Genomic DNA, 59,933 nt, shown 5'->3' on the forward strand with positions numbered 1-59,933 from the left:
AAGTTTAATTTACATGTTTAATATATCACGAAATTGTCTTAGACGTACCTAATATATTTTTAGGTGTGACCAAACATGTTAAAAGAATATTAGACTTTGTGGATTTACAAAGTGATTATGATCCAAGGATATATTAAATTTTACATGAAAAAAATCTCCTTAATAGGTGACCACACCAATTAAAATAGCCTATCTCTCCTTCTATAAATTGCCATGCATGCATGCACCAAAATACACATCAAATCAAACCTTCACAAAACCAAAACCCTAGTTGCATTTGTTTTTCAACCATGTCTCTGAATATTCTAAAATATCCAATCTTGTTCCTTGTGCTCTATGTGGTGAATCCATTTCCCTCTGCTGTGCCAGGAGCCTCTGCAACTCCCTTCACCAGAACTCTCCAAAACCTGAGGGGCCTTCGCAAGGGACAAAACGCCAATGGCGTAGGCACACTCAGAAGCCACCTCAAACATTTAGGTTACCAGGTAAACGAACAATCTTCTTCCAACAACTTCGATGAAAACGTTGAATCTGCTCTCAAACACTACCAAGCATTCCATCACTTGCCAACCAGTGGTGTGGTGGATGACAAAACTATCGAAACCATGAGCCTCCCACGTTGTGGATTGCCTGATATCCCCACCATTTCTAACCCTAACCCTAATGGTACTCAAAACTACAGTTACTTTCCAGGGGCACCAAGATGGAGGAAATTTGCATTAACCTATCGACACAGTTCATCTGTTCCAAGTCCCCTCAACTTGAACGCTGTGAGACAAGCAACGGCGAATGCCTTTCAAACGTGGAAACACAACAACAGGTTCACCTTCACTGAAGTCAGTCGTGCTTCTGACATAGTGTATGGCTTCCACCGTGGAAACCACGGTGATGGGTATCCGTTTGACGGGCCAAGTGGGGTTCTGGCTCATGCTTTTGCCCCACAAGATGGAAGATTACACTATGATGCAGATGAAAGGTGGAGCACTAATGGGTCAGGCATTGATTTTGAAACTGTATGTTTGCATGAAATTGGTCACATTCTAGGGCTTGGACACAGTAACGTTGCTGGCGCTATTATGGAACCTATATATCCAGGGATACGACGAAGTCTAGCCCAAGATGATAAGGATGGTTTGAAAAATCTATATGGGTTTTAGGATACAAGAACTTGAGAATAAGCGTAGCATGTGTGTGCAAGGTGTCAATTTACTTGATGCTCAAACCAGTTAATTGCATGTATTAAGCAATAATTAAATAAGCCACACACTTCTAATAAAAAATGGCCTTTGCCAAGGTTTTTTTTTTTTTATATATAAAAGTTTTTATGTTAGACGTTATTATGCAACTTGACATAGCTGCTATATTGACACCTCAAGTAACAATAATCGTTTGTCATTAAATGAAATACAAAATAAAAATAAAAATATGGAAGGATTATACCAAAACACCTGTGTTAACAAAAACGATACATAAGTAGATTATACTTATTCATAAATAATTTTAAGAACAGACTAGATGAAAACCTATTATACCAATTAAATGAATTACCAAGTAATTGGTTAATGCATTACTCTTTCTTGTGGAAATAATTTTTTAATAAATAATACATCATGAACCAACATAAACCAAAAATAACTTTATTTAACAAAACGTAATCACTCTAGGATTAGTTTTGTATAAAGATTTGGATACTTGTGAAATGTCTTCTTTTAATTACATTATTTTTTGCTAATATAAGGTAACCTGTTGGCTGTTTTTTGGGTATGGTTGTCTCACTTTAAGGTTGCTCTGCCACAACCATAAAGGAGAGTCTTTTGTGTGGATGATGTAGGAAGTCCACTTCTGGGCTACTGTATATGGGTTGGGATACCCCTGAAGTATCCCCTTAATTTTATTTATTCATTGCTTATAAAAAAAATAAAAAAATAAAACGTAATTACAGAAATGACTCTGACCATAGCAAACCAAGAGGAAGATAATGTATTGCTTTTAGTAGTGATGCCTTTGCACAAATAAGTAGACTTGGTATGCTCAGATCAAGTAATTCAAGAGTAATGGAAATCCGAAGTTCTTTTAGGAACAAAAACTTTATTTAAAGAGGAAATAGGAAATGATGTTTGAGATCCCACATCGACTAGATATTAGAGTCTTTCATAGTATACAAGTGGGTGCAAACCTCACCTCATTGAGTTGGTTTTATGGAGTTGAGTTAGGCTTAAAGTCCAGTTCTTAACAAATGAAAATCAAACCTAAACTCTCATTTTTTTTTTTTTTCATTGGCATGGAAAAGCTTATTGAATGAAATAATTAATTTTCCTTTTTTTAATATCCCTAACAAAATAAAGTTTCCTATCAAAATTTCAAAACTTTTAATTAAATAATTAGGTCAAAGATATATACTTGTAACTTAAATAAATAACTTACTAAGACAAATGGCCATAATGGAGAGGAACTTACCTTCTCAATAAGTAAGTTGATTTTTTTATAAAAAATAAATGAAAGTACTAGGACTAAAATAAATACAACTATGAACCAACCAATAAATACATCTCACTCAAAAACAGAAAGCATTTACATCTACCTATGAAACTCTTAATTTAGCTTAGGAAACAATTAGTGTTTACAATATGCTTAAAATAACAATCATTTCCAACTATACTAAATTAACCATGCCTGTTGCCATCTATTTCACCAAAACACTCTTCTCTTAATTTAGCAAAAACAATTATGTTGTTATTGTTTTCTTTGTTAATGAGTTTGATCACCCATTTTAAGTGATTCATTGATAAAAAAAATGGTGAAGATAAAGATAAGTCTCTTTTAAGTTTAGAATATGGTTTTGTTGATTATCGTATATTTGTCAATATTTGTGATTTGGTCTGTTTGATCTCTATTTCTCATCAATACTTGCTGACTCTTAATTTTATTCATTATTCAATTATATCAGTTCTTTCCCAAACATGCAATCATATCTGGTTTTTGTGCTTCTGCTTTCTTTCTAGGATTTTGTGTTTTATATTGAAAGAAAAAGATTTTGTTAACACCAAAATAAAATACATATAATTGAAAAATTATTTTAATAATATAATAATATTTTAAATTAAAAAATAAATTAAATATAATTAAAATATTAATTAATTAATTATTTATAAAGTATATATTTATTATATATTCTGTATATGTTTATTATTGTGTATGATGTAGAAATATCACCGCTGCCGGTCTTGAAATAGTCAAATTGTGTCTTGAAATGTCAAATAAATCGTTTACTTATTTATTTGTTCTTTTGTATCAAATAATTAAAATATTAAAATATTTATGTACATTAAATATTGTGGGGTCCACGTTTATTTGGTATGAATTGGAACTAAATGTGCATGCAATTGGTTTGTGGTCCCATGGTTTTTAGTTGCTTTTCAGACTCCTCATTTTAATATTTTCACTCCAACTTTTTTACTATATGCACCATACTTCTTATATCTACACCTTTCTTAAAAGCCTCGGTCCATTCCGCTGTTCGAACATTTCTACTGTTTGCCACACTTTTTGTATTCACACCAACTGGTTCAACAAACTTTCAACTTTTTTTAGATGTACATTTCTTACTATTTTATAACAAATATTTTTTTATTTGAATAGGAAGATTTTGAAATTAATTTTTCTCAAAGTGTTATTTGAGTCAGCTTTTATGGGTACCTTGCTATGGCACTCCACTAGATTCTATTGAGGAGAAAAACTAAAAAATCGTTGTTGGTCATTAACCGTAGGTCAGAGGTATAAGAAATGAGTATACATGATTGAATGTGTCGATTGTTAGGACAATTGTCTTGATCGTTATTTACAACAAACGCAAGCATCTTCTAATTAACAAGTTGATTTAACAAAAATTATTCAATACATGAGTTTCTAGTTTCAATCATTTTAAATTTTATAATTCAAAATCTACCGGTTCAAGCAGTAGTAGTTACACAAAATAATTTTCAACAAACCAAATACTTAACAACAAATCAGCTACAATATAATGACCAAGTGTAATACGACAACAATTATAACCAACAACACAATTCATTTAGTGATGATTATAATAAATTATCAGTTTGTTAAGAAATTTTTAACTAACATTGAATTTATTTCTATTAAATACTTTCTTAACTATATTTGAATATTTTGCTATTTTTTTAATATTATAATATTTTATAATTTAAAAATCATTTTATCACGATTTTAAATATATGTTATGCCTAAAAAAAGTTCATTTTGTTAAAGCTGAGATGTGAAAATAAAACTGGACATTACATATGAATTTTTAAGGTAAATACAGCATACTAATACTTACTCATTTTTTGTAATTTTTTTATTTAAAATTGTAATTTGGGAAAAAATTTGACTTCATTCGTACAAAAACTATATACATGGTATAAATAGATTGAAGGACCTGATGTTCCATTTTAATCAATTTATTTATTATTGTGAATAAGAAAATAGTAAATGGAAGGCTCTGATTTAAGAACAAAATGATCCTTTACTGATATATGTAGTGGAATCAGAAAAATAATGTGAACCTTTCAACTTATACATGCAGCAACAGAGTATCAATTAACAAAAGAATTAATTATATAAAATAAATCAAACACATATCATAGAAATAAATGAATAAAAGCATTATTGGAATATCCATTTTGTTTTTAAATCAGAACGATTGGTTGTGTACATGACAGTGCTGCATCAATCTTTGCTGCATAATTGAGTTATGGAAGGTTCAGCTATTTTATGATAATTAAAATTCAAAACCTGATATATAAAAACTAAATCCCTCTGCTTAGAAACAGCACCTCCATAGGTAAATTCTCCCAGTTTAACTTGTGTTTTTGGATTTTTGTTCCCATCTTGTTCTTCTTTGTTGTCTCTATTCATGCATTTTATTCTCAGCCGACTTAACTATTTTCGTGTATCTAAGCTTAAAATAAGCATTGAGCAACTCTTTCTCTTTCTCTATTTGTCTGTTTTGGATTGTTCAGTTGTGCAGATGTCTTATCCTTCAGTCTGCAACACTTTTGCTGAACAAATACCAAAAGTGACATTCTTATTACACTACTAGTGCAAGTGTTATGGCCACTACAATAATTTCAAAACAATTACTATTTAGTATATATAAACACATATATGCAAGCAAGGTACACATTATTCTACACCCTCAACATATAACATTCCTCCATCAACCCTAGCAACTCTCCACACAAGAACTTCAACTAACCAAAATGGATTTGTTCCTTGTGAGTACCCTAAACACCACTGCACTTGCTCTCCTTTCCCTAACATTACTCTTAGCCTTCTCTGTGTTTCTCTGTCGTCCCTCCAAAGCAGGTAGTGATCTGAGAGAACCTCCAATGGCCTCACGTGCATGGCCCATACTAGGCCACCTCATGCTTCTCGGGGGCTCACCAACACCCCACAAGACGTTGGCAGCCATGGCTGACAAATACGGACCCCTCTTCACCATCAAGCTCGGTTCCAAACGCGCTTTGGTTCTCAGCAACTGGAAAATGGCGAAGGAATGTTACACCACAAACGACGCCGTTGTGTCCTCTCGCTCCAAGCTCGTGGCCATCGAACACGTGGCCTACAACCAAGCAAGTTTTGGGTTCGCACCCTATGGTCCTTATTGGCGTGAGATACGGAAGATTGTGACCGTGTTCCTCTCCAACCGCAAAACGGAGCTTCTAAGCCGCGTTAGGGTTTCTGAGATTCGAAGTTCTGTCAAAGAGCTCTTTCATGTTTGGTCAGAGAAGAAGGGCAGTGAAGAGTGTGTGGTGGTGGAGATGAAGCAGTGGTTCACGGAGTTGGTGTTCAATATAGTTTTCCAAACCATGGCTGGGAAGCGATTATTTGGTAAAATTCACACAAATTCAAGTTTTCAGTTTCATCATTCTCCCCAACACAAATAAAACATAGAAAGTATGATAAAGAGATATAGAAAGTATGATTAAAAGAGTGTTGTTACCATTTTTCTTGTTTAAATTTAAACAGAGATTTGTTTTCCATTAGGTAAAAGTGCAGTGGTTAGTGAGAAAGAAGCAGAGAAGTGTGTAAAGGGTTTGAGGAAGTTCATGCAGATGTTGGGGGTGTGCACAGTGGCTGATGCTGTTCCTGTTCTGAGATGGATGAATTTGGGAGTGAAAGCCATGAAAGAAACTGCAAAAGAACTGGATTTGATCTTAGATGAGTGGTTGGTGGAGCACAGGAAAAAGAGGGGTTTAGGTGAAAAAGGTGTTGAAAGTGAGGACCAAGACTTCATGGATATGATGCTTTCACAGCTTGAGAGTGCCCCCATCGATGGATTTGATGCTGCTACAATAAACAAAGCCACAACATTGGTATGTATGTTGCATATAAAATTTGTCCCTCTTGTTGCTTCTTAAACCATTTCTGCTTAATTTAAAACCCTCATTATACTTTAACTGATAACTAATTTTTTTCTTACATGAAATTTTTACTAAACAAAAATCTATTAAGAGAACATGGTACAAGTGGTCCTCAATCAATAAACTAAGTCTTACAAAAGCCAATTTAAAAGTATAAAAAAGACAAATTATAGAATCAAATATTCCATTTAGAAAAAAATAATTAAATTTAAATACTAACAAAGGTACAAGAAAATTATTAAATAAAAATTAATTTTAGAAATCAAAATAATTAATTACTATATTAACTAAATTAAAAATCATTTTATAAACTAAAAAAATATTAATATTTAAAATAATTTTTATTATTAATAAAAATTGAATTAGTTTTTAGATTGATATTTACAATCAAAGTATTAACCATTACCTACTTTATATTCTAAATCAATCTTCAAAATATCTAAAATATTAGTACCAGCCAAAATAAATATCAATTCAAAATCATTTTTTAATTTTTTATTAATAATAAAAGTTATTTAGATATTAATATTTTTTAATTTTTAAAATAGTATATAATTTAGTTAATATAATGACTATTTTTTTTCTTCTAAATTTATTTGTTATTTAATTATTTTGAAAAATCACTTAAATTAATTTCTTTAAAAATTTACTCTTCATATATATATATATATATATATATATATATATTTGAAACTAAATATTTTTACACTGTTACTTAATCAGAAAATTGAATATAACTTTCTGGATAATTAATATAAAAATGAATACATAGTAATTTTGACTGAAAATATTGTAAAACCTTTTTTTTTATTGTTGGAACATATATTTACTCTTATCTTAACCTACAAATTCACAAGTCATGTATATTTTTGTTTGCTAGAGAACATTCTTCTGAATTAGAGAACTTGAACTTGAATTGCAGGCACTGATCTTGGGTGCCACTGATACAAGCACAGTTACTCTTACATGGGTGATGTGTTTCCTATTGAAAAATCCTCTTATATTAGAGAAAGTAAAAGAAGAGATCAACACTCAAATAGGGGAAGAGAGATTCATTAGTGAGTCAGATGTGAACAAGTTAGTGTACCTTCAAGCAGTAGTCAAAGAGACACTGAGGTTGTATCCACCAGGTCCTCTCTCAGCACCTCGTGAATTCACACAAGATTGCATGTTAGGTGGCTATCATGTAAAAAAAGGAACTCGATTAATCACAAACTTGTGGAAGATCCAAACAGATCCTAATATCTGGTTAGATCCATTGATGTTCAAGCCAGAAAGATTCCTTACTACTCACAGAGATGTTGATGTTAAGGGTCAAAGTTTTGAGTTGTTACCATTTGGAAGTGGAAGAAGAATATGCCCAGGAATATCCTTTGGCCTTAACATGATTCATTTGACTCTAGCTAATTTTTTGCACTCTTTTGAAATACTTAATAAACCCAATGAGCCTATTGATATGAGTGAAGCCCTTGGAATGACCAATGAAAAAGCTACTCCACTTGAGATTCTAGTTAAACCACGTTTGTCTTCTAAGTATTATGAATCCTTGTGATGTGGTAGCAGTATACTGTCAGATAGGATCACTCTTCATCTGTTTCAATAAATCAGTTCAGTGTGTAATTTGTAATCTTCAACATTGTTAAAGATTGCCATTGGAATTTCTATCAGTGGAAGTGAGTGAAGGATAGAGATTATCTCAACACTGGACATATTTGTTCCACACATTTATCTCAACATACTTTTGCTAGCATGTACTTGGTCTAACAACAGCAGTTCCAAGTTCAGGGTTTTGATGCAGTTTTATAGTTCTGCTGCATAATTCTGAGTGTTGGTTTGTCGTGCAGTTGAGAACAAAGTAATCTTGGTACTGTTTTTGGATCTGGAATTACATGTTTTAGTGTGCTTTTAATAGGTGTGATGGTGTTAGGGAGATTTATAAAGTTTAAAAAAATCCTTTACTACCTTGCCACTGTTTTCATCTTTGGGAGAAATGGATTCACTCCCAAAGATTGAGTACTTGCTAAAGCTTGAGTACTTAGGATAGTTCTTGTTGAAGCTTTATGTGTTCAGGTTTTTTAAGCTAGTGATAGTGTAGAGGTAGATTTGTCAAAACCGGGGAGGGAAAAAAAACTTAACATCACAACACATTTGAAGACTTGGGAAAAAAATATATACTTTTTTTTCCTTAACTAAGTTTTTATTCTTAAGAAAGGTCCTTGTTTGACAATTTTAATGAAATAGAAGCATTAGCTTGTATAAATAATATATCATAACCATTTAAATCCATGTTGAAAGCTAATGTTTTTTATTTTAAAATTTATTTAATTTAACGTCTGTTTCACTCACATTAATATTTTTTATTTATTTTAAAGTTTATTTAATTTAACGTTTGCTTTATCCACAAGATATTTTTTTTATTTTAAAATTTATTTAATTTAGTGTGTGTTTGAATCTCACTAATAATTTTTATTTTAAAATTTATTTACTTTAATGTGAACTACAAATTATATAAAAACTATTTTTAATATTAATTTAAATTGTCTCGATTTCACCAACGCAAGTAGTTTTGTTTATCAATAATGAATAAATAAATTAAAAAAAAAACACTTTAAGAATATTTCAACTCTTATATAAGAACCAATAAAACTTCACTGGGAAGATTTTATATTATTGTCACAAACAGTTTGTTAAAAAATGATAAACTTTTTTTTTTTACCTTACCTAGGTTTTTATTCTTGAGAATGTCATTGTTTGTATTAGCTTGTAAAAAATAGATTCCCAAAGCATTAGCTTGTAAAAATAATATACCACCAGCAGCATTCAAATCAATTGGGAATAAAACTCCTTCAATCATACACAACAAACTACAAGAAAATAGTTATTATTTAACATATCCACACTAAGAAGACACTAATTAACTAATAGAGTTGGATGCGTGTGTGATTTTAAAATCGTTGATACTAAATCATTAATATTGAGACTCTAAGTAACCGACGCTAATTTGTCATTCATTTTTAATTAAAGTAATTTAGTGTTGGTTTGGTTGACACTATAATGTTTAAGTGTGGGTAAAAAATTCAAATTACGAAATCCAATTCATAATTATCCAAATTCATATTTTTGGATTTTAAATCCAATCTATTTAACTGGATGTGGATTAAATATAGATTGGATACATTTTTGGATTATCCAAATTGCATTTTGGGTTGGATTTTGACTTGACCCGATCCAGGTTGAGCCAAGACACTCCGGGCCTAGGTTGAACAAAGTCGACCAAAGTCCACGTCGAGCCTAGTCGTCCGGGCCCAAGTCGAATCAAATGGTATGGACCAAAGTCGAGCCGAGTCAACCCTAGACCAAGTCGAGCTGAGTGGCCGATATTGAGTCGACCCGAGTCAGCCAGGGCTGATATCAAGCCGAGTTGGCCCATGCCAATATCTAGTCTACCCGTTCCGGGCCCATGTCGAGCTGAGTTTTTCGGGTCCAATATGAAGTTGAGCGGGCTCGGGCTGATATCCAAACGACCAGGCCATGGCTGATGTCGAGTCGAGCTGGCCCAGCTCGATGTTGAGTCGAGCACGTCCGGGCCGATGTCGAGCCGAGCGGGCCAAGACCGATATTGAGTCGAGCGAGCTCGGGCCGATGTCGAGTCATCCGGGCCCGGGCCAATGTCGAGTCGTTAGGACCCGGGTCGATGTAAAATCGTTCTGGCCCGGGCTGATGTCGAGACTTCCAGGTCCGAGCCGATGTCGAGTCGTCTGGTCCCGAGTCGATGTCGATTCGTCTAGGCCCAGGTCAATGTCGAGTCGTTTGGGCCTGGGCCAATTTCGAGTTGTCTGGGCCCGGGCCGATGTCCAGCCGAGTTGGTCCGCATCCAAGTTGAGTCGGCTTAGGCATAGTTGGAGCCAAATTAGTCTGTGTCTATATCAAAATAAATTTAATGTAATTGATAAAGTAGATTTAATCTAATTAACAAAGTGGATTTAATCTAGATTTAATCCACTTTAAATGGATTTTAAAAAAATTCAAATAAATTTGATATAATTATGGATTTTAAATTTAATCCATTTATTTGGATTTGGATTTAGATTGGATTTTCATGATCACCCCTAATAATATTTTTTTATTTTAAAATTTATTGAATTTAGTATTGATCCATGCTAATATTTTTTATTTTAAAATCAAGTACACATTCAAAATCTTCATTCGTAAGTATGTTTTTTCATAAATTTTCTAAAATATGTAATTCCAAGTTTTTAAGTACATTTCAAATTGTATTTTCCAAAAAATATAAAGATTTAAAATGTCATTTTTTTCATCTTTCTACTATACTAAAAAAAGTACATAAAGAAATTATAGAAAGGATGCAGGAAGCAATTTCCCACTTTCCTTTTCTTCCTAGTTGATCATTATTACCAACCGTCTGCATATGCGCTGCTCTTGTTTTTGGTCCACATGAGTCAGAGTGACCATAGAATCTTATCTTCCTGGTCAACTATCCTTGCTCACCAAGCTTCTCAAATTATTGACTATTCTTCAACTTTATGAAATAAAAACAAATATGTTTCAGCCACCTTCAAATAACAATTTTTGTCTCCATTATGCAGAACATACTAATAGATTCTAATACTTGCAGATCAAGCACACCAACATGGGGTGACATGTTAAACAAAATGACCTCATATTGGTCCAACCATGCGGCCATGCACAAGACCCTATACGCATCTTCTCCCTATAAAACCAGAAAGGAAAACAAGTTCAAATATATTCCACCATAACAAGCAAAAATGGACTTTCTCCTAAATTGCTTCACCTTAAAAATCACCACTCTTATTGTATCCTTCCTTTCTCTAAACTTCTTCATTTTCTATCTATATCGGAGAAATTCTCGTGGAAAACAGGCTCCAATAGTGAAAGGTGCATGGCCAATACTTGGTCATCTTTCACTCTTGAATGCCTCACAAACACCCCATTGGACTTTGGGTGCTTTGGCTGACAACTATGGACCCTTGTTCACCATCAAGTTCGGTGTCAAAGAGGCCTTGGTGCTCAGCAACTGGGAAATGTCCAGGGAACTCTTCACCACCAACGACCTTGCCGTTTCATCACGTCCTAAACTCGTTGCCGTGGAAGTCATGTCCTACAACCAAGCCTTTGTAGGGTTGTCACCATACGGATCTTATTGGCGAGAGCTTCGAAAGATTGTGACTTCTGAGTTTCTCTCCAACCGCAAAATAGCGCAACTCAGCCACATTCGTGTCTCAGAGGTTCAAACCTCTATCAAAGAGCTCTGCAATTTATGTTATACTAGTGTAAACAACAAGAACAAAAAGGAGAATGAATCTTATAGTGCTGCTACTTTGGTGGACATGAAGGAGTGGTTTGCACATTTGACTTTCAACATTATAGTGAGGATGGTGGTGGGGAAGAGGTACTTTGGTGTGGTGCATGTGGAGGGAAAGGAGAAGGCAGAAAGGTTTCTGAAGAACTTAGAGGAGTTCATGAATTTGATGGGGACTTTCACTGTGGCTGATGGAGTTCCTTGCTTGAGGTGGTTTGATTTCGGGGGCTATGAGAAGGCCATGAAAGCAACCGCTAAGGAAATGGACAAGCTGTTGAGTGAGTGGTTGGAGGAGCACCGTGAGAAGAAGGGTGATGGAGACTTTATGGATGTGATGATTTCAGCACTGAATGGGGCTCAACTTGAAGGGTTTGATGCTGATACAATATGCAAAGCCACTTCCCTGGTTAGTACTACAATATATTTAAATACTTGCGATGATTTCAAAGATTGAACGTACATAATTTTGATGAAACTTGATCATATTTGCAGGAATTGATTTTGGGTGGAACTGATACAGCTGCTGTTACTCTTACATGGGCACTAAGTCTGCTATTACGAAATCCTCTTGCAATGGAAAAGGCTAAAGAAGAAATTGACATGCATATTGGCAAAGATGGAGACGTAAAAGAGTCAGATATAAGCAAACTTGTGTATCTTCAAGCCGTAGTGAAAGAGACATTGAGATTGTATCCACCAGCACCTCTTTCATCACCTCGTGAATTCATAGAAAATTGCACCTTAGGTGGCTACCACATCAAAAAGGGAACTCGACTGATGCATAACTTGTGGAAGATCCACAGAGACCCCAGTGTTTGGTCAGATCCATTAGAATTCAAACCAGAAAGGTTCCTCACCACTCACAAACATGTGGATCTTAGGGGTCGCCATTTTGAGTTGCTACCCTTTGGAAGTGGGAGAAGAATTTGTGCTGGAATGTCCCTTGGCTTAAACGTGATCCATTTCAGTTTGGCTAACATGTTGCATTGCTTTGACATCTCGAATCCTTCGGCTGAACCTATTGATATGACTGAGTTCTTTGGATTTACCAACACCAGAGCTACTCCACTTGAGGTTTTGGTTAAGCCACGCCTATCTCCAAACTACTATGAATCTTTATAATCCTTATGTAAGGCATTACAAGAAATTGTGGACAAATGCGGACTAAGTGATTGTGATGAGTTGAAAAACCTTTATTTTGCGGCTGAAGTTGCAGTTGTTAACTGCAATTTAGAACTACGGTTTTGTGAGTCTTATATGTTGTATGTGTTCAAATCGAATCATGGTTTGTGGTCTATTCTAAGTTATGTGAACTTGTGATAGTTTTGTTCCTAGGTAGATTTATGTCACACGTATTTAGCTGTCATGAAATAAATGTGATCTTGTAATAAATTTATTTGTATCACTGTATGGGTTTGTGATTTTTTGGAGAAGATATTATCATAAAAGAATAAATGAGATGCAGTTGTTCATTCCCAATTTCCGAGGGTGCTTTGGATTTATTCTATGATAAGCCCCTTGCACCTGTCCAACACTTCCGGTTCTGTCAACACCATCTTCTGCACCTTTTATGTTCTGCTTCCAATTTCCTATCTTTGGAACTGATAAATATGTAGCAACAGATAGAAGACTCCCTTGTTCTTGTTCTGCTTGTGGCGCTGACACCCACAGCAACATTATTCCGCTCCCTTCACTCCATCAGCCTTTAGAGTTGCTAAACCCAATTCAGTGCGTTCACAGATAAACCAAATTCTACATTCTTCTGAGTAATTATGCAGAATTAAAAACCAGATTCTGCTAATGGCATGTTCCACTAATGGCCATAAAATTTTGCACTGTAGTAATCATTATGTTGTTTCATTATTAAATATATTTTGACCAACAAAAACTAATAATAAATCTTATAAATTTTGAAAATCCATTCATTTGGTAGAAAGTTTATTAAATTAAAAATATTTCTTGTATACGAACAAATAACAGTTAAAAAAATATAAAATATATATGTTTTTGAACATTTTTCTCTTATTGTGATTATTCTGTTGGAGAATTTTAATTTAGTTGTTTCTAAATTATTGGATAGAAGGCAAGCAGGATAAGTATGAGTCCCTCAAAGACAATAATTTTATATGTTTATAATTTGTATATTAGTCTGTATATATTCAAAAAATAAGTAGAATAAAAAGAGTTTTTAGTCTTATTGGCTTATGTATGAGGCTAGGGGCTCTAGCGTTATGAGTCGAATCTAATGTTAAGATATATGTAGGTTGATTGGAGATCGTCAGAGTAAACTTGGTTTTTAGCCTCATTAACTTATGCCTGAGGTTAGGGGGTTGTAGCGTCATGGACCGAGTCCGATATTGCGTATAAACAGATCGTCTACTGATATTCATATTTAAGGACATTAATGTCGTATCAACATAAATCAAGGGATTTCAAATAATCAGCCTTAAATAGAAGACAACATTTATTATTGAATTAAGTTAATAATAAGAGACCATATACAAAAAGAAGGGAAAGAATACTACTCTCTATAAGAGAAAGAAAAAAACTTATAAGACACACAACAACATGGAGAGTTTTCAACTCATATTTTATACTACACTCATTATATTTTATACTCACTTGAGATCACCAATACTCTTGTTTTGAACACTAATATTTTAAAAACCTAATAGTAATCAAATCAAGATTTTGTTTTTAGAAAAGGTTACTAATTGATCTCTAGTTGACCATTAAGGAAGAGTATGATAAGATAAAAATAAAACAAAAATAGATCGAAAAAATTAGATTAAAATATTACTCACATTATTTATTATTTATTATGAATCAAGATAAATTTTTATTTATTTTATAATTAAATATGAGAATCATAAATTATAAAATTCGTGTACATTAGAATTTAAAATATTGCAAATAAAGCCGAGAAATCCAGAGTAATGTTAGTGTTAACAAATCATGATCCAATCTAGAAATATTTGCCAATCCCTGTTTCTCTTACCAAGCAACTATTGGAAAAAAAAAAGTTGTAAACTAGAAGAAAGCTAATATTTTTACATTTTTATTGATATTTTGAATCCATTTTAATTATTTTATTTTAAATTTCATCTCCATTTGACTTAGAATTTTAGATATGTTTACAATATACCAAATTAAAAAATATCTTAATTCTTTTGAAAATGTTGTTAAATTAGTCCATCTTAATTTAGGTTTGATTTTCAAAATTTGAATTCCAACACAATTTATCCATTACTATAACGTATCTTAATTTTAATTATATTTCTATATTTTTTTTCTAAGTTTTAAAAGTCTTGTCTTGATATTTGCGTGTTATTTCTTGGGGAATTCTTTGTATTTTTTTTCCAATTTTCTCATATAAAGTCTTGTCTTTTCATTTTTCTTAGCAATAATAGAATGAAAAATTTGACTTATTTAAAAATATTCAGTATTATTGGAGCATTTTTGTCCGTTCACTACTTTATTGTTTGATAGAATCTTATCGTCCTGAACAATAATTAAGTGGTGCATAAAATTCAACTGTGTAAGGGACCTATGAGGGTTAGAAAGTACTCATACTTTGTTCAAGTAAGTCACCTACTTTGTTTGCTTCTATCTTTTTTCACGATGACAGAACAGTAGGGATCATCAGTGTTTGGATCTGTAAATTTAAAAAGAGTGTGAAGATGGAAAAATGAGTGAGATCATTTGTTTCTTCTCTCTCAATAGTATAGAAAGTCAGCAAGAAATATTTTTGAAATTTGGAATCAGAGTTATTAATACTCCGAATCAACAATCGATTATGTTTTTTTTTTTTTTTGGGTGGATAATCAATTATAAATAGGTAAAATTATGAAAGATAATCAATTATATTTTGTCGAGTTTCTTAAAGAGAGTTGTCTCAGTCCTAGGTAATCTCTACTTACCCATATGTGTTGGTTTCAGGTACAGATATCTATTTGTTGAAGGTCGTTCGAGCTTTTTTTAAGAGTATGATATGGATTACTTTGGTGTTGAGTGTCTGGTACTCAAATTTTAGCTCGAGACATTTTCTCTACCTCTTCTTACCCTTAAAAAGCAAGGGCATCATGTGTCCTTGAACTGGTAACCATCTTTCGATTAACCTAGCTTCCTCCGTCTCTCGAGACCAACAAAGGATCCATCAATTATGCCTTTAGACCTGATTTTAGATCTTGACTCATCTCTTTAAATTGATAATCGATTATGAATGAAAAAGAATGAAAGAGAATATAGAAGATAATCGATTTTTTTCTGTTGTGCGTGCCACTTTGAGGAACTCTTCCTTCTTCATCCTGTCATCCGTGGTTTGCTTCCTACATCTTTCTTTACTCTTTTTTAATTATATCCTCTTTTTTCCAGCACAACCAATCCAAAATAGTTAGATAAATATCAAATAAACGAGACAATCTTTTAATAATAATAATAATAATTTTAGATGGACTGAGATATTATGTGAATAGTTTTATTGGTCTAGGAAATTATATCTTTAATTGGGAAAAAGGGATCAATAATAATAAATAGAGAAAGGAAACAAAATGAGGATAAGGAATAGTGGTATTAATTCACTACTACAATTAACATTACAATTAACTTTATGTAATATAATATGTAATGATACTTTTATTTAATATGTTAATGTACTTTTTATGAATACATTAAATTGTATTTTTTAATATAATAGATAATTAAATTTCATAATATTATTAATTTATATATCATAATATTTTTAAATTTTAAAGATGCACAAAAAATTTCTTAGCCAAATTTTAAATACTGATTTACTTTTAAAATGTATTAATTTTTTAATATTAAAATTATATAAATACATTAATTTAACTAACAAAATTATTTTAAATTAATAAATAAAAAATTATATAATTATAATTATATTTAAATTTAAATTTTAAAATTTATTTATTTATTTTAATTCTACATTGTTTTATTCTTTTATTTATAATTAAAATTTTAAATTATTTTAATTAACTAAAATATACACAAAATTAATTATTATTTATTTTTTTTTTATAAAAAAAGTAAACTTGTAATCTTATAATTTATACAATTAAAAATAATTCAAAATATCCTTACAACTATCACATCACTCACATATTTTAATAAACTTTCCTCACCCATCTAATGTAAGATACTCTAATCCAAATAATGTAAACTTTCTTCACACTTTTTTTTATCAAATATTTACATTTATACTCTCTCACACCCTCAACTTTTTACTTCTCAAATCAAATAAAACATATGTACCTTTTAATAAATGTTCATTGACGAATGTGAGCTTAAAATTATAACACATCGTTTTCTTATGCTTTCATATTATATTAATTTATAATCTAAATAATTGGTAGTTAAAATTTTGGTAGCTAATTAGATACCAATTTAGAAACTATTTAACAATAATAGAAACTAATTTAGAAACTATAGCAACTAATTATTTTTGTCTCTAAAATTAATTTGTTAGTTTCTTGTAGTGATTAATTTGTATGAGAATTTATCTTTTAAAAACTTAATAGTAATCAATTTGATAAAGATTGAGAAAAAAAAAAAACATGGTTTTGTCTTTGCAAAAATCGTTAGTTGACCATCATGATAAACTTTTACAACACAAAACTTACTATAAAATAGATTAAGAAAATAAGATTGAAAAACTATTTAAGTTATTCTTGTGAATGAAAGTAAATCTCTATTTCTATTATAATTAAATATGAGAATTATATATATACTCAGAAATTCAGAGTAATGTTGGTGTCAATAAATCATAACCTAATCCTTGAAGAAAACTTATATTTTTACATTTTTATTGATATTTTGAATTCAATTTAATTATTATATTTTAAATTTCATCTTCATTTGACTTAGATTTTTAGATATGGATATAATATTACCAAATTCAAAAGTATCTTAATTTTTTTTTTAAATAAAGCTAAGTTTTGAAATTGTTGTTAAATTAGTCCATCTTAATTTAGGTTTGATTTTCAAAAATTTGGATTCAAACACAATTTATCTATTAATATAACATGTCTTAATTTTTATTATATCTCTATACTTTTCTACTAAATTTAAAAAGTTGTTATTTTTGGGAATTCTTTGTTCACTAGGATAGAAAAGCAATAAATGTGTTTTTGTTTGTTTTCAATTAATTAAAAGGATTGAAAAAGACTGATTTGAGAAGGAAACGAAGAAAGACAATGAAAGATTAAATCCTCTGCTCATACAAACACAACCATAAATTCTTGTCTTTTCAATTTTCTTACCAATAGTAGAATAATTTATTTTTTTATTTATTTTAAAATATTCAGTATTCTTGGAGATTTTTGTCTCATTCACTACTTTATTGTTTGTAGAATCTTATCGTCCGGAACAATAATTAAGTGGTACAGTTGTGACAGTTGTAGCCTTACTCTCTGTGCCAATTATCCTATGCTATGCTCATATTCGTTATTGGTGTTGCTTATATTCTTACAATTCTTAAGATTTATATAGTTATTAATGTAAATTGTTTAAAATATATATATATATATAATAAAAAATATTAAAGTAATAATATTGTAAAAATGGATGTATGGTTTTTAAAAGTATTATTTTTCTTCAATTAATATCACTCTTAGGGTATGTATTATTTTTCTTTAATTAATATCATTCTTATGTTTTGTTTGGATTTTAAAATAAATTTTAGGGAGTGGATTTGAAAAGATTTGATGTGAAAATGGGGTTATTTAGATTAATAGAAGATGATAAGAAATAAAGAAAAAGTTTACAAAAAGTTAATGAATGATGTGATATGTGTTATTGATAAAATATTATTTTGTAATAAATAAAAGTGTAAGATTACAAATATATCTTTATAGTTAAAATTAAATTAAATTAAAATATGATTAAATTGTTTTATGTATAAATAAATAAAAAATATGTAAAAATACTTTACAAATTTTTTGATATATATATTTAGTACAAATAAAATGATTAATTTTTTTAAAAAATTAACAAATATAAATTCTAAATTATTTAATATATATAAAAAAAATTCTTAAATTATTAAAAATTCTAAATAATACAATTTGGTAGAAAAATATTTAAACTTTTCCAAAGGGCCAAAATGTAATAGCATTGGCTCTATATGGATTTTTTTTTTAGAAACTCTTTCAAAGACAAATTATTTCTTTATTAAACTTTTCTCATTATTCCTCTTCAATCAACAAATACAAACACAATTATTCTTTGCTTTTCTATCCACATGAAGTTGTTCATGTGAAAACCAACACTTACAGTGCATTTGGATTGGAGAAGGGATATGTGAGGATTTGAAAAGGAGATGTGTGAGAAGAGAAAAATATGTGTAAGGCTTTAAGGAAATGGATGTATGAGAATATGAGAAGAAAGTGTAAAGAAAGTGAAGTAATTTGAAATATTAAAAAATAAATCAAAAAATAAATTAGATCTTACATAAATAAAAAATATTATTTTTTAATATTAAAAACTATCTAATGAAAAATAAAAATATTACAACAACAAAAGTATAATCTAATTAACAATAATAAAAAAGAGTTTTATAACAAATTATAACTCATAAATATAATAATTATAAAAAATATATATTTATAAAAACACAACAATAAATTAAATAATAATTTTTTAAAATATACTTAAAATTAAAAAATAAATCACTATCTTACACGAATAATAAAAAAAAAATGTCCTTACCACTTGCATATACATATTAAAATCCAATTTGTGTAACATAGAGCATGGGATACACAATCTTCTCTTGGATAAAATAATGGATCTAAATGTTTCTGCAATTGGACTTGTTTCTCTAATCGTCTTCTGTTTCTTTTTCTATGGCCACTTCAAATTTTCTCAAGGAAAAGAAGCTCCCACAGTTGCAGGTGCATGGCCAATACTTGGTCACCTTCCATTGATGAGTGCTTCAAAGTCACCCCACAGAACCTTGGGTGCTTTGGCTGACAAATATGGACCCATTTTCACCATCAAACTTGGTGCCAAAAAAGCTTTGGTAATCAACAACTGGGAAACGGCAAAGGAATGCTTCACAACAAACGACATCGTCGTTTCCTCTCGCCCCAAGCTTGTTGCCGCAGAACACATGAGCTACAACAAAGCCATGTTTGCCTTAGCACCCTATGGTCCCTATTGGCGAAAAATAAGAAAGATTACAGTTTCAGAGATTCTCTCCCCTCAGCGAGTGAAGCAGCTACGTCATGTTTTTGAGTCAGAAGTTGAAGAATCGATCAAGGAGCTCTCTAACTTTTGGTGCAGCAACAAGAATGAGAGCGGTTATGCCTTGGTGGAGTTGAAGCAATGGTTTTCTCATCTGATATTCAACATGGTCCTTCAAATGATTACAGGGAAGCGATGTTTTAGTGCAGCAACTGTGGATGATGAGAAGGCACAGAGATGTGTGAGGGCTGTGGAGGAGTTCATGCGTCTGTTTGGGGTGTTCACAGTGGGAGATGCTGTTCCATGGTTGAGATGGTTTGATTTTGGAGGGCATGAGAAGGCAATGAAAGAAACTGCAAAAGAGTTGGATATTATTCTTGGTGAGGAGTTAGAGGAACACAGAAAAAGGAAGGGTTTGGGTGAGAAGGATGATGAAGTTCAAGATTTCATGGATGTCATGATTTCGTTGTTTGATGGAAGAACTATTGATGGGTTCGATGCAGATACCGTCATCAAATCCACTGTACTGGTATGGATCTTTAATGCATTTTTTTTTTATTAAATCACATTATAACTTTAAATTTTATTATACAAAAATTAAGGTATTAAAACCAAAACCATTTATGAATTTGAGAAAGATAAAAAAATAATATTAAATATTAAATAACCAAAATGTTGTGAAGATGTTATGAATTAGGGATTTAGTGTAATTTTTTCTTGTATCTCTATCACTTTCTTCTTAGATTTCATACTTTGAAAAATACTCAAATTATCTTTTAATATTTTTTATTAAATATTTTTTCTTTAATTCCGGAATATGCACATTAACTTCCTGATTTATAAAATTTAGAAGTTAAAATTTGTGTTTGGGATTGTACAATATTTCTGATTGTACAATTCAAAATTTCAGATTGTATAATTCAAAATACAATTTTTTATATCAAATTATAGAATTTAAAATGAATAATTTTAGAATTTTTTACGAATATAAGACTGCAAGATAAATTATGAGATGAAGAAATAAACTTTTAAATTTTTAAAAAATGAGGATTATGGGGATAGATCACCTGTCTCACATTTGGCTTATGCGGGTTAGGCGAAAAGATTTAAATTCTAAATTTGGTAGCAAAAACTTTGTAGCTAATTAGATACAAATTTAGAAAATATTTAACAATAATAGAAACTAATTTAGAAACCAAAAATTTGTTTAGTCTCTAAAATGGTCTCTAATTTAGTCAATATAGTAATTAATTATTTTTTGTCTATAAAATTAGTTTCTATTTAATGATTTTCTTGTACTGATGATTTGTTTATGTTATAGAAGAACTTGTGAATAAGATCATATCCTTATTTTGTAGTTAGTGATTGCAGGAGGAACTGACACAAGTAGTACTCTTCTTACGTGGGTAATATCTTTGATTTTGAGAAATCCTTTGGTATTGGAAAAAGTAAAAGTTGAACTAGACATTCATGTTGAAAAAGAGAAATGTGTAAGTGAGTCTCATATAAGCAAGTTAACATATCTTCAAGCCATAGTCAAGGAAACATTAAGATTGTATCCTCCTGGTCCTCTTTCGGCACCTCATGAAATTATAGAGGACTGCATTTTAAGTGGTTATAATATAAAAAAAGGAACTCGTCTAATCACAAATCTTTGGAAGATTCACACAGATAGTAATGTTTGGGAAGATCCATTGGAGTTCAAACCAGAAAGATTTCTTACAACTCACAAAAATATTGACGTCAAAGGTAATCATTTTGAGTTATTACCATTTGGAGGTGGCAGAAGAAAGTGTCCAGGAGTATCCTTAGGCCTTGAAATAGTGCATTTCTCTCTTGCTAGTTTTTTGCATTCTTTTGAAATTTTAAACTCTTCACCTGATCCTATTGACATGACCGAAACATTTGGATTAACCAACACCAAAGCCACTCCACTTGAGATTCTTATTAAACCACGTCTATCTTTTAGTTGTAACGAAAACAACTAATCCATGTGCTAGCTATGCTGTCACAATTTGTTTTCATTTAAAGTACTTTTTTTCTATAATATCGTTCAAAGTCTTTGTTATCTTTGTATTTTCATTCAAAGTGCTTGATATATTTGTACTTTCCTTCAAAGTACTTGATATATTTATAGTTTATCTTGGTAAACTTTGAAACTCTTTCAAATATATATTATTTTTGGTAGACTTTCTTTATTGAGTCAGGTTAGAGAGTTGGACCGTATTTAGAGATGCATTACTTAATTCTTAATCGCGGATTGAAGTGATTAATCCTATTTGAACGTAATTGTATTTATGTTGTCGATTAGTTCATTAATGTGAATTACGATCTCGATCGGTCAGTGATAAGTCTCGAGAGATTTCATCAGTCGATACAATTAATGAATTGCTTAATTGGTTAACCGTGACTGATGAAGGTGTGCAATAATTGGAAACCAGAGGCAAAATACAGAGTGCACTAATTAGCTTAGCAAATAATAAGAAAGTGATGCATAACAGTTTCACATAGAAAGAAGTTTAAAACATTTTTACAAATCCTTCAAGGGTGGGTGCCATTTTTACATGCACCACATCTCTTTTTTCAGGTAAGTCACGTACTACTTTAATATTTATGTACCCTTTGATTAAATGCCTCATTGGTCAATGAGCTTACGATTATAACACATCATTTTCTTATGCTTTCATATTATATTAATATTCAAATGACCTACACTGCAAAATGCCAATTCATTGAAGCTTTGAAAAGTATAGGTGTGTGACTAGTTAGTTTAAATATAATTTAATAAAATAAAATGATGTATTTATTTGTACAGAATTTATCTTTTAAAATCCTAATAGTCAATAAATCTAGGTTTTGTTTTTAAAAAAATTCTTTAAAAATTCTAATAGTCAATAAACCTAGGTTTTGTTTTTTCAAAAAAATTGCTAGTTAAGTCGCTAGTTGACCATTAAGAAAAAAGTATTACAAAATAAAAGTTTAAAAGAAATAGATTGAGAAGTTGAGAAGAAATTATTCACATTATTTCTTATGAATCAAGATAAATCTTTATTTTTTTATAATTAAATATATAATCATAGAATTGTAAGATTCACATTAAAATTTAAAATATTGCAAATGAAACTGAGAAATCAGAGTAATATATGTTAGTGTTAAACCCAATCTAGAAATATTTGCCAATCCTTATTTCCCTTAGCCAAGCAACTACTGAAAAAAAAGTTGTAAACTTAAGAACGCTAATATTTTTACATTTTTATTGATATTTTGAATCCATTTTAATTATTTTATTTTAAATTTCATCTTCATTTGACTTAAATTTTTAGATATGGATATAATATACCAAATTAAATTTTTTTTTTTTTTTTTAAAATAAAGCTGTTTTGAAATTGTTGTTCCATCTTAATTTAGGTTTGAATTTCAAAATTTGAATTCCAACATAATTTATCTGTTAGTATAACGTGTTTTAATTTTAATTATATCTCTATACTTTTTTTTCTATATGTTTTAAAAGTCTTCTCTTGATTTGTGCGTCTTATCTTTAGTCGGGGATTCTTTGCATTTTTCCAATTTTCTCATATGTACCACGAGGAACAAAGTCTTGTTTTTTGAATTTTCTTAGCAGTAATAGAATGAAAATTTTGACTTATATGTAAAAATATTATTCAGTATTACTGGAGCAATTTTGTCCCATTCACTACTTTATTGTTGAGTGGTTCAATATTTGTGGCTGAAGACATCGTATATATATAATATATGCGAACCTTATATTATTTTAATTTATTTCTTTTACATGAACTTGGACTTTATTGATTCTGGTCTAAATTATACACCTTAACCTACCCACATTCACAATTCACTTATGAACATCTTTTTTCTCAAATATCAATTAACCTTGGAAGATATATACAACAAATATCAAGCTATTAAGGTCAATATCTTGTGTTCATAACACAATATTTTTTTCTCAACAAATCCTTAAAATATATCCTTAACTATTTTTAATTAAATATTTTAAAACATATATTTTTTAATTGTTTTTTATCGTTTAATTTTTTATTAATTAAGTGACATGATTATTATTTTTCTTACCATCTTGCAGTTAATATAAAATAATATTATAGTTAATAAACTTAACTAACTTTCATTTTTTCATTAAAAATTTATTGGATAACGAGTTTATCATGTTTTCTTATAGTTATAGTTTTCATGTCATCATATACCTCTACAAGAAAATCATGAAATAAAAATTAATTTTAGAAACAAAAAATGATTAGTTGCTATAGTGACTAAATTCAAGACCATTTTAGAAACTAAAAAAAAAAATTGGTTTCTAAATTAGTTTATATTATTGTTAAATGATTTCCAAATTGATATTTAATTAACTACTAAGGTTTTTGCTACCAAATTTATAATCTAAATAATATTGGTAGTTAAAACATTGGTAGCTAATTAAATACAAATTTAGAAACTAATTTAGAAACCAATTTTTTTTTTAACCTCTACAATGATTTGTAATTTAACTATTATAAAAACTAATTATTTTTTGTTTTTAAAATTAATTTTTATTTCAAAATTTTCTTATAGTGTATATACTAACAAAAGGATCTTACCATCATCATCACCATTGATATAAATAATAAATAACAATGGTGGTGATAGTTTCTTGTTATACAACACATTATAAACAAAAATAATAAAAATCACTTTTCGATTTACATTAACCACAATTTAGTTTTATATTAAGTACACAACATCACATTTTTAACATGTGAAAACAAGTAAGCAGGGTAATGGAATAAAATAAAAGTAATGTAAACCACACAGAATTAAAAAAGAACTAAATTAAAAAATATAATTTTTTGAAATAAAAAATAAGCTTGATTACCTCATTGATCCATTAAGGGTCAACAGTCAAATTCAGTGATTTTTTTTTTTAAAAAATTTATCCTAGATTTTCTATTTCTTTTTTAAAAGATATACAATTGATCTCTTTTGTTAATTAAATATTTTTATTATTTTTATGGCAGCAAAATTTGAAAATAGCTATTAATTATTATTATTACTGGTAGTTATAATAAAAGTTTGACTTTTCCTTCTCTCTAAAGGAATGAACGATCTATTTTCCATCTTTTTTCTCAAATATCAATTAACCTTGGAGGATACAACAAATATCAACTATTAAGGTCAATATTTGTGTTCATAACAAAATATTTTTTTTCTCTCAACAAATCCTTAAAATATATCCTTAACTATTTTTAATTGATTTTTTTAATTAAATATTTTTAAAAAATATATTTTTTAATTGATTTTTTATCTTTTAATTTTTTATTAATTAAGTGACATGATTATTATTTTTCTTACCATCTTATGAACTTGCGGTTAATGTAAAACAATATTATAGTTAATGTAAAACAATAAGCTTAACTAACTTTATTTTTTCATAAAAGAATTATTAGATAACGAGTTTATCATGTTTTTTTAGTTGTAATTTTCATGTCATCATATACCATAACAAAAAGATCATCACCATTGATATAAATAGCAATTATCAAACACTTTTTCAATGAAAATAATAAAAATTACTTTTCAATTTACATTAATCACAATTTAGTTTTATATTAAACACAAAACATCACATTTTTAATATGTGGAAACAAGTAGCAGAGTAATGGAATAAAATAAAAGTAATGTAAACCACACAAAATTAAACAAAAAATAAATAAATTCAAAAAAATATTTTTTAATACTATTTAATAAAAATAACCTAGACCTTGAACCCTAAATTCATAGTATTTTGATTTTTAAAAAAATAAATTTTGTCTTATTTTTTTTAAAAAATATACAATTTGATCTGTTTTATTAAATTAACATAAAGAGAAGGAAGTGGTGACATGATGTGACAAAGTTATAAACGCACGTATAAAAATGTTATAAAGTATGATTTAAATTAGTAATTACAATTCACTGCATAATAATTTCAATTTTTAATATTTTGAAACTTAACCTTATATATTTTAAATATTTTTATTATTTTTTATGGCAGCAAACTTTGAAAATAGCTATTAATTATTATTATTTAGGGTAGTTATATTTTATAACACATTTTAAATATTATATAAATACAACACAATTTCCAAGTAAAATCATACTTAGTTAGTCTTTGAAAAGTTTGACTTTTCCTTCTCTCTGAAGGAATGAAGGATCTATTTAACCACTCCTACTTTACCCTACCTGAAACACACAGAGCCTCAACTCGCTCAAATGGATTTGGTTGTAAATTCCCTGAATGCAACCACCATTGCACTTGCTTCTCTAATTCTCTTCTGTTTCTTTCTCTATGGTCTCTTCAAATTTTCTCGAGGGAAAGAACCTCCCACAGTTGCAGGTGCATGGCCAATACTTGGTCACCTTCCATTGATGAGTGGTTCAAAGTCACCCCACAGAACTTTGGGTGCTTTGGCCGACAAATATGGACCCATTTTCACCATCAAACTTGGTGCGAAAAGGGCTGTGGTAATCAACAACTGGGAAATAGCAAAGGAATGCTTCACCACAAACGACACAGTCGTTTTCGGTCGCCCCAAGCTTGTTTCGGTGGAACTCATGAGCTACAACCAAGCCATGTTTGCCTTGGCACCCTATGGTCCCTATTGGCGAAAAATAAGAAAGCTTACAATTTCAGAGATTCTCTCCCCTCAGCAAGTGAGGCAGCAACGTCATCTTTTTGAGTCAGAGGTTCAAGAATCGATCAAGGAGCTCTTTGACCTTTGGCGCAGCAACAAGAATGAGAGCGGCTATGCCTTGGTGGACTTGAAGCAATGGTTTTCTCATCTGATATTCAACATGGTCCTTCAAATGATTACAGGGAAGCGATATTTCAGTGCAGCAACTGTAGACGATGAGAAGGCACAGAGATGTGTGAGGACTGTGGAGGAGTTGATGCGTCTGATGGGGGTGTTCACAGTGGGAGATGCTGTTCCATGGTTGAGACGGTTTGATTTGGGAGGGAATGAGAAGGCTATGAAAGAAATTGCTAAAGAGTTGGATATTATTCTTGGTGAGGAGTTAGAGGAACACAGAAAAAGAAAGGGTTTGGGTGAAGCTAAAGATTTCATTGATGTCATGATTTCGTTGTTTGATGGAACAATTACTGATGGGGTCGATGCAGATACCGTTATCAAATCCACCATACTGGTATGTATCTTCAATATGAACATTATAATCCTTTCAAACTTCAACCGTCTAGTATTTTATTTTTCTTTCTAATTTTGTTTTCTGCATGGCACAGTATAGCATGGTTGAATAGTGTATATTAGGGATAACGATCTGAGTCAACCCATTCTAGATAGATATGTCCTGTTAAAAAGTACAGATTAATTCTATTGGTTTATCTCTAAGGAAAAGATTTCTTTAACATCCAAAAATAAAATACATACAATTTAACAAATCATTATAATAATATTTTTAAATTAAAAAATAATATAACAATGTTCTGATTTTCAATAAAATTTGAATTTTGATTATAATAATAAATTATTTAATAAAATATTTTATTAAATATATACATTTTTTAAAGGTAAATACATTATTACTATTAATTTGAAAAATAATATATTTATATATATAATACAACCTTTAAATTTTATTATAAAAAAGACTAAGGTTTTTTTTTTTGAAATGTCCCTTTTAATTCAATTTTATTTTTTGTTGACAAAAAAAATATACTTTTTCGAAAGATAAAAAACACCATTTATTAAAAAATCATTATTGAATTTTGTGAGGGTGATATAAATTAGGGATTGAGTGTAGATTCTTCCTGCATCTCCATGCCTTTCTTCTTGCATCCCATTATACAAAAAATACTCAAATTATGCTTTGGCATTTTTCTTTAATTCCGAAATGTGACATTTAATTTGGAAGTTAAAATTTGTGTTTGGGATTGTACATTATTCTAGATTGCACAATCCAAAATACAAATTTGTATACTAGATTATTGAACTTGAAATAAATAATTTTACAACTTTTGAGAATAAGAGGTTGTTAGAAGAAATAAATAAGATGAAGAAATTAAATAAATTAATTATGAATTAAAATTAGTTTATATATGAATTAAAAATAATATTTTATGTAAATTGATTTTAATATATGATTTTTTGTTTTATAGAAGAACTTGTGAATAAAACCATATTCTTAATTTGTTTAATTTGCAGACACTAATTGCAGGAGGAACTGACACAAGTAGTGTTGTTCTTGTGTGGGCAATGTGTTTGATTTTGGGAAATCCTTTGGTATTGGAAAAAGTGCAAGCTGAACTAGACATTCATATTGGAAAAGAGAAATGCGTAACTGAGTCTGATATGAGTAAGTTAACATATCTTCAAGCCATAGTCAAAGAAACTTTAAGATTATATCCTCCTGGTCCTCTTGCGACACCTCGTGAATTCACAGAGAATTGCACTTTAGGTGGTTATAATATAAAAAAAGGAACTCGACTAATCACAAATCTTTGGAAGATTCACACAGACAAGAATGTTTGGGAAGATCCATTGGAGTTCAAACCTGAAAGGTTTCTTACAACTTACAAAGATCTCGATGTCAAAGGTCATCATTTTGAGCTAATACCATTTGGAGGTGGTAGAAGAATGTGTCCAGGAATATCCTTTGGCCTTGAAGTAGTGCAATTCTCTCTTGCTAGTATTTTGCACTCTTTTGAATTTTTAAGTTCATCACCTGATCCTATTGACATGACCGAAAACTTTGGATTAGCCAACACCAAAGCCACTCCACTTGAGATTCTTATTAAACCACACCTATCTTTTAGTTGTTATGAAAACAACTAATCCATGTGCTAGTTATGCGGTCACAATTTATTTTCATTCAAAGTATCGTTCAAAGTCTTTGCTATCTTTGTATTTTTCTTCAAAGTGCTTGATATATTTTAATTTTCCTTTAATGTACTTGATAGATTTATAGCTTATCTTTGTAAACTTTGAAACTCTTTCAAATATATCATTAATAAAAAGAATAATTACACCGCATATTCTCACTACTTTATTCCTTCTTTATCGATATTTAATTTCTTTATATTTTTCAAGTCCCTCTTATGGAAATAAATCTTTGTAAATTTTTTTCCTCTATACATCCTTCCAACTAGTAAGACTCTGATTTGGATGTGATTTGAATCATTCTTTAGCTTTTCCTGTTAATGAGAAAGGAAATAAACGTAGATAAACAGTTTCAATATCACCTGATTGAAAGTCTATTGTTCCTACCAATTCATAAAATGTAGACAAATGTGTATATGGATCCTCATGGTCCATTGTTGTAAATTGATGGGTACTTATCAGACTGAGGAATGCAGGTTTCATCTCCAAGGCGTTGGTGGTAGAAGGTATTGCAATACTAGAGAAATGATGGCCTCTGCTGCATAGCATACTCTCCAAGTGTTCTCTTGGGTTGTTGATGACTTTTTACGGCAAGTGCACTGTGTTTGTCAGAAGTAATAATTGTCCCTAAGAACGAATATCAATCCCACAAGGAACAATGAAGTGAATTATTGAGTACAAAATTCGCTAAATATAACAACAGAACAATAAAAAGAGTTTTGAAGTGATTGTGTTGACACCGATCAATAATAAAACAAACAAAGAATTAGTTGCTTGAATTGAAAAAATAGGGATTAAGTTTCATCTTTCTCACTCTCATGTATTTTGATTAGGATGTTAATATTAAGTTCTTTGATTGAAATTGATGGCCATAGAAAATTCATTTTTATCGATCCCTCGCATATAAAATCCTTAAAAATGTTTCCTAAATATCGATCCCTTGCATATTTATAAAAACAACTTAGAATCCCATCCAGACGTTAATGTCAATTAACATTTCAAGTTTATCCTTAACACTCAAATATGTTAAGTATTGTTGTTCAGGTTTGAACCCTAAAAATACCTCCCGGTTAGATTTAAGACTATCAATTTGTCACAGAAAGTTAAAAGTAAAACAACAATACCAATAATCAATCAAGAACTTAATATTAATATATAAGATATCACCTCAATACATAAGAGTTTGAGCAGATTACTCAAAATCCAAAATGGTAGAATTAGCCACGCATACTTCTAGCACCTTCCATTCTCCTAATTGGGTTACAATTCACTCTATGGTGTTTTCCTCTCAATCTGACACAGTAGGATTGAGCCTCTAGCCCCCTATTTATCCTAATTTTCTAGGGTTAGGTCGCTTATTACACTACAAAAAAACGTGTATATTGCGGCGGTTATTTTCGCAAAAACTGGCGTTTTTAACCACCGCATTATACGTCTGTGGCGGTACCGCGTACCGCCAGAATTCTTGCCGCCACAAAGTTTAATGTGGCGGTCAATTGAGAACCGTTGTAGCAGACGCCATATTACGCATTGTATAAAGCGGCGATTTTAAGGGTATAATTGGCGTCAGTTATAAATATCGTAATTTTAAAGCTGGGTAAACCAATTCTAATGTAAATAGTGGCAGTTTTAACCGCCACTTAATACAGTATAGTATGACATTTATAATACACTTTATAACTGTCATAATTCGAATATTAAATATTTAATTTTATTTTTAATATTTATAATAATTTATTTAATTTTATTTTATAATTTGATTTCATAATATTATTTAATTTCGTATTATAATTAAACGTAATTTTATTTTTAAAATTTATAATAATTTATTTAATTCTATTTTATAATTTGATTTTATAATATTAATTAATTTGATATTATGTTTCATAATATAATTAAAATTGATAAATATAATAATCAAAAGATGAGTTCATTCATTCATTGAAAGAACAAAGTTCATAATGTCAAATTAATACAAACAACAAGTAAATTAAATTGTCAAAATATAAATTGTTTCACTTTCTAAACATATTACAAGTAAATTCTCAATACTAATTTGTCTTACTCCCTCCACTCGATCTTATATTCTGGTTTGGTAAAGGAGCACCACTAGCAACATCCGGTGCCTGAAATAAGTTAAAATATGTTTAAAGTTAATTGACAATTTTTAAAAAATAAATGAAAACAATATTATAATAAAATTTTAAGTATAGTAATTTGTAGAAGCACATTATACAAGCACATTATACAAGCAATCTGTAATCTTCATCATAGGATCCCACCTTGTCTCTATTGTTATCACCAAACCTGTCACCATCTCTAGATCCAAAGCCTCCATACTTACCACTGCTCTGAAACTCCAATGTAACTACATTGAGCACCCAAAAGAAAAATAAGAAAATTATTTTATGACTACACATTCTATTGTAGTAGTTTGTTGACCTGATAATTCTAGGATGAAAATATTGACAAATTTGACCTACTTGTCACGATTTGTAGCAACTTTATTTTTGACATCATGTATCTTATATTATCCCTATCATTCAAAAGGGACACAATGTTTTCATCCTTTTTTCTTGCATTGAGTCCTACGTCCTTCCCACTTGGCTCAACATATTCAAAACTAGAAAGTGCCTTAACCAATCCAAAGTAAATTAAGATAACATCAGAAAATACTCTTTTATTTTACTGGTCAACAGAGTTGTTAATTGCAAGCATGAAATTAGCTAAATACAAGAGAATTTCCCTTACTGAAAAATGAAAAGTATGTTCTATAATGTCGTCAACTGCACGTTCACATCCATGTGCTACCAAATACTCGATAACCGCTAACGCCTAAATTAACATAATTCAAGTTATTGAAAGAAAAGCAAATTGTATGTATCAACACAAAAAATACCTCCAAAAAGCCTTTTCTTTGTATCTTAAAATCTTAGGAAATGACATGATTATTTGGAAGGCATTACCTTGTATACATATCTCCAATCTTTTCCAGTTTCGCCCAGTCTTGTCCAAAGGACATTCATGGCCATTTGACATTCAGTAGCAGTATAGAAGAGAAGCAATAATTTAGTAGAACAAGTATCAGAAATTTTCTCAAAATACAAAAACAAAAAAACAAACAATAAAAGTAATATAACCGGAAAAAAAGATAGATAGATAGTTGTTTACAATTTTTTGGTAGCCGGGGAAATCTCTGCCAGTGCAGTACCATGAAGACCCCAAGGTTCATTATCAGTTGCATCGAGCACCTAATTTGTGAAAAATGGTAAAACAATCAATAAAATAATACTAGTGGCTAATACTAGTGACTTTATAGTTTGTAAATATATAAAATCTGGCAGTCCAACACAATGACATCAACAAATTATTCAAAAATTACTTGATAATAGGTAGAGAATATTTTCTCTTTTCAATCCATCCTTAAAACACAAATTGATGATTTTAGAATTGTTCTGCACCCTAAATCTCCTTAAGTTTCTTCTCATAAAACATTTGTATCACATCAAAATTTAATGTTAACACTTTCCATGATTCCTGAAAGGGGAAATAGTTAATGCATGAATGTATAAATCTCCGTGTACTAGTAAGAAATGATCCATCTAACTCTTCTCTACAAACCTTGAAAGAGAACAAACTAGTGTTCAACATCAATATATGTTTCCTACAAATTATATCTACCACATAATAAGTTGAATAAACAAGTTTTAAACTAGTAGAATTTTTTCCAACTGATTGAAAAGTATTTGGTGAAAGTGTCCATTTGTCAAAACTTTCTAATCAATTTCTCTTCCCATATTGGTGATAAAAAAATCTCTTCCCATAACACGTTTTAATTTAAAATTTATTAACGAGCTGAATTTAAAAATACTCATACCAATAATATTCAATGAATTAAAATTAATTTTCACAAATCTTAAAACAAAATACCCATGAAACAAGAAGAACCCTCTCTGTGTAACCCCCAAAATTTGACAAAGGTTTAAAAAGCACCAAATAAACCTTATGATATAATCGTAAATCTAGTTATGCACTACAAATCACTATTTATAAACTGACAAATGGACCTAACATGAAATTCTAAAAGCTAACATAACTTTTGCATCCAAATTGAATAATCTCCCCTAAGTGTCACCTAATAGTTCTGCAAATAGTCAAAGCTCAAAGGCTGTTGGTTTTTTAAATGGCCACCATCCAACTGGCGTTCTTATCTTTACAGGGTGGGATACAACACAACCAATTCCTAACAAGCCGGTCTTTTCTTGACTCCCAAAATTTAATAAAAAAACATTAATTTAAAGTATATTTCTTTGAATTGTCTTATTTGCAATTTCAATTTTTCATCAATGGAGAATCAATTTTAGAAACCCCACGAGCTCATTCAACTCCCAATATGATCCAAGTGGTTTCCAATGGACCCCTTCTACAGTACTTGATAATATTACTCGTCACCCCTATTTTTTTTCATCCAGCTTAGCTATTATAGTTTCAAACCCACTGCGTCTTTGAAGAAAACACTAATGTACTTAACTACACACAGCTATGTAAGCACTTTTATTACTATAATAATATTAATTAACTATCTTGTCACATATATTAATTATAATCTCCAGCAAAAAAAACCCAACATTATTAAAAATGATGCCTATAGAGAATATAACCCAATAACACCCGTCACTCAGTTGAATCCAATAATATCTTATAAAACGTTTTTTCAAAACTTATAAAACATGTGCTAATATCTTAATAATATCGTTACGAATAGCTACAACAAAACAACATTCAACATCGATGCACAAAACTTGACAGTGAAATCGTAGAGCATAGCATTCAACATCCACAAAAAAGAAAAAGAAAAATAAATTGATAGACAAATTGTGTACCTGCAGCATTCAACATCCACAAAAAAGAAAAAGAAAAATAAATTGATAGACAAATCGTGTACCTGCAGCTGGCGAAATTATAGAGTTTTCCGGTGCTGGAGAAAATCATAACTCCGACTTCAGCATCGCACAAGATCGCAAGTTGCTTCGCCTTCTTCAGCAAACCATTCCTTCGCTTCGAGAAGGTGACTTCCTGTCCCCATACCAAACCCTAACAATCAGATTCTTCCGATTCAGAAAAGCACTCGCTGTAAAACAGATCCACACACAAAACATCAATTAGATGAAGAAGAAAAAAAAATAAAAAGCGAAAATCAAAACAACGCGGTTGCGAAAGAGAAAATAGAAGACGCTTGGATCCACATGTTGTGGTGACGAAGGAAGACCAATTTAGTAACTAACTAATTAATAAGTTAAACAAAGAATTTTGGGAATAGGTTTTTAAAGGATTTTCAAAAATTTGGGAGAATCAGGGGAATGTAGGAAGCGAACGAGTAACTTGCAGAGATGATGGAGAGTGGAGAGTGAAAAAAGAGCGAGAAAATGGGATTGTTTCAAAAAACTCTACCTCAAACGGAGCTGATGGTGGATTTGGCAGAGAGAAAATGGTGAGTGGCGGAGAGAAGACGTTGCATTGTAGCGAGAAGATGGTGGATGTGGCAGAGAGAAGAACAACAGAGAGAAGACGCGAGTGAGTGAAGTAGGTGAGGGTTTCACAATGAGGTGCGCGAGTGAGTGAAGCGGGTGAGGGTTTCGCAAGGAGGGTTTTCATGAAGGCTTAACGTGAGGAGTTTTCGACCAGGATTTCATTAGGGTTCGACGCAGAGAGAAAGGAGGAGAGAGGGAAAAGTCACAAATGAAGTTTTCAAAAACAACATTAGGGTTCCTGAATAGTGAAACTAAATTTAAAAAAAAAATAATTGGAAATAATAAGGCGGATAATTGTGGCGGTTCAAACTGACATATTCTGAAGGATAATTATGACAGTTAGTTAAATGTCATATTATACGGAAATTTGTGACGGTTATTAATAACCGCCATATTAAAACTGTCACTTTATACATAATTTTTTGTAGTGTTATGTCGTGCTAATGGGCTAAGTGATAAAACATAAAAAAAAATCCCCAATATTTCTGACGTATTCTCGCTCAAGCGAGATACTCTTGTGGCGAAATAGTCTTTTTCTGCATCTCTTTGCATCCTGGGACCTACCTTCTAGCTTTATCTTTTTAGCTCAAATTATTCTCCTTTACTCCAAATCTTCAATCCTCCCTAAAAATATGCAATTAACACCAAATTTGGGAATAAAATTCTCTTATTCAAATAAAGATCATACAAAATGTATAAATTCATAAATTAGAGATCATTCTATATGTAAATTAGCAATAAATCCTTCTAAGTGCCTAAATTTTAATATGAAATATTACTGAAATTAGACACTTATGATATGCGGTGGTGGTTTTTTGGCTATAATGCTTTCTTCTTGAAAAATATTAATGGGAAGGGAAAAAGTGGTTGAGGATTCTTCTATAGTCTCTTTGTTTTTCTTTTCTCTTTGTCTCCTTGTTTCTTCTAGCTGCCTTTTCAATATCTAATTTAAACAATTGAGGATTCTTCTAGCAGAAACAGTTTAAGCCATAACAGTTCTTGGAGTTAATCTTTAAAAGGTTTAATTTGTATTTTTTAGAAGTTCACAGTGTATAAAAAAATAATTTTCTTTAAAATTAGATTCAAATTGGTTCTACAACAATGTGCTTTGATAAAGACTTTACTTTTAAATTGTAAAGCAAGATTCAAATCAGCTTTCAATAACCGTCTATTTAAACAATAAAACACTTTAAATCACATTTTAAAACCAAATTTGATATGATGATGTTTAAAACCAGTTCCAAAACGAGATTTCTTATTGATGGTTTGTTTTTAAGTATGAACTTGTCATCAAAAACACCATGTAGTTTTTAAGTTTGATTAATTTCTTTAGTTGTTAGAAGTAGTGAGTATGAGAGAAGAATAACACAATGATTTATACTAGTATGAGAGAAGTAGTGTATACACTCTTACTTACGATAAAGAATTATAAAAATTAAAAGAAGTAAAACTTGACGAAATTTGTACTTCCATCATTATTTTTTCTTTTTTCACTTACTTCTATATTCTTCTTTAATAAAAACAACATTGTAATATAGCAATTTTTTATAACAAAATATGACATAATTTTAAAACGTGTGAAGAAAATGGTATGGATGAATGGATACGTTATATTGGTAAATAAATAAAGCATTTCTTATTTTTATTTTATCATAAACTCTTAATTTTGATAAAAGAGGTCTACAAATTTTCAAACTGAAAATGGAAGGTTACCAAATGCGTTGGTTTTAATCAAGACAATAACTTGACATATACATACGCATCTTCAAAATTTTATTTACCCAGTTCTTACCAAAAATATTTTAAAAAAATTAATTTGTCGTCGTATAAATTCTCACTTCTAATTGAAAAATATATGACCATATTTATTTTCCAATTTGTAACAAAATTTACGAATTTATATATAATTTTACAATAATTATTTTTTAGTTTATTAACATGGCATAAAATTAAAGTTTTCCTTTTCTTTTATTGACATGTTGGTGGTCGAATAAGAGGTTTTTTTTTTCTTTGAATTTCTTTAATTATTTAATTACCTAAATTATTTCAATCAACACAACAACAAGTAATAATATTTCATTAATATTTCATTAAGTATACTAATTCTTAATATTTTAGAACAGTTACCAACAAGTATCCACAATTAAAAAATAAAAATAAATGTATAAATTTAATATATTATAAAAAATAGATTTGAATATTACACTTATCAAAATTACATTCTATTTTAGTTTCTAATTTTTTTTATAGACTCTTGAATTAAAAAAATAATTTTATTCATCCCAATCTAAAAGTGATAGTTTAGTCTTTTGAAATTTAAATACTATTTTGAGTTATCTAATTTATTAATAATTGACAATTTCGTTAATAATTATAGATTCAATTGAAAAAAAATAGAGAATAAACAAAACAAAGCATCAATGACATAAACTCATAATAATGGATCCAGACACCTAATTACAAAACATGATTTCATGTATATGAATTCGATTGCACTTTCTTTATAATGATATTTCTTTTGAGCTTTAATTATCTAAATTTTTTTCAAACAATTATATGTGACAAAGGATAACATGAAATCAATAACAATATATATGATGACGTTGAATGTATAACGATGTGACCATTTTACTCTATCAATCTATTCACATTTTTTTCCATTACAATTTGATTTTTGTGCTCAAGGTGATCAATCATGGATGAAAATAATGACGAAATAAAAATTAATATGCTCATTAAAAAATTAAAGGCAACATCGGTGTACCCGACATGGTGGCGACGAATTGCATCAACTACATTAGAACAGTTCTTTTATGGGTGGTTTGTGTGCTGCCTTGTGTGAATAAGGAAATTTTACGTATATATTGTGGAGGTAAAAAAACTTTTACTTGCCCCGCGGTGGACGCCAAATGTTCTAGCCAAGAGGATGTCTCCCTACTAAAGCATATAGTTAAGCTAGAAACAATGTTTTCTAGCCCTAGAGTGTTGTGTTTTCTTTCCCTTATATAAGATAGTGCTCTCCTCCCTTCTCCTTGTATCTCATCTTGTTTTAAGTTATATTTCCAAATTGATTACAATCACATATATACGGTCGATCTCCATAATCAACGCACTCTCCTCTTTATGAAAAATAAATAAGATCTTTTTCATTAACTTCAAATATCGACATTAACAATATTTTCACATCATCGGACTAATAAATTCATAACCATTATTTACATAGATTGACACAAAAATCATTTCATCATATGATAACACTCGACCCATGACCTCACAATACCAAATTAAAAGAATTCTTAATTTTTTTTTTAAAAATAAAGCTATTTTGGAATTATTGTTAAATTATTTCATCTTAATTTAGGTCTTATTTTCAAAATTTGAATTCCAACACAATTTAATTTATCCATTAATATAACGTGTCTTAATTTTAATTATATCTCTATACTTTTTTAGTAAGTTTTAAAAGTCTTGTCATGATTTGTGCGTGTTATCTTTACTCGGGGACTCTTTGTGTCTTTCCAATGTTCTCATATGTCCCACAAGAGACAAAGTCTCTTTTCAATTATTTTAGCAATGATAGAATACTTACTTATTTTAAAATATTATTCAGTATTATTAGAGCATTCTTATTGGGGTAAGTCAGGTACTACTTTAATGTTTATGTACTGTTTGAATAAATGTCCCATTGAAAAATCTGAGCATTTTTGTCCCATTCTTAACTTTATTGTTTGGTAGAAATTTTTCGTCCGGAAGAGTAATTAAGTGGTGCAGTTTCTACCTAACTCTCCGGCCACCTGTTTAATGCTAATACGTCGTCATTCGTGCTCATATGTTGATGCGAAAAGATTTATTTCACATTAAAAACATATATTTAACATCACATTATTATAGTAATATAATCAGGTTTAAAATTAAAAAATAAATTAAATATATGTTTAATATGTCTCAGTTTTTTTCTTTCAGAAAATGTTTTTTATGATTGATTTAAATTTTTTTTTTCTTATTTTTATAATTATAATATAATTTTTTAGAATAAAAATTTAACTTTTAAAAAATTAATGTGTTTTTTCTTTTTAAAATTTTGTTGGAACTTTATTAGAATTGTTAAAAATTTAAAAAGTATATTTAAGAGACGTATTTAACTTGATTTGCACTACAAGAAAATCATCACATAGAAATCAATTTTTAGAGACCAAAATAATTAGTTGTAGTAGTAACTAAATTAGAGACCATTTTAGAAACTAAAAAAAAATTTAGTTTCTAAATTAGTTTCTATTATTGTTAAATAGTTTCTAAATTGATATCTAATTAGCAACTAAGATTTTAACTATCAATTATTTAGTTTCTAAATTTGGTCTCTAAACCATGGTTGCTAATTAGATACTAATTTAGAAACTATTTAACAATAATAGAAACTAATTTAAAAACCAAATTTTGTTTTAGTTTCTAAAATGGTCTCTAATTTAGTTACTATTGCAACTAATTATTTTGGTATCTAAAAATTGGTTTCTATTTCATGGTTTTTTCTAGTGTTGATAAGTAAGAGATTTATGAGAGGTATTAACACTTTCAACAATAAAAACACACTCTTCACACCATAATAAATTAATATATTTTTTTTAATTTAAAAATATTATTATAAACAATGTAAAATGTATGGTTTTTTTTTTATTGTTTATAGTCTCAACAAACCTTTTCTCTTATTAAAAAGCAGTGATACTTTATAATTTGTGTTTTATAAATAATTACTTTACAATTTTGCTATAGTGATATAATATTTAAAGTTATCTAATTAATTTATACTTTTTACATTTATTATATTATTATAGTTGTAAAGTATTATAAAATTATCTTTATGTTGAGTAAAAAATAGATGATTTGATAAGTAATTAGAGAGATCTTTATAAAAGTGGAGTGATTTTTGTCTATTATCACTATGAAGTTTGTTATTGACACGATTTTTCCAAATTTAGAAAATAACTATATTTTAATTATGAGTGGCGGCAAATATTAATTCATCTTTTCAAGAGAGAAATGATATTTTAACTATCAAAAATGATTTGATTTGATTGATTTAAATATAAATATATATTATAATAAGATTGTATAAAATAGTAGGGTTGTTAGAAACCTAAGAACAGTGTCAGAGAGTGACTCACAAGTTAGAGATATTAAAATCCAATTTGTGTAGCCTCAAGCATGCATCGCATACACAATCTTCTCTCTTGGGTAAAATGGATCTAAATGTTTCTGCAATTGGACTTGTTTCTCTACTTCTCTCCTGTTTCTTTTTCTTTGGTCTCTTCAAATTTTCTCAAGGAAAAGAAGCTCCCACAGTTGCAGGTGCATGGCCAATACTTGGCCACCTTCCATTGTTGAGTGGTTCAAAGACACCCCATAGAACTTTGGGTGCTTTGGCTGACAAATATGGACCCATTTTCACCATCAAACTTGGTGCCAAAAGCGCTTTGGTAATCAACAACTGGGAAACGGCAAAGGAATGTTTTACCACAAACGACATAGTCGTTTCCTCTCGCCCCAAGCTTGTTGCTGCTGAACACATGAGCTACAACCAAGCCATGTTTGTGGTAGCACCCTATGGTCCCTATTGGCGAAAAATAAGAAAGATTACAGTTTCAGAGATTCTCTCCCCTCTGCGAGTGAAGCAGCTGCGTCATGTTTTTGAGTCAGAAGTTGAAGGTTCGATCAAGGAGCTCTTCAACTTTTGGCGTAGCAACAAGAATGAGAGCGGCTATGCCTTGGTGGAGTTGAAGCAATGGTTTTCTCATCTGATATTCAACATGGTCCTTCAAATGATTACAGGGAAGCGATATTTCAGTGCAGCAACTGTGGATGATGAGAAGGCACGGAGATTTGTGAGGGCTATGGAGGAGTTCATGCGTCTGTTCGGGTTGTTCACAGTGGGAGATGCTGTTCCATGGTTGAGATGGTTTGATTTTGGAGGGCATGAGAAGGCAATGAAAGAAACTGCGAAAGAGTTGGATAGTATTATAGGTGAGGAGTTAGAGGAACATAGAAAAAGGAAGGGTTTGGGTGAGAAGGTTGATGAAGCTAAAGATTTCATGGATATCATGATTTCATTGTTTGATGGAAGAACTATTGATGGGGTCGATGCAGATACCGTAATCAAATCCACCCTGCTGGTATGTATATTCATTACACACATTATAATCTTTTCAAATTTCAACAAAATTCAACATACATATAAAACGAATTATTATATATATATATATATATATATATATTTATATTGGTATATGTTAATTTTTTCTTAAGAGATATTTAAAAAAAAAAATAGTTTCTATTATTAATAAATAATTTCTAAATTGGTATCTAATGTTTTAATTATCAATTATTTAGATTTTAAATTTTGTAGAAATAATCTTGGTAGCTAATTAGATACCAATTTAGAAACTAATAACTTTTTTAGTCTCTAAACTAGTATTTAATTTACTCAATATAACACCTAATTATATTTGGTATCTAAAATTGGTTTCTATTTAATGATTTTCTTGTAGTGATGGTTGTATAGTTTAATATATACCATGATTGTAAAGTCTATCTAAAGAACGAGAATGCCGGTTAGCCTATCCTATATAGGTCTGTTCCATATAGAAAATGAATGTTGATTTTATTGGTTTGTCTTTAATGCTGATTGCTTCCCAAATGCGCACATAAGAAATATATATTTTAAATTATAAAAAATAAATTTTGAATATTTATTTTATTAAGTTAATCTTTTATTTATTTAAATGAATTAGATAAATTGTCTCACAGTATTATTGTCATGATAATGCCTAATAAGATATAGGTAAAAAATAATATTATAATTATGTTTTGATTTTCAATAAAATTAGAATTTTAAGGAAAATACATTATTACTATTCTAATTTGAAAAGTAATATAAAATAATAATATATATATATATATATATAATACAATTTTTAAATTTTATTATAAAAAAGAGCAAGGTATGCTAATGCATTTGACATATGATGATATGCATTCCAGAAAGACAAAAAACACCATTAAATATTAAAAAATTATTATTGAATTTTGTGAAGCTGCTATGAATTAGGGATCCAGTGTAGTTTCTTCATGCACCACCTCCATGTCTTTCTTCTTGCATTCCATAGTTCAGAAAATATTCAAATTACCCTTTGATATTTTTCATTGAATGTTTTTCTTTAATTATGAAATGTGGCATTTCATCTAGAAGTTAAAATTTGTGTTTGGGAATGTACATTATTTCAGATTGCACAATCCAAAATACAAATTTGTATACCAGATTATAGAATTTGAAATGAATAATTTTAGAAATTTTGAAAATAAGTGGCTGCAAAAAAAATAAATCATGGGGGTATATATAAAAAAAATTAATTCTTAAAAAATGTGGATTATACGGGTCAACGTGCCCTATCCCACACTTTGCCGGTATGGACTATGGGTTTTTAGAAATTTTGAAAATAAGTGGCTGCAAAAAAAATAAATCATGGGGGTATATATAAAAAAAATTAATTCTTAAAAAATGTGGATTATACGGGTCAACGTGCCCTATCCCACACTTTGCCGGTATGGACTATGGGTTATGCGAGGCGGACCAACAAGTTGAAATAGCCAGTCTACCCTGCATTTCTTTTAGCGAGTCAAGGACTGGCCTACACGACCCACCCCGTTTTGCCATCCATAATTTATGTAACTAGTTACTAAATATAAAGTATTATAATTATGTGAAATATATATAATAAATAATTTATTTACGTAAATTACACTATAGTAATTTTAAATTTGATTAGAGTAAACAACACTTGTAAAATATTCTTCTATCATGTTTATTGGTAATTTTTTCAAGTAAATGTATCCACAAACACTTACAAAAGAAATAAATAAGATGAAGAAAATAAATAAATTTTTTACAAACTAAAATTAGTATATATGAATTAAAAAAATATTTTACATAAATTTATTTTAATATATGATTTGTTTCTCTTATAGAAGAACTTGTGAATGACCATATTCTTAATTTTCTTAATTTGCAGGCAGTGATTGCAGGAGGAACTGACACAAGTAATATTGTTCTTACGTGGGCAATATCTTTGATTTTGAGGAATCCTTTGGTATTGGAAAAAGTAAAAGTGGAACTAGACATTCATATTGGAAAAGAGAAATGCGTAAGTGAGTTTGATATAAGTAAGTTAACATATCTTCAAGCCATAGTCAAGGAAACTTTAAGATTGTATCCTCCTGCTCCTCTTTCGACGCCTCGTGAATTCATAGAGGACTGCACTTTAAGTGGTTATAATATAAAAAAAGGAACTCGTCTAATCACAAATCTTTGGAAGATTCACACAGATAGTAATGTTTGGGAAGATTCATTGGAGTTCAAACCAGAAAGATTTCTTACAACTCATAAAGATATTGATGTCAAAGGTCATCATTTTGAGTTATTACCATTTGGAGGTGGCAGAAGAATGTGTCCAGGAATATCCTTTGGCATTGAAGTAGTGCATTTCTCTCTTGCTAGTTTTTTGCATTCTTTTGAAATTTTAAGCTCATCACCTGATCCTATTGACATGACCGAAAACTTTGGATTAACCAACACCAAAGCTACTCCACTTGAGATTCTTATTAAACCACGTCTATCTTTTAGTTGTTATGAAAACAACTAATCCATGTGTTAGCCATACGGTCACAGTTTGTTTTCATTCAAAGTACTTTTTTTCTATAATATCGTTAAAGTCTTTGCTATCTTTGTGTTTTCATTCAAAGTGCTTGATATATTTGCACTTTCGTTTAAAGTACTTGATATATTTATAGTTTATCTTTGTAAACTTTGAAACTCTTTCAAATATATCATTAATGAAAAGTATAATTACACTGTATATTCTCGCTACATTTACTCTTTTATACTTATTCCTTCTTTATTGATATTTTCTTTATATTTTCCAAGTCCCTCCTAGTGAATTCTCAGTGGTTAGCTGAGGACTGAGTGTAGCTCTGGGTTAAGAGTGAATCAATATAAACTTCTTGTGTGAATCTCTCTATCCTTACACCCTTTAAACTGTTTTAGCTTTGATTTTATAAACTACTGGTTAAACAACCGGTTGTTTCGCAAAAACAAATGGTTGATTTTCTGGAATCAAACTAAAAACAGTTTTATAATTAGATGAACAGTTTTCTAATTGATTGATTCTTCACTATGTCTTTCACTCTACCTTCAATACTAGCGAAAATCTTTCAAAAACAATTCACCCCCCTCTTATTTAAGGCTTATAATTCTAACATCGTCTTCCCATTAATGTTAAGAAGTGTACCAATTAAACTATCACACACATTCTTCTTTGCATTAGATCAATACAATGTCTGAATTCTAATTTCGACCAATATGAAAGATCAAAGAAGATTGATTTTTTCTTCCATATGTTTGTCACAAATGACTTCTTTCTTGACTTCTGAAGGTGTGTCCTATGTTATTTACCTTTTCATAAACCTCAACACTAGTTAATGGAGTTGGTAGACTGACAGTCTTTTGATGTCCATTAAAGGCTTTTTTCAACCTCCGGTAAGGATGGTGACTTCTAAGAAACCTTCGCTGCCAAAGATATACTATCTTCCTTTCATGTTTCAATTGCTGAAAAGCAGTGTCTTCTTCACATATTGGACATGCTTTTTGACCCTTGACACTACACCCTGATAAGTTATTGTATGCCTAAAAGTTATTTATTATGCAAAAGAGCATGGCAAGCATCTTGAAAGTTTCATTAACAAACCAGTCAAAGTGTCATTAGCAACATGGCTTACAGTGAAAATACGAGGGGTTGTAAAACATCCTTCATAGCTTTAATTCCTACGGTTTCTGACCTAACTAAGCTGCGATAATATAAACTGTTTTCTCTAGTTGGGATTTTCTATAAAATCATATCCAAAGTGTTGGCTAACAGAATTAAGAAAGTCATGTCTAACATTAAGATGAATCTCAAAACACATTCTTGTGGGGGAGAAGGCTTTTGGATATCATTTTAGTGGCCAATGAGGTCGTGGAGGATATTAGGAGTCATGGTAAGAGTGGGGCTATTGTCAAGGTGGATTTTGATAAAGCATATGACTCGATGATGTGACAATTCATGTTTTATATGATGAAGAAACTAGGCTTTAGGGAGAAGTGGATTGGGTGGATCAAGTGTTGTTTGGTTTCTTCCTCAGTTTCTATTTTAGTTAATGGTAGCCCAATTTCTGAGTTCAACCCATCTAGAGGGTTAAGGCAAAGGGACCCCTTGGTCCCTTTCCAACTCCTTATTGTTGTCACTACCAGAAAATCATTAAATATAAACTAATTTTAGAGAAAAAAATAATTAGTTACTATATTGACTAAATTAGATATTATTTTAGAGACTAAAAAAAATATTGGTATCACTATGAAACTTGACATCTAAGCTAGGATGACACCTATAGTAACAACAATCATCATCCACCACATGAAAAAAATATCATTAAAAAAAGGAAAAAAGAAAGAAAGAAAGGAAATACAAGCCATATGGGGAGACTAGACCAAAACCCATATACAAAAATCCTAAGAAAAGTGATACTTAGGTAATCTATCCCTACTAATAAAGAATTCTAAGAAAAAACTAGATGGAAGCCTATTAACCAATTAAATTGTTCTCTATGAATAAACCCTAAGTTAGCAAGCTTATTAGCACATTCCTTTCCTTCAAAAAAAATGTGAGAAATCCCACATATGATTTTTCCATAGAAATGAAGGCAAGTGTCCACCTATTATGAAGAATCCAAGGAACCTTAGTCATAGTAGTAAATGCAACACAAACCAAGGTAGAGTCACATTCAAGTCATAAACTAGTAAGACCCATCTTTTTAGTTTCATAAAAGGCCTATATATCTCCCTAAAACTCAACAACCAAAGTAATCTAAAAATCAAGGAAAGCAGAGAAACCACCAATAAAATACCACCACAAGCGGCAAAACCAGGATAACCCCTAGTAACACTATTAGTATTAATTTTAACCCAACCTGGTGAAGGAAACTCTCATCTAATAGGAGGAGGATGAAGAACTTTATCACTACGAGTATTAATATCAAAGAACTTAAGCACATTGAATTCAATCAAACATATCATTCCTTATAGAACTTTTAGACAAATTACACATTAGGTAAGTAAAATCCTTAATGGTGGAAATGGTCCTGAAAAGACCAATCTTAACCTAAAATCTAGCATAATTTCTCATACGCCATATTATCCTAGAAAAGGTAATCACAACAAGTTTAATCAAATTAACCAAATGACTATCATCGCTCTTAATAAAATAGGAGATCACTCACATTAGAGAAATGGAATTAAGAATGTCTTTTAAGATACCTATATTTGTTATAATTAAATATCCAAATTATTATTTCTAAAATTAAAATTAATTTTATTACTAAAACTTAAATTTTAAAAATGCATATTTGACTTGTGTTTAAATTTATTTTTTATTTTTAAAGTGGACTAAAATCTTTAGCTCTACCTAGGAGTAGATCAAACAAAAAAAAAAAAAAATTTGATTAGAAAAAAAATGAAAGTGACCTAAACTGGATCTTTCATAAGTATTCCATATAACTAAACTGGATCTGATCGACCAACCCAGAATTAAAATCCAATGTCGATCATGGAATGAACCAGAAACACTTTCTAACTCACCCTACTTTTTCCTTTTTTTTAGGTTCAAGATAAACGTGTTGCACTTGATGATATATAGTGTCATCTTCAGCACCTAACCAATTAATAACTTCTTCTTCGGGCAAATTTTGTGGTTCACATTTGTCGCTATTATTGTAAACAAATTATTAATTGCTTATTAGTTTAACATTTCTCTTTTGTAAATTTGCAATTAATATTACTATAAGAACAGCAGAAATTTCACCAGTCTCATTCATCATCATATTTAAGCAAATATATTTATCAATACCAATTCAAATAACATCAGTAAACTTACCTATGTTAGTACAATTCAAACTGTGGCTAATGAACAAAATGTGTATCTCAATGGAGTTCATTTTGGATTACCTTAATGGCAGTGCCATTGGTCTTCTTTCGCTAATCCTCTTGTATATGTTTCTGTATAATCCCTTCAAATTTGGTAAGGGAAAGAAGAAAGAGGCTCCCAAAGTTGCAGGAGCATGGCCAATACTCGGTCATCTTCCTCTGTTGTTGAGTGGTTCAAAGAGACCACATAGAATTTTGGGTGCTTTGGCTGACAAATATGGACCCATTTTCACCATCCAACTTGGGTCCAAAAAGGCTTTGGTAATCAACAACTGGGAAATAGCAAAAGAATGCTTCACCACAATCGACATGGTTGTTTCTTCTCGCCCCAAGATCATGGCCATTGAAATCATGGGCTACAACCATGCCTTGTTTGGCTTTGCACCCTATGGTCCCTATTGGCGCGAGCTACGAAATATTACAACGTTAGAGATCCTTTACCCTCGTCGACTGGAACAACTGCAGCATGTTCGTGTCTCAGAAGTTCAAAACTCGATAAAAGAGTTGTATAATGTTTGGAGTAGCCGAAAGAGTGAGTCTGGCTATGCCTTGGTGGAGCTGAAACAATGGTTTTCACACCTTGCATTCAACATGGTTCTTCGAATGGTCGTTGGGAAGAGATATTTTGGTGGTGAAAACTTGCAAGATGAGAAGACAAAGAGATGTGTGAAGGCTGTGGAGGAATTCATGCATCTGTTGGGGGTGTTCACAGTGGGAGATGCTATTCCATTGTTGAGATGGTTTGATTTTGGAGGGCATGAGAAGGCAATGAAAGAAACTGGAAAAGATTTGGATAGTATTATAAGTGAGGAGTTAGAAGAACATAGAAAACGGAAGGGTTTGGGCGAGAAGGATGATGAAGCTAAAGATTTCATGGATGTAATGATTTCATTGCTTGATGGAAGAACTATTGAAGGGATCGATGCAGATACCATGATCAAATCCATCGTACTGGTATGTATGTTTAATTTACACCTTATAATGCTTGCAAAATGCGAAACTTCAACAAAATTAAACATATAAATGCAACATAGTTCTTAATTTGATGGGGTTAGCGATGGATCACGGGGATCCTAAAAAGCACTTTGTCAGTTTTAGGGTAAGTGGAGTCAAAGAAAGTGTTAATTTGATGTGCGGTTGTGTGTGGATAATTGTGGTAGGAGAGATATGAAAATACAGGAACAAAAGAATCTTCACAGGTGGAAAGATAGATCATAATGAGATTTTTGACCTGACTCAACTGAAAGCGTGGTCTTGGATAAAGTTCAGAACACATGGGGTATGTTTTTCCTACTCTTATTGGTGCCTTGTACCAATGGTTTGCATGAAGTCTGTCAAAAACCTGTAGGAGAACTTTTTGAGATGCGAGGCTATGTTTGATAGTTACGTCTTGTAGGTTAGGTGATTTCAACGCTGTTTTCATTGTGTATGGTGGTAGGATGTTGGAGATCCCACATCGCCTACAGATGATGACATTTCATTGTATATAAGTGGGTGCAAACCTCACATTCTGACCCAATTTTATGGGGTTGAGTTAGGCTTAAAATCTTGTAATATGGTATCAGAGCCATTTTCGAGCCTATCCTAGCGAGAGTTTGTTGGGCTTATCAAGCCACCTGCTATCGGACCATTATCGGAGCTGTCACTCTTGGTGTGAAGAGGGTGTGCTTCTTACCGATTGTATACGGTTGAGGTATCATTGAAATACCTCATAGTTCTTAATTAAATTTAAAATATTTCCTCAATCTTCTAACTAAAACATAGATAGTTAATTAGATACTTATATATTAATTTAGAAATTAGTTTATAAATATTATTAATAATAGAAACTATTTTAGATATTAATAATTTTGTAATCTCTAAAATAGTATCTAATTTAGTTAATATGATGATTAATTATTTTTTGTCTCTATAATTGTTTTTTATTTAACAAATTTTTTAGTGATTATTTTATATAAACTAATTTTATTATATGATTTGTTCCTCTTATATAAAAACTTGGGAATAAGACCATGGCCTAAATTTGCTTAATTTTGCAGGGAGTGATTTCAGGAGGAACTAACACAACTAATACAACTCTTACATGGGTAATATGTTTGATTTTGAGAAGTCCTTTCGTATTGGAAAAAGTAAAAGTTGAATTGGACACTCAGATTGGAAAAGAAAAATGCGTAACTGAGTCTGATATAAGTAAGTTAACATATCTTCAAGCCATAGTCAAAGAAACTTTAAGAATGTATCCTCCTGCTCCTATTTCGCCACCTCGTGAATTCACTGAGAATTGCAGTTTAGGTGGCTATAATATAGAAAAAGGAACTCGATTGATCACAAATATTTGGAAGATTCACACAGATAATAATGTTTGGGAAGATCCATTGGAGTTCAAACCAGAAAGGTTTCTTACAACTCACAAAGATATTGACATCAAAGGTCGTGATTTCAAGCTATTACCATTTGGAGGTGGTAGAAGAATTTGTCCAGGAATATCCTTTGGCCTTCAAATGGTGCATTTCATCCTTGCTAGTTTTTTGCATTCTTTTGATATTTTAAGTCCATCACATGATCCTATTGACATGAGCGAAACATTTGGATTAACAAACACCAAAACCACCCCACTTGAGATTCTTATTAAACCACGTCTATTTGTTAGTTGTTATGAAAACAACTAATCCCTATGTTAGCTACACGTTCATAGTTTATATTCGTTCAAAGTATATTTTTTTGTTTACATTTGGTATCTTTTAGTTCGTCTCACAAACAAATTAAATATTATGTATACTTGTCATCTTTGTATTTTCGTTCAAAGTACTTGCTATATTTGTAATTTATCGTTGTAAATCTTTCAAATATATCATTAATGATATTATAATTACATTGAATGTTCTCACCATTTTGACTTTTTTTTCTTATCCTTTCTTTATTTATATTTTTCAAGACTCTAAAATTATTTTTTAATGATTTTTTTTAGTAATAATTTGCTTACAATACCATTTTAGATATCAAATATCAAACTATGTTCATCCATTCAAGAAATCATATATTTCAAACTTATGATATTTTATTTTCTCAACAAATCACATTACTAGCTACTTAATTTTCCAAACATTTCATGAAATCAAATTAGTTCACAAGCAACTAGTTTATCCTACCTGATTATCAATATCCAAACTTGATAACTTTTACCATCTCAATATCCAATAAAATTTCATATAATTTGTAATACTTCATTTATATTCTTAATAAAACAACATTTTTTTTCGGATTAAAACATTTAAAGTTATGTAATATATTATGAACCACAACTCCTACACTAGGATGAAAAATAACAAGTATATAGGATAACTTTGATTCTAGGAAAATGAATTTTTTTTCTCAATATTACATATATAAAAAGACTCTAACTTTACTGTAAGTGATAAATTAGTAAAAGTATTTGTATTAGTCTTGGTTAGTATTGATGCTAAATATTAAAAATAAATAATCACTATAAAAAATTATTTAATAATAACTAATTTTAAACAACATAATAATGTGAGTCACTGTATTAATTAAGTTAGAATAGTAAAACTATTTGTGGCACTGTGAGATTAATGTTGATGTTAAATATTAAAAAATAAATAAGATTAACTTCCGTTTGGTGTCAATACTATTTTTTTCATATTTATTTAAGTTATCTTTAGTTATATTGGTAGAAATTAATTTTAGAGATAAAAAATAATTAGTTGTTATATTAACTAAATTATATACTATTTTAAAGACTAAAAATTTTTTATTGGTGTCTAAATTAATTTCTATTATTGATAAATAATTTTCTAAATTAGTATCAATTATGTCCCAGAGTTTTATCTACCAACTTTAGAATCTAAATTAATTGGTAGCTAAAACATTTGTAGTTAATTAGATATCAATTTAGAAACTATCAATAATAGAAACTAATTTAGATATCAATAATTTGTTTAGTCTCTAAAATAGTATCTAATTTAATTAATAGTAACTAATTATTTTTTATCTATAAAATTATTGATTTTTATTTAATGATTTTTTTTAGTGAATATTTATCCTGAAATATTTTGTAGTCTTCAAATTGTTCATTTAACTCTTATTAGTTTTTTCATTATTTCAAAATTTTAAATCTGTCAACCGAACCTCGGATATGTATAAAACCTTTGGATTAACCAACTCTAAAATCACTCAACTTGAGATTCTGGTTATACCATGTCTATTTCCAAATTATTATGAATGTAATGAGGACATCTTTGCATAAAACTATAATTTACGAGATGAAGATGTCTTTTATGTTACAACAAAGAGTATAATTTGCTGATCTAGTATTTCTATAAATTAGAAGATGAAGTAATTGGTACATGTTATATAAAGGCATATAATAGCCATTTGAGTGAATAAAGTATCAATTAGTTTATAAGTTGTATATATTTTTATTATTCCTTACAAATTGAAATCAAAGCTTTCACTAGGTCTGATATATATAATTAAGTTATAACTTAGTTAAGAGAGAAGAAAATACACAGAGATGACTTACACAAGTAATTTTCATGTCAAATATAGACATGCAAATAATAATAATAAAGGAAGGATGAGTTCCAGGAAATCACAACCACTCAACATGGCAATCACAACCAGTCAAATAATTTTACAACTTTTTTCTCCTCATATGTTGTAAGAGGAAAAAAACCTTCGCATATGTTGTAAGAGGTTATTCAGAAGGTGAATGGAAGGGCCCGGTCATAAAAAAACAAACAACTTGTTTTGCCGTGGATGAAAAACAGTGTGATTGGTTATTTTTCTGATCTCTTGGACTTTGCTCAGTTGTGTGAATAACACATGTCTTTCCTTCACAAAAAATGTGAGAAATCCTACATCTGATTTTTTCATAGTAATCAAGGCAAGTGTTCCATCTATTATGAAGAATCAAAGGAACCTTAGTCCTAACGGTAAATGCAGCACAAATCAAGGCATAACCATATTCAAATCATAAACTAGTAAGACCCATCTTTTTAGCTTCTTCAAAGACCTATATAATTCCATAAAACTCAACAACCAAAACAATCTAAAAATCAAGGAAAGCAGTGAAACCACCAATAAAATATCATCACAAGCAGCAAAACCAGGATAACCCCTAGCAGTACTATTAGTATTAATTTTTAACCGAACCTAATGAATGAAACTCTCATCTAATAGGAAGAGGATGGAGAACTTTGTCGCTACGAGTATTAATATCAAAGAACTTAAGCACATTGAAATCAAACATATAATTCCTTATAGAACTTTTAGACGAAATCCTTAATGGTGGAAATGGTCCTGAAAAGATCAATCTTAACCTAAAGTCTAACATAATCTCTCATACGCCATATCATCCTAGAGAAGGTAATCACAACAAATTTAATCAAATTAACCAAAGGATTATCATCGTTCTTAATAAAATAAAGGAGATCACCCAAATTAGAGAAATGGAATTGAAAATAGTCTTTTAATACCTATATTTGTTATAATTAAATATCCAATTATTATTTCTAAAATTGAAATTAATTTTATAACTATAACTTAAATTTTAAAAATACATATTTTATTTGTATTTAAATTTATTTTTTATTTGAAAAGTGGACTAAAATCATTAGCTCTGCTCAGGAGTAGATCAAACCAAAAAATATATAATTTTGATTAGAAAAAAAAATGAAAGTGACCTAAACTGGATCTTTCATAAGTATTCCACATAACTAAACTGGATCTGATCGACCAACCCAGAATTAAAATCCAATGTCGATCATGGAATGAACCAGAAACACTTTCTAACTCACCCTACTTTTTCCATCTGTTTTTAGGTTCAAGATAAACGTGTTGCACTTGATGATCTATATATATATACTGTCATCTTCAGCACCTACCCAATTAATAACTTCTACGTACTTCCGACAAATTTAGTGGTTCACATTTGTCGCATACAAATTATTATATGCTTATTAGTCTGATATTTTTCTTTTCTAAATTTGCAATTAATATTACTATAAGAACAGCAGAAATTTCACCACAGTCTCATTCATTATCAGTAAACTTACCTATGATAGTACAATTCCTATATATATATATGCACACTGTGGCTAATGAACAAAATGTGTATGTTAATGGAGTTCGTTTTGGATTACCTTAATGGCAGTGCCATTGGTCTTCTTTCTCTAATCCTCTTGTATATGTTTCTCTATAATCCCTTCAAATTTTGTAAGGGAAAGAAGAAAGAGGCTCCCACAGTTGCAGGAGCATGGCCAATACTTGGTCACCTTCCACTGTTGAGGGGTTCAAAGAGACCCCATAGAACTTTGGGTGCTTTGGCTGACAAATATGGACCCATTTTCACCATCAAACTTGGTTCCAAAAGGGCTTTGGTAATCAACAAATGGGAAACGGCAAAGGAATGTTTCACCACAAACGACATGGCCGTTTCCTCTCGCCCCAAGCTCGTCGCCACTGAACTCATGAGCTACAACCATGCCATGTTTGGCTTTGCACCCTATGGTCCCTATTGGCGCGAGCTACGAAAGATTACAACGTTAGAAATCCTTACTACTCGTCGAGTGGAACAACTGCAGCATGTTCGTGTCTCGGAACTTCAAAACTGGATCAAAGAGTTGTATAATGTTTGGTGCAACCAAAAGAGTGAGTCTGGCTATGCCTTGGTGGAGCTGAAGCAATGGTTTTCTCACCTCGCATTCAACATGGTTCTTCGAATGGTCGTTGGGAAGAGATATTTTGGTGGCGAAAACTTGGACAAGGAGAAGGCACAGAGATGTGTGAAGGCTGTGGAGGAGTTCATGCGTCTGTTGGGGGTGTTCACGGTGGGAGATGCTGTTCCATGGTTGAGATGCTTTGATTTTGGAGGGCATGAGAAGGCAATGAAAGAAACTGCGAAAGAGTTGGATATTATTCTAAGTGAGGAGTTAGAGGAACATAGAAAAAAGAAGGGTTTGGGTGAGAAGGTTGATGAAGCTAAAGATTTGATGGATGTAATGATTTCATTGCTTGATGGAAGAACTATTGATGGGATCGATGCAGATACCATGATCAAATCCACCCTACTGGTATGAATGTTTAATTTACACGTTATAATACTTTCGAAATGTGAAACTTTAAGAAAATTAAACTTATAATAAGAAAAATATACATTGACATTATAGAACTCATGAAGTATTCCGTAGAAAATAAGTAAAATTAAATAACTTTTCTTGTAAATTAAAATTAATTATAACCTAAGTTTAATCTTAATTCATTAAAAAAAATTATTAAATAAAAACTAATTTTAAAGACGAGAATAATTAGTTACTATTTAATATAATTAGATACCATTTTATAAATTAAAAAAATTATTAATATTTAAAGTAGTTTCTTTAATAAAAAATTATAAAATAATTTTTAAATTGGTATCTAACCATTAACTACCAAGGTTTTAGCTACTTACTACTTTATATTCTAAATTAGTCTCTATTAGTCTTTTAGAGACTAGTTTAGAATATAAAATATTAGTAATTGTTCCTACTAGAGAGATGGGACCTAGAGAACTATTGAAGTCTTCGTCTTCTTTCTTCGGTCGGGCAGGTTACTGGATGATGAACTGGGGTCCTTCTTCTTTGGTACTCGGTCTCGGGTGATCACCGAATGGTGGGGTACCTGCGAAGGCACTCCGACGCTCAAGTTAGTAAAGCAAGTGATCAGTATTCGGGTAGCTGCACAGTAATAAATGACGTACTTTTCTCCTTGGGATGTGTGCTATTTATATTATTTTAATGGGCTTACCTTATTGCGTCTGATTAGTGAAGTGGATCTCACTTATGGATGTATTACCTAATTCTTAATGACGGATTAGCTTCACTGACCTTGGTTTGAGCATTAACGGACGTATGGGTCGGCCGACTAGGCTAGCTATGGCGGTTTCTATTTTCTCGGCCAAGCTCTCGAGGTCTCGGCCGGGTTCCACATGTCTCGGTTAGGATGACATATGTCTCGGTCAAGGTAACACGTGTCTCGGTCAGGGTGACACGTATCTCGGTCTCGCCCATACCAGTACAATAACTAAAACCTAGATAACTAATTTAGATACCAATTTAGAAATTATTTTATAAATTTTTATTAATAATATAAATTATCTTAGATACCAATAATTTCTTAGTCTCTAAATAAATATCTAATTTAGTCAATATAGTGACTAATTATTTTTTATCTTTAAATTGGGTTGCTATTTAATGATTTTTCCTACTGATTTTCTTCACTAAAATATTTTTGTTGGGTAACTTATTTGTTTTGCAGGCAGTGATTTCAGGAGGAACAGACACAAACAATACAGTTCTTACATGGACAATATCTTTGATTTTAAGAAATCCTTTGGTGTTGGAAAAAGTAAAAAATGAACTAGACACTCATATTGGAAAAGAGAAATGCGTAAATGAGTCTGATATAAGTAAGTTAACATATCTTCAAGCCATAGTCAAAGAAACTTTAAGATTGTATCCTCCTGGTCCTCTTTCGGCACCTCGTGAATTCACAGAGAATTGCACTTTAAGAGACTATAATATAAAAAAGGGAACCCGACTAATCTCAAATCTTTGGAAGATTCACACAGATAGTAATGTTTGGGAAGACCCTCTGGAGTTCAAACCAGAAAGGTTTCTTACAACTCATAAAGATATTGACGTCAAAGGTCATCATTTTCAACTATTGCCATTTGGAGGTGGTAGAAGAATATGCCCAGCAGTATCCTTTGGCCTTCAAATGGTGCATTTCACTCTTGCTAGGTTTTTGCATTCTTTTGAAATTTTAAGTTCATCACCTGATCCTATAGACATATCTGAAAAATTTGGATTAACCAACACTAAAGCCACTCCACTTGATATTCTTATTAAACCACGTCTATCTCTTAGTATTTATGAAAACAACCATTCCTTGTCTTAGCTACGTGATTACATTGTATTTTTGTTCAAAGTACTTTTTTATTCCTACTAAATAGTTCAAAGTATTGTAGTTCCTCTATTATATATTTGTATTTTTGTTCAAAAGTACTTGTCATATTTGTAGTTTATCTTTGTAAATTTTGTAACTCTTTCAACTATATAATTGATGAAAGTATAATTACATCTTATATTCTCACCATTTTAACTTTTTTTATTCCTTCTTTATTGATATTTTCTTTATATTTCCCAAGTCACTCTTATTGTTGTCTTGTTAAAATTGAAGTTTGTATTTTTTTCTAGTTATGTTTAATTAATTTTCATGTACTAGATACTACGATGATAATTTGCTTATTTTGCTTTATTTCAAACATCAATGTTTATCGACTCAAGACATCATATATGTCACTTCAGGAGTGATCCAACTTACATACAAAAAACTAGCACAACCCTACAACACCACACATTCCAGACAGTTACACACCTAACTCTGCCCAACATCAACCGCATACAAACTAAAACAAAAAAAAGGCGAGTCAGAGGATCAAGAAACTCATCAGAATAAGAGAAACAAACAAAGGGATTTAGAAGTAATCCAAAACCAAACCTTCAATTAAGCCAAAGAGAAGATCTTAGAGTAATATTCCAACACTCCACCTTTAAAAATAATCGTATTCCTGTAACACCAAATCTCACTAACCACCGCAAGCCAAATACTCTTCAACCCTAAGTTGACCGACTCAGGAGCATTACACAACTTGAATTGCAAAAAATGAGAGAAGGATTTAAGAGGGACAACTGACTAAATGCCTAACCACACGTAACAAAGATTCCAAACCAACTAGACTATTCTACAGTAAAAAAAAAAAGATGATTTAACTTCTCCTCTTTTAACCCGCAAAAGCAACAATGAACGCTTCTGAGCTTTATCCCTCATCTAAATAAATTAACCTTAGTGACAATCTTATTGTCCAACACCCTCCAAGCGGTAACATGAGCTGAAGGCATAACCTTAATCCTCCAAAATATTTTGAACATCTTCGGAAAATCCCCCTCAGAATCCCCTATTAGAATCCCATAAGCCGATTTAACTGAGAACTCTTAAGTTACCATCTTTCCAAACCCACCTATCAACATTTTCCAAGACAGGACACACACTAGTGCAGAAACATAAAACAAATGCGGCTATTTCGAATTTATAAATGCGGCTTTATAGCCGCATTTGATCAACACGCACTTGTAAATCAAGAAATATAAATGCGGCTATATAGCCGCATTTATAAATACCATTTACAAGTGCGGTTATTTGCTTTAACCGCACTTGTATATGCCAAATCATTAAAAAAAATTAAAAATTTTAAAACATCGTCAATCTTGTGTGAAGCCAACGTTGATGAAGAGTCTCGGGAGCGCCAACAACGGTGGCGGCAGCAGAAGCGACGGCGGACAGGGAAGCAGCAACGGAGCAAACCAAAAAATCCACAAGAAACCACGAAGACAATGAAAGAGTACTGAGCAATGCGAGAAACCAAACAATGTAAGAAAAACGAATGTCAGCCAACGAAACAGTGCTTCGAGACCACCAATGCAAGAAAAAAAACATATATAAGAAAAACGAAAAACATTTATGCATATATTTGTGAAGATGAAGAGGAAGAAAGAGAGTTCAAGAAACTTACATTGCACAAATGGAATGCAGATGCAGCAGAAGGAGACGAACTCAGAGTGCGAACGCGAAACGAAGGCAAAGACGAGAAATAAAGTTTGAAATTGTGTGTGGCGCGCTTCAAAATTTAGGGTGAAAAAGGATTTACAAATGTGGTTAAAGGTAAAACCGCATTCGTAAATAAAAGAATTTTGATTTACAAATGCAGTTATTCAAATAACCGCATTTGTAAATCAAGCGCTTTGATTTACAAGTGCGGTTATACAAATAACCGCATTCGTAAATCAAGTGCTTTGATTTACGAATGCGGCTATTCAAATAACCGCATTCGTAAATCAAAATAATTTCAAAAATGCCACCGCGTTTTTTACGAAAGCGGATAGCGCAAAAGCCGCAATAAATAAAGCGTATCCTTTTCTTCTTTTTGTACTAGTGACAAGACATGCACTACCTCTAGAAGTTGTCTAACCTGATCCTCCTCCCAATCAAAAAGACTTCTCTGTCACGCCAAAGACCACTCCTAGACACTGTTTGCCAAAATCCACAATGCTCCAGCAACACATCTTTCTCGACGCAAAGAGAAAAAAGCCTTGGAAACTTATTCTTCGAGATATCATTACCTACCCACCGATCCTCCTAGAATTTCATACTCTTCCCAATACCAACTTCCCACTTAAATTCGTCTACGAAATTACTTTCCCATTTCTCCAGCTTCCAAATCTTCTTCAAATCTTTTCACCAAAGGAAAACATTATTGGTTGACCTGTCTCATCTTTCAGCTTTCTCCAACCTCCAACCTCCAACCTCCTTCCACCAATCTCCCTCAGATCCCAACTGCCAAATCCATTTACCAACAAAACCGAATTAAAATCCTTAATATTAGCTACTCCAAACTTGTCGTTCACATATTCTTTTTTGTAGCCACCTTCCCATTTTTTTTAGTGATATTTTGTTATACTTCTCAAATCACTTTTATTTTAATGTTGTCAAAATTTAAGTTTGTATTTTTTTGTCTATTTATGTTAATTTACTAAATGCCACTATCATAATTTGGATACAATACTGTTCCAAACATCAAACTCTACTCGTTTACTCAAAACATTACATATCTCAACCTTATATTGTTGTATTTTATCAATAAATTAAATTATTACCTTATACAATTTTTCAAATTCATCAACCAATAAAAAATATTGTATTATATTTGGGTCAGCTCCTTTATTAATCATTCAAAATTAAATTATTTTTTTAAAAATCTAATAGAAGAAAATCATTAAATATAAATCAATTTTAAAGACAAAAATATATTGAATAAATTAGAAAAAAAATTAGATACTAAAAAAATTATTATTTATAAATTAGTTTCTATTGATAAATAGTTTTTAAATTGTTATCTAATTAGCTATCAAGTTTTTAACTATTAATTATTTATATTCTAAATTTAGTAATAAAAATCTTGATAGCTAATTAAATATCAATTTAATAATTATTTATTAATAATAGAAATTAATTTAAAAATTAATAATTTTTTTAGTGTCTAAAATTGTTACTAATTTAGTTAATATAATAATTAATTATTTTTTGTTTTAAAAAAAATTGGTTTCTATTTAATAATTTTTTTTAGTGATAATTTATCCTATTGTATTTAAATTTCATTTTCAAATGTTTTTGAATGATCTATTTAACAGCTGAAACATTGTAAGTGATTCTAATAGTCTCAAAATATTCATATTAAATTATGTTTGTCTCCGAAAGTTAGCCATTCTTGTATACTGTTACCTACACGAACATGGTGCGTATTATTCAGTAATAAACCAAATAATATATTTTTAAAAATTTGGTGCATATAAAAGCCGTGTGTTACAATTTTATTAGTATTATTGATATTCATATAGTATTTTCTTAAAAATATTTATTAATAGATATAAATTATTTATGTATATTTTTTTTAATATATAGATTTTAGTCTAATTTTCTATATTTATTTCTATTTTTTTAATAATATTTTTTTATTTAATAACATATGATTGTTATTATTTAAAGTATGTGAGATGTAAATTTCCACATATAACATTTTTTTTTAAAAAAAAAACTGTGTTAGTTGTATGAATAAAAAAAATGAATTCGGTATGTATATTGTTTGATAGTAATCTATGGGAGCCGCAATATCAACTATTAAAATATCGTTTTGGTTTGATTTAATATTTCAACATTATGAAAGTTTTACATGTAAGATTTACTGAGTATTTTCAAGAAAAAAAGTGTAGTTAACAATATATTTTTAGAAATCAAATTGATACAGGTTCATCTTTCAAGATCTACTATATATCAAAGATAAAATTACTAAAACAATATAAAATATTCTATGTTTATAATTTTTTATTAAAAATAAATAAATTTGGATTTTTTTTAAATGTTTACGGTTTACCTGTAATTTTATGGAGTGTTTTGTCCAATTCAATGATAAGGATCTCCTTTATCCTTTTATTTATAGTCACCTTATTTATTTCAAACCTTATCTTCAAAAATTGAGGACAAAATTTAGCAGTGCACCTTTATCTGTATTGTTGAATTTTTTGGTCATTGAAGATAACACATCAAACTCAACTCCTTCACACATTGTTGCATATGATTAGAAGCCAAATTAATCACGGCTTTGTGTGAAGCTTTTGTTATTTTCAATGCGATCAAACAGAAAAAGACGTGTTCTGATGGATTATTTTAAATGAACAATTCGATATTTTACATGGTTAGGGTTCTTATTATTTGTAGACGGTCTTTGAGTTTTTTTTTATGGGGTAGTTCAACCTGTATACAAAAATTACATTACCAAATTTTTAACAAGAAACATTTACAAAGAAATTAAAAAAA

At 30.3% G+C, this 59,933-nt stretch overlaps 9 protein-coding genes across 11 annotated transcripts; 8 read left to right on the forward strand and 1 right to left on the reverse strand.

The window, feature by feature from the left end:
- The first annotated feature begins 237 nt into the window (after nucleotides 1-237).
- LOC137836833 (metalloendoproteinase 1) lies at nucleotides 238-1,307 on the forward strand. Its single transcript, XM_068645590.2, has one exon. The coding sequence runs from the start codon at nucleotides 291-293 to the stop codon at nucleotides 1,155-1,157; it is 867 nt and encodes a 288-aa protein (XP_068501691.2). The 5' UTR covers nucleotides 238-290; the 3' UTR covers nucleotides 1,158-1,307.
- A 3,891-nt stretch (nucleotides 1,308-5,198) lies between these two features.
- Nucleotides 5,199-8,560, forward strand: LOC137836368 (cytochrome P450 82A3). Its single transcript, XM_068645096.2, has 3 exons — nucleotides 5,199-5,889; nucleotides 6,046-6,374; nucleotides 7,345-8,560. Exons 1-3 carry the CDS (start codon nucleotides 5,259-5,261, stop codon nucleotides 7,972-7,974), a joined length of 1,590 nt encoding a protein of 529 aa, XP_068501197.2. The 5' UTR covers nucleotides 5,199-5,258; the 3' UTR covers nucleotides 7,975-8,560.
- Nucleotides 8,561-11,172: 2,612 nt separating this feature from the next.
- LOC150027829 (cytochrome P450 82A3-like) lies at nucleotides 11,173-13,225 on the forward strand. The gene is made up of 2 exons (XM_090301870.1): nucleotides 11,173-12,169; nucleotides 12,256-13,225. Exons 1-2 carry the CDS (start codon nucleotides 11,210-11,212, stop codon nucleotides 12,883-12,885), a joined length of 1,590 nt encoding a protein of 529 aa, XP_090157996.1. The 5' UTR covers nucleotides 11,173-11,209; the 3' UTR covers nucleotides 12,886-13,225.
- Nucleotides 13,226-19,507: 6,282 nt separating this feature from the next.
- LOC137836823 (cytochrome P450 82A4) lies at nucleotides 19,508-22,174 on the forward strand. Of its 2 annotated transcripts, none has more exons than XM_068645580.2 (2): nucleotides 19,508-20,497; nucleotides 21,327-22,174. In XM_068645580.2, exons 1-2 carry the CDS (start codon nucleotides 19,568-19,570, stop codon nucleotides 21,954-21,956), a joined length of 1,560 nt encoding a protein of 519 aa, XP_068501681.2. In that variant the 5' UTR covers nucleotides 19,508-19,567; the 3' UTR covers nucleotides 21,957-22,174. The 2 variants fall into 2 exon arrangements, with proteins under 2 accessions (XP_068501681.2, XP_090157956.1); XM_090301830.1 differs by having other exon boundaries at nucleotides 19,518-20,497; nucleotides 21,340-22,174.
- A 3,939-nt stretch (nucleotides 22,175-26,113) lies between these two features.
- On the forward strand, nucleotides 26,114-29,006 carry LOC137836824 (cytochrome P450 82A4). The gene is made up of 2 exons (XM_068645581.2): nucleotides 26,114-27,162; nucleotides 28,179-29,006. The coding sequence occupies exons 1-2, from the start codon at nucleotides 26,230-26,232 to the stop codon at nucleotides 28,806-28,808; spliced, it is 1,563 nt and encodes a 520-aa protein (XP_068501682.2). The 5' UTR covers nucleotides 26,114-26,229; the 3' UTR covers nucleotides 28,809-29,006.
- Nucleotides 29,007-30,850: 1,844 nt separating this feature from the next.
- On the reverse strand, nucleotides 30,851-34,584 carry LOC137833020 (clathrin interactor EPSIN 1-like). Its single transcript, XM_090301791.1, has 6 exons — nucleotides 34,305-34,584; nucleotides 33,799-33,984; nucleotides 31,820-32,104; nucleotides 31,605-31,688; nucleotides 31,136-31,221; nucleotides 30,851-30,979 (listed from the first exon to the last, which is right to left on the reverse strand). Exons 3-6 carry the CDS (start codon nucleotides 31,883-31,885, stop codon nucleotides 30,934-30,936), a joined length of 282 nt encoding a protein of 93 aa, XP_090157917.1. The 5' UTR covers nucleotides 31,886-32,104; nucleotides 33,799-33,984; nucleotides 34,305-34,584; the 3' UTR covers nucleotides 30,851-30,933.
- A 4,931-nt stretch (nucleotides 34,585-39,515) lies between these two features.
- Nucleotides 39,516-43,287, forward strand: LOC137836825 (cytochrome P450 82A4). 2 transcript variants are annotated; one of them, XM_090301077.1, is made up of 3 exons: nucleotides 39,518-40,548; nucleotides 42,445-42,463; nucleotides 42,576-42,640. In XM_090301077.1, the coding sequence occupies exons 1-3, from the start codon at nucleotides 39,619-39,621 to the stop codon at nucleotides 42,578-42,580; spliced, it is 954 nt and encodes a 317-aa protein (XP_090157203.1). In that variant the 5' UTR covers nucleotides 39,518-39,618; the 3' UTR covers nucleotides 42,581-42,640. The 2 variants fall into 2 exon arrangements, with proteins under 2 accessions (XP_068501683.2, XP_090157203.1); XM_068645582.2 differs by having other exon boundaries at nucleotides 39,516-40,548; nucleotides 42,445-43,287.
- Nucleotides 43,288-46,362: 3,075 nt separating this feature from the next.
- On the forward strand, nucleotides 46,363-49,232 carry LOC150027830 (cytochrome P450 82A4-like). The gene is made up of 2 exons (XM_090301354.1): nucleotides 46,363-47,399; nucleotides 48,485-49,232. The coding sequence occupies exons 1-2, from the start codon at nucleotides 46,398-46,400 to the stop codon at nucleotides 49,112-49,114; spliced, it is 1,632 nt and encodes a 543-aa protein (XP_090157480.1). The 5' UTR covers nucleotides 46,363-46,397; the 3' UTR covers nucleotides 49,115-49,232.
- A 3,276-nt stretch (nucleotides 49,233-52,508) lies between these two features.
- Nucleotides 52,509-55,582, forward strand: LOC137836827 (cytochrome P450 82A4). Its single transcript, XM_068645583.2, has 2 exons — nucleotides 52,509-53,536; nucleotides 54,759-55,582. Exons 1-2 carry the CDS (start codon nucleotides 52,565-52,567, stop codon nucleotides 55,398-55,400), a joined length of 1,614 nt encoding a protein of 537 aa, XP_068501684.2. The 5' UTR covers nucleotides 52,509-52,564; the 3' UTR covers nucleotides 55,401-55,582.
- The last annotated feature ends 4,351 nt before the right edge of the window (nucleotides 55,583-59,933 follow it).

Source organism: Phaseolus vulgaris, chromosome 4 (assembly GCF_051622355.1).
Source record: "Phaseolus vulgaris cultivar YP4 chromosome 4, ASM5162235v1, whole genome shotgun sequence".
NCBI lineage: Eukaryota > Viridiplantae > Streptophyta > Magnoliopsida > Fabales > Fabaceae > Phaseolus > Phaseolus vulgaris.

Coding starts and splice junctions, on each gene's coding strand:
- LOC137836833 (XM_068645590.2), top strand. CDS start 291: ATGTCTCTGAATATTCTAAAATATCCAATCTTGTTCCTTGTGCTCTAT.
- LOC137836368 (XM_068645096.2), top strand. CDS start 5,259: ATGGATTTGTTCCTTGTGAGTACCCTAAACACCACTGCACTTGCTCTC. Junction 5,890..6,045: donor GGCTGGGAAGCGATTATTTG/GTAAAATTCACA, acceptor GTTTTCCATTAG/GTAAAAGTGCAGTGGTTAGT. Junction 6,375..7,344: donor TAAACAAAGCCACAACATTG/GTATGTATGTTG, acceptor CTTGAATTGCAG/GCACTGATCTTGGGTGCCAC.
- LOC150027829 (XM_090301870.1), top strand. CDS start 11,210: ATGGACTTTCTCCTAAATTGCTTCACCTTAAAAATCACCACTCTTATT. Junction 12,170..12,255: donor TATGCAAAGCCACTTCCCTG/GTTAGTACTACA, acceptor TCATATTTGCAG/GAATTGATTTTGGGTGGAAC.
- LOC137836823 (XM_068645580.2), top strand. CDS start 19,568: ATGGATCTAAATGTTTCTGCAATTGGACTTGTTTCTCTAATCGTCTTC. Junction 20,498..21,326: donor TCATCAAATCCACTGTACTG/GTATGGATCTTT, acceptor CTTATTTTGTAG/TTAGTGATTGCAGGAGGAAC.
- LOC137836824 (XM_068645581.2), top strand. CDS start 26,230: ATGGATTTGGTTGTAAATTCCCTGAATGCAACCACCATTGCACTTGCT. Junction 27,163..28,178: donor TTATCAAATCCACCATACTG/GTATGTATCTTC, acceptor TTTAATTTGCAG/ACACTAATTGCAGGAGGAAC.
- LOC137833020 (XM_090301791.1), bottom strand. CDS start 31,885: ATGGCCATGAATGTCCTTTGGACAAGACTGGGCGAAACTGGAAAAGAT. Junction 31,689..31,819: donor ATTGGAGATATGTATACAAG/GTAATGCCTTCC, acceptor ATGTTAATTTAG/GCGTTAGCGGTTATCGAGTA. Junction 30,980..31,135: donor GTGATAACAATAGAGACAAG/GTGGGATCCTAT, acceptor AACTTATTTCAG/GCACCGGATGTTGCTAGTGG.
- LOC137836825 (XM_068645582.2), top strand. CDS start 39,619: ATGGATCTAAATGTTTCTGCAATTGGACTTGTTTCTCTACTTCTCTCC. Junction 40,549..42,444: donor TAATCAAATCCACCCTGCTG/GTATGTATATTC, acceptor CTTAATTTGCAG/GCAGTGATTGCAGGAGGAAC.
- LOC150027830 (XM_090301354.1), top strand. CDS start 46,398: ATGTTAGTACAATTCAAACTGTGGCTAATGAACAAAATGTGTATCTCA. Junction 47,400..48,484: donor TGATCAAATCCATCGTACTG/GTATGTATGTTT, acceptor TTAATTTTGCAG/GGAGTGATTTCAGGAGGAAC.
- LOC137836827 (XM_068645583.2), top strand. CDS start 52,565: ATGAACAAAATGTGTATGTTAATGGAGTTCGTTTTGGATTACCTTAAT. Junction 53,537..54,758: donor TGATCAAATCCACCCTACTG/GTATGAATGTTT, acceptor TTTGTTTTGCAG/GCAGTGATTTCAGGAGGAAC.